The sequence below is a fragment of the Trifolium pratense genome, linkage group LG6, assembly GCF_020283565.1.
Source record: "Trifolium pratense cultivar HEN17-A07 linkage group LG6, ARS_RC_1.1, whole genome shotgun sequence".
Classification (NCBI taxonomy): Eukaryota; Viridiplantae; Streptophyta; class Magnoliopsida; order Fabales; family Fabaceae; genus Trifolium; species Trifolium pratense.
In genome coordinates, this window is record NC_060064.1 from 6,531,101 (window position 1) to 6,603,031 (window position 71,931).

Sequence of the window (71,931 nt, forward strand, 5' to 3'; positions counted from 1 at the left end):
AGTCTTAGCTTAAATGGTTTTTTTTTTATAAGCAAATTTTATTATAAGGGAGTACAAGGGGTACTCAAACCCTTACAACAAATATTAGGTACTTTGAATACAAGACATTGGATCCAAGCACCAACTAGAAAAAGGACAACAAGCATTACGACCAAATCTACTATTAAACCACATCCATGAAAAAAGTTTAATAGAGTCCAATAGCTCTGAAGTGTCTGGAATTTCGCCCTTAAAAATGACCTTGTTACGCAACTTCCATAAACTCCAAGTAGTTGCCAACCATACTGATGACAAATCGTCACACTCTCTATTCCATGCCTATTTTAGCAACATTAGATACATTTTAGTAGGTTTTTAGCAATAAATATAAGAGAAATCTAACCATTTGCTTGATGACTTGATTTGCAAGAAAACAGGAAAAAACTGCAGGAAATAAAGGATTTTCACTACGCTGGGGGCGTAGCCCATCACGCGCCGCGTGATGGAGCTCACAGGGAGCAAGGATTTTCACTCTGATCACGCGCGGCGTGATACTTGACCACGCGCGGCGTGAAGCTTGGTGCAGGAACTGGATTGCTCTCTGACTTGACTACGCGCGGCGTGATACTTGACCACGCGCGGCGTGAAGTCTTGATTGAAGATGAAGATTGCCTCTGACTTGATCACGCGCCGCGTGATTCTGTTACCACGCGCGGCGTAGTTGATGGAATTGCAACCACGCGCGGCGTGATGGATCTGGCGCGCGGCGTGGTTGCCTGCTGTATATATATTTTCTGCATAATTCTGTTTTCGGGTTGAAAAATTCTGCATCTTTTCACTACATTCTGGTCTTGGAACTTGAAGATCGTGATTCACACTCCAGCGGAGAGCTCCAAGCGCATCAGATCATGGATTCACAAGCCGTGGCGATGAAGCAAGGAAGCGTACGAAGAACGATGAGGAGCTAAACTCCCTCGGAGGTAGAATCTAGGTAGTTTAGGATGTAGTTCATCTGAATGTAACCTGCAATTGTGTAAGATCATACTCTCTTTATAGTATTCATTCAATTCAAGTCTGTTTCTAATGCTTTACAATCCTTCATTAGTGTTGTAATGATTTTGAGTTAAGTCACGTGCGAGAGTATTGATTTAATGTCTGAACTGAATTGAATTGAGCGCTCGAGTGTCTCCGGTCGAGAGATTGAGGCATAGAGTGTAGCAAACGATTGACGTGCGTTAATATCATTCGTTGTAGGTAGCTTCCGCCCGAGAGATCGGGGGAGTATCGACAACGAATAGAGTGGATTTTGACAAGAGATTGCGATTCACTATTTTGTCGATCTAGTTGTGAATACTTGAGTAGTTCTTATACATTGTAGGTTGCATGCGGTTAGCTATAGCCTAGATGATTCCGATGATTCTACCTCACCTTTCCATATTATCAAGCACATTTTCTAGCAATTCATTACTCAACATACCCCCAATTCATGTGTATTTTTTGTATAATGTCTATGAACACCGTTCGACTAGTTTGATCACACAATCCCTGTGGATCGATATTTTATTACTACGTGATTTTCGTACACTTGCGAAATTTATCATCAAGTTTTTGGCGCCGTTGCCGGGGATTGTGATTGATTCAATTAGGCGTTAGTGTTCATATTTTCTGTGTTTTTCTTTATTACTTTCTGTTGTGTATTTTTCTCCCGGAGCGTTCTACTTGTGTGTTTCATTGTGCATGCGGAGAACAGGTCCTCAAGAGCTGCAATTTGATCCGGAGATTGAAAAGACAGCTCGCGCAATTCGAAAGGCAACAAGGGAAGCTCAAGCTTTAAGGGGAACAGCTTTGCTAAGGGATACACCGGACTGTCAAGGAAGGACTGCAGCAACAATGGAGGAAGAACAGGTTCCACCGGTTCCTCAACCGCCAAGGCGTACCCTTGGTGATTACGGGAGGAGAGACAATGACGCGTTGGCAAACCAAGGCTTTCAGCCGGCGAATCCTGTCTCATTCGACATCAAGAACACGGTCCTTTCCGCCTTAAAAGAGAATCCGTATTCAGGTTCGGAAGCTCAATGCCCGAATTTACACTTGTCTCATTTCTATGAAGCATGCGACTATACCGATCCACCGGGGGTGAGCGAATCGGACAAAAGGCTGAGGTTATTCAAGCATTCTCTCACCGGCCGTGCTAAAGATTGGTTAGACACGATACCCGCCGGAACAATTGAGACTTGGAGACAGCTGGAGCGGAAGTTCTTAGATCGTTACTTTCCTATTCATAAGTTTCTAGAAAGAAGGGCTGAAATTAGCAACTTCGAACAAGCGGATGGTGAGACGTTGTATGATGCTTGGGAGAGGTTCAAAGTTTGTCTTAAAAGGTGTCCGAATCACGGTTTCGATGGCCACAATCAGATGCAAATGTTTACCCAAGGTTTGAGGGCTCAAACGCGAATGATTCTTGACGCATCAGCCGGTGGTTCGTTGAAGAACCGTGACGAAACTGAAGCAAGAGAATTGGTTGAAAGCATGGCTCAAAACGAGTATAGAGCTACTAATGATAGAGGAGCCAAAAAGAAAGGCGGAGTGTTGGAATTAGATACTCAATCAGCACTATTGGCACAGCAAAAGCTCATGACTAGCCAAATGGAAGCAATGATGAAGCTGCTGTCCAATCCACAAGTTCAATCTTCTCCAATAGGTAAAATTGACAATGTGCGCTGTGATTTTTGTTTGCAGGACCACCCTAATGGCGGATGCTTCCCGGAGGGTTCAGAGGAGGCTCGCTACTTGGCCAATTTTCGGAAGCCGTACAACAATAATAACAACGGTTCCGGGTGGGGGAATGGTATGCAAGGTCAAGGTGCACAGCAACAGCAGCAAAGGCCTCCATCAAGGATGGAAGAGACTCTAAATCAGTTCATGCTCATGACCCAAAGCAACTTTGAAGCAATGAAATCGAGTCAAGCAACCTCTAATAAGAATCATGAAGCTTCTATAAAGAATCTTGAGGTGCAAATGGGTCAGCTGTCAAGACAGTTTTCTATGTTGCAAAACCAAGGAGGTTTCGGTGGAAACACTCATGATAATCCGAAAAATGAAACTTGCAATGGAATCACTTTGAGGAGTAGAGAGATACCGGAAAGGCCAGCTGTGGAGAAGCCCTTGAAAAAGAAGGTCATTGAGGAAGAAGTTGAAAATAAGCAAGAGGTCGTAGTTGAAAAAGAGAGATATGAGGGAGAAGTAGAAAAGGAAAATGTGTCTAAAGAAGTTGAGATTAGTGAGGATGAAATAGAAGAAGTTGAAAAACAGAGGGAGATAAAAGAGAAAGAGAGTAAGAAGGTTGAGAAAGGTAAAGGGATTGATGAATCGCCCTATGCTAGGATGCCTTTTCCTAGGAGAAAGAAAGTGAAGAATCTTGAGCGGGAAAAGGAGTTCAAGAAGTTCATGAAGGTGTTAAACAAGCTTGAGATGGCGATACCTTTAGTTGAGGCTTTGGAGCAAATGCCGAGTTATGCAAAGTTTTTGAAGGAGCTGCTCACAAAGAAAAGAAAACCATTGGATGATGAAATGGTAAGTATGACGGAAGAGTGCAGCGCCCTCATCCAAAGGAAGCTACCGCAGAAAAAGAAAGATCCGGGGAGCTTTACAATTCCTTGTTCCATTGGGGATCTTACTATTGGAAAGGCTTTGTGTGACTTGGGTGCTAGTGTGAATTTGATGCCGTTATCAATGATGAAGAAGATACCGGGAGCTGTAGCGAAGCCGACAAAGATGAGTCTCTCTTTGGCGGATAGATCCATCGTGTATCCGGAAGGTATCTTACATGATGTTCTGGTGCGAGTCGGCGGATTTGTGTTTCCAGCTGATTTTGTTGTCTTAGACATGGAAGAAGATAAGAATTGGGAACCCTTACTGTTAGGAAGACCATTCTTAGCTACCGGACGCGCCCTTATTGATGTGGAGTTGGGAGAACTAATGTTCCGGACTGATGGTGAACAAATCCTCTTTAATGTGTTTGAAGCTATGAAACAACACGACGATGACACTCAATGTTTCAGAATTGAATTGGTTGACGAGGTTATTGAAGATATCTTTAAGGTGCAACACTCTTCCTCTACTCTTGAAAAGGTGTTAGTTAACTCATTGGATAATGTGGAAGACGAATGGGAGCGAGAAATTGAGTTATGTCTTAGCAATTTGAATGCTAATCGGATAGATGAAAGTCCTAAGTTTGAAAACCTCCTTGAAGTGAATGATAAGGATCAAACGGAAGAAGAAAGGAAAGCTCCCGAACTGAAGCAACTCCCTTCACATCTGAAGTATGTGTTCTTAAGTGATGATGCTTCGTTTCCAGCCATCATTAGCAGCAAACTCACTCATTTGGAAGAAGAGAAACTGTTGAGAGTCTTGAAGTCCAACAAAGCCGCAATAGGGTGGACTATCTCTGATCTGAAGGGAATAAGTCCTACTTTTTGCATGCATAAAATCAAGTTGGAAGCTGAGTTTAAACCAGTTGTGCAACCTCAACGAAGACTTAATCCTACCATGAAGGAAGTTGTGAAGAAAGAGGTGCTGAAACTATTGGAGGCCGGCATGATATACCCTATCTCCGATAGTGCTTGGGTATCTCCGGTGCATGTGGTGCCGAAAAAGGGGGGAATGACGGTGGTGAAAAATGATAAGAATGAGTTTATTCCATCTCGGACTGTTACGGGATGGCGTATGTGCATTGACTACCGTCGACTCAACACCGCTACTAGGAAGGATCACTTTCCCTTGCCATTCATGGATCAGATGTTGGAACGGTTAGCGGGGCAAGAGTTCTACTGTTTCCTTGATGGTTACTCAGGTTACAATCAGATCACCGTCGATCCAGAAGATCAAGAGAAAACGGCGTTTACTTGTCCTTTTGGGGTGTTTGCATATCGAAGAATGCCATTTGGATTATGTAATGCCCCAGCGACGTTTCAAAGATGTATGCTTGCCATCTTCGCCGATATGATGGAGGACACCATGGAGGTATTTATGGATGACTTTTCGGTTTTCGGTAAGTCCTTCGATTTTTGCCTTTCTAATTTGAATGATGTGCTGAAAAGATGTATAAGTACCAATTTGGTTTTAAATTGGGAAAAATGTCACTTCATGGTAAGAGAAGGGATTGTTCTTGGTCACAAAATCTCCTCAAGGGGGATTGAAGTAGACCAAGCCAAAATTGAGGTAATCAAAGAGCTCCCTCCACCGTTGAATGTAAAGGGGGTAAGGAGTTTTCTCGGACATGCCGGGTTCTACCGGCGGTTCATTAAGGATTTTTCAAAAATTGCAAAACCCTTATCATCTTTACTAGTCAAGGATACGGTGTTTCTTTTTGATGAGGCTTGTGTGACTGCGTTTAATTGTCTTAAAACTAAGTTGGTGACAGCCCCCGTGATCGTTGCGCCACAATGGGATCTCCCTTTTGAATTGATGTGCGATGCAAGCGATTACGCGGTTGGTGCAGTCCTAGGCCAACACCATAACAAACTTTTCCATGTGATATACTACTCTAGCAAGGTCCTTAATGAGAATCAAATTAACTACACCACAACGGAGAAGGAATTGCTAGCGGTAGTATTCGCTTTGGAAAAGTTTCGTTCCTATTTAATTGGGTCAAAAGTGATTGTTTTTACAGATCATTCAGCTTTGAAGTATTTGTTGACAAAGGGCGATTCCAAGCCGCGGTTATTGCGATGGATGTTGCTTTTACAGGAGTTTGATTTGGAAATCCGAGACAAGAAGGGGGTAGAGAATGTGGTGGCTGACCACCTCTCAAGGCTGAGCAATCCGGATATTACTAATAAGGAAGAAGCTATTAAGTGTGAATTCCCGGATGAAAATTTGCTTGCCGTATCTGAGTTTCCATGGTTCGGTGACATTGCTAACCTCAAAGCTAGTGGATTCATTCCGGAAGAAATGACGGCACAACAAAAGAAGAAGCTCTTCGCGGATTCGCGACATTATTTCTGGGATGATCCATTTTTGTTCAAGATGAGTAATGATGGCATGATTCGTCGATGTGTGGCTGATAGTGAGATCCGAGGTATTATGTGGCATTGTCATAACTCGCCTTGTGGCGGGCATCATAGTGGCCCAAGAACAGCTGCGAAGGTTTTACAATGTGGATTCTTTTGGCCAACGATCTTTCAAGATTGCATGGAGTTTGTAAAGGCTTGTGATGCGTGTCAACGATCGGGGGGTGTGTCTAAAAGAGATGAGATGCCGCAGCATGGCCTAACTGAAGTCGAACCATTTGATGTATGGGGGATCGATTTCATGGGACCATTTCCTTCGTCTCAATCTAATGTGCACATTTTGGTTTGTGTGGATTATGTTACAAAGTGGGTCGAAGCTACAGCCTGCCAAGCCAATGATTCAGCCACTGTGGTGCGGTTTCTTAAAAGGAACATATTTACAAGATTTGGGGTGCCGAGGATCTTAATCAGCGACGGAGGGAAGCACTTCATTAATCAGCATCTGGAAAACTTGTTGAGAAAGTATAACGTTAAGCACAAGGTTGCTACTCCTTATCATCCTCAAACTTCCGGACAGGTTGAAGTGTCTAATCGCCAGTTGAAACAGATTCTTGAGAAGACGGTTTCGTCATCAAGAAAGGATTGGTCACTCAAACTGGACGACGCGTTATGGGCATACCGTACTGCGTTCAAAACCCACCTCGGTTTTTCCCCATATCAGTTGGTTTATGGAAAAGCATGTCATTTACCCGTGGAGCTTGAGCATAAGGCATATTGGGCTGTTAAGCAACTGAACATGGATGCCACACTCGCCGGTAGAGCTCGGTTGTTGAAGCTCAACGAGTTAGAGGAATGGCGTGAAAGGGCATATGAAAATGCAGTGCTGTACAAGGCAAGGACTAAACGCTATCATGATGCGCAATTAGTTCCGAAAAAGTTTCACGAAGGACAGTTGGTGCTTCTGTTTAACTCTCGATTCAAGTTATTCCCCGGAAAACTCAAGTCCAAGTGGTCGGGTCCTTTTGTAGTTAAGGAGGTGTTTCCACATGGGGCCGTGGAAATTTTCAAATCAGGGGAGGAGAATCAGAGTTTTAAGGTGAATGGTCAAAGATTGAAAGTTTATCGTGGTGGAGAGCTCGTTCGGCACAACGTGGCTCTTTTCTTCCAAGACCCTTAGGGGCATGGAACGTCAAGCATCGGGACGTTAAACAAGCGCTGGTTGGGAGGCAACCCAACGGTTTCTGATGATTAGTTGTTTGTTTTGAAGTATGTAGGTAGGTGTGCAGCAGAAGCAAAGACGGAAGCAAAAACAGAGCAGAAACAGAGCATTGGGAAGTGAACTACGCTGGGGGCGTGGTGCAGTCACGCGCGGCGTCGGGTAAATGAAAGGAAGAGGTGTCTCTGGAGTATCGATCACGCGCAGCGTGAAGGCTTCCTACGCGCGGCGTCATGATGGAAGTAGGTAAGTGAGCTCTCTGACTAGTGAGTACGCGCGGCATGGTATCTTTCACGCGCCGCGTAAACAAGGCAGAGAGGAAAATGGGTTGCTTAAAGTGATCACGCGCCGCGTAAGGAGAGCCACGCGCGGCGTGATCAAGTCAACTTGACTGTTTGAATTTGGTCAACATGACCGTTGGATTTTGGGGCCAGAGAGAAATTTTGAAATAGATCACGCGCGGCGTGGAGTAAGTCACGCGCAGCGTGATCAGGTGACTCTGTTCTGATTATTTAAACCCTCAAGTTTTAGCTAAAAGACTCACCATTCATCAAGGTTCAGATTCATCTGCTTGGTTTTAGGCTTCAGATCTATCAAATTCACTTACGTCCTTAAGTGCGATGTGAAGCCTAAAATCAGTGCAAGTGAATCCAGTAACTTTCATTTCATTCACTCAATTTCATGAGGGTTCTTGCAGGTATTAAGGTATACAGTCTGGTGTTTGGTTTTAGGCCTCAGATCCACCCAGCTATCTCTGTATTTTCTGATCTGCTGCTGCTGCTACTACTCTTTTACTCTATCTCTATCTTTACTTTTTGTCTTTTATTTGCTTGGTTTGTAATAATGTTTGATGTTGCTTGGATATTGGCTAGATACTTTTATTTTGTACTCTAAATTTGAATCTTCTTTTGTTTAATTGTGGAATGATTTTTACCTTTAGAGTTTGTTTCAACATTTTGGCATGTTCTTTCTAGTCACTTGAGTATCAATTACTTGATTTTCTCCGTGTGTGATATGTGAAACTTGCAGTGCAATAGCTTGTTGCACTCATGTGATCAAGAGGCAAAGGAAGGGAACGCACACTTTTTGACCGGTTCTTTGGTTCGACCCAACCGAGAGGTATTGAGCCAAACACTTCTCATTCTTTCTATGTGTGATATCCACTCTTGTATTGTCTCTCGATTTTGCTTGTCATCTTTGTATTTGATTGGTACTTTTGTAGCACACACGAGGCATGTTTCTTGGTACCTTTGAGCCTTTCTATCCACCCTTACTTATACTTATCCTTTGCTTAACCAATTTGAGCTGAAAAAGAACATGTGATTTTTGCAAAACCTTAAGAAATTTTTGATGAAAAAAGGAATGACTTTCTTGGAGGTTAGGCACCTAATTAGTGGTTGATGCGCATTGCTCACTACTAAGTTTGGGGTTGCTCTTTGGAATTAGCAACAAATAAAGTTTGGGGTGAGGGTACTAGAGAACTTACAAAAAGTTTTGATTTGAAAAATTGAGAAAATTTCAAAAATTTGCAAAGAAGAGAAAAAGAAAAAAAAAAAGATGAATGAATGTGAAAGGAAAATAGAAAAGAAGTACAAAAGGAAAAAAAAAAAAAAAAAAGAAGTGAGAGCCTTGAATTCAAAGAATTGCAAAACTTTGTTTGTTGATATGAAAAAGTTCTCTAGTCCACTATAGTTCAAAAGGGGGTTTGGTTTATGAAATTTTGTTGACCTTAGGGGGATCTAACTCCAAGTTTTTCTACTACTTATCCAAAATGTCACCATCCACCCTAGCCAAGCCACGTTATAACCCTAAAGACCTCTAATGTGTGTGCACAAAGTGAACCGAATGAATTCTTAGATTACTTGCAAAATTATTGTTGACTTGCATTGATGTGTTGATTTGAGTGTATTACCAAAATTGAAGAGTGCATGTGAGTCGTGTGATGAAATCATAGAGCTTTGGTCGAAAAGTGTGAACTACTTGAAAATGTCTTGCGGGAACGGTTGTGCAATTGAGCAATGTTTGCAGGAGGATCGTTGATCATCAGGTGAGTCTCACGTATGTATGATTCGAGTGATTTTAAGGAAAATGCCAAGGTCTTGACACGGAAGCTTGAGGTAAAAGTTGTTTCCTTGAGGACAAGGAAAGGTTTAAGTTTGGGGTTGTGATGACAAATCGTCACACTCTCTATTCCATGCCTATTTTAGCAACATTAGATACATTTTAGTAGGTTTTTAGCAATAAATATAAGAGAAATCTAACCATTTGCTTGATGACTTGATTTGCAAGAAAACAGGAAAAAACTGCAGGAAATAAAGGATTTTCACTACGCTGGGGGCGTAGCCCATCACGCGCCGCGTGATGGAGCTCACAGGGAGCAAGGATTTTCACTCTGATCACGCGCGGCGTGATACTTGACCACGCGCGGCGTGAAGCTTGGTGCAGGAACTGGATTGCTCTCTGACTTGACTACGCGCGGCGTGATACTTGACCACGCGCGGCGTGAAGTCTTGATTGAAGATGAAGATTGCCTCTGACTTGATCACGCGCCGCGTGATTCTGTTACCACGCGCGGCGTAGTTGATGGAATTGCAACCACGCGCGGCGTGATGGATCTGGCGCGCGGCGTGGTTGCCTGCTGTATATATATTTTCTGCATAATTCTGTTTTCGGGTTGAAAAATTCTGCATCTTTTCACTACATTCTGGTCTTGGAACTTGAAGATCGTGATTCACACTCCAGCGGAGAGCTCCAAGCGCATCAGATCATGGATTCACAAGCCGTGGCGATGAAGCAAGGAAGCGTACGAAGAACGATGAGGAGCTAAACTCCCTCGGAGGTAGAATCTAGGTAGTTTAGGATGTAGTTCATCTGAATGTAACCTGCAATTGTGTAAGATCATACTCTCTTTATAGTATTCATTCAATTCAAGTCTGTTTCTAATGCTTTACAATCCTTCATTAGTGTTGTAATGATTTTGAGTTAAGTCACGTGCGAGAGTATTGATTTAATGTCTGAACTGAATTGAATTGAGCGCTCGAGTGTCTCCGGTCGAGAGATTGAGGCATAGAGTGTAGCAAACGATTGACGTGCGTTAATATCATTCGTTGTAGGTAGCTTCCGCCCGAGAGATCGGGGGAGTATCGACAACGAATAGAGTGGATTTTGACAAGAGATTGCGATTCACTATTTTGTCGATCTAGTTGTGAATACTTGAGTAGTTCTTATACATTGTAGGTTGCATGCGGTTAGCTATAGCCTAGATGATTCCGATGATTCTACCTCACCTTTCCATATTATCAAGCACATTTTCTAGCAATTCATTACTCAACATACCCCCAATTCATGTGTATTTTTTGTATAATGTCTATGAACACCGTTCGACTAGTTTGATCACACAATCCCTGTGGATCGATATTTTATTACTACGTGATTTTCGTACACTTGCGAAATTTATCATCACATACCAAGTGACGAACACGTCCTTTATCTTTCACTTTAAACAACTCGCCAAATAACAAAAAGTGATCAACACCTTCAGCGTCCAACGATGTCACTAATCCTAACCAATTAAATACATTGCGCCACACCACTCTGCTGAAATAGCAGGAAAAAAAGAGATGTGCTTCATCCTCCCTATGTCGGAAACATAACACACATGATAGCTCAAACGGATTAGATAAAACTCCTCTACGATGTAACGCCATTCTTGTAGGCAATCTATTAAGCAAAAGCCTCCAACCAAATACATTGATTTTAGATGGCACATCAGATTTCCAAAGCCTAGAAATCGCAGCAGGTCTTAGCTTAAATGGTAAAAGATGCCAAAATTGTTAGGTCGAATGTTATGAACAAACTCTTATTTTCTCACTTGTGTATGTGAGTTTCCTATTACGTGGGGTCGGATGATATAGAGTAGTAAAAAATTGTGAATATATAATATAACAACCTTTTTTCTATAAGTCCTAGCTTAAATGGTAAAAACTACCGAAATTCTTAGATCAAATGTTATGAACGATGTTCAAACTTCAATTTTCTCACTTGTGTATGTGAGTTTCCGAGAGTTTTGGCATTTCGTCTATGTAAAAAAAAAAACTAAATTTATAATTGTAAAAATATTGTAAGATCTATTTCATTAAGAATCTGTCCGGTCCATAAACGGATTTAGATGATTGTTGTAGAGAAAACAAGCAATTTTATGCTGTTTTAAATCTCAACCGTCTATTCGTAATCGGACATCTCAAATTAAACACACAAAAAAAAACATTAAAAAATTTCATCCGTCAGTTCGTAATCTGATAATTTATATGCATTATTACATCACACAGTAACCTTCACTAAAACGGTACTTAATCTCTCTCTGTAACTCCAAATTTAGTGGGGTTTGATTCTGTGGAAAGCTAACTCGATTACGGTCGTTGCGGTATCTGTTTTGTGATTTATTGATCCAAATTGAGTTCTGTGCGAAGCTTTGAACTTGAGGTTCAGAAGCAGATTTTGTGCAGAATTTTGGTGGGGGGCAAAATCCAACAAATTATAAAATAGGGGGGGTAAAATTCCGCATTTTAAAATAGGAGGGGTAAAATTCCGCATTTTTCAAAACATGAGGGGTAAAACTGCATTTAAGCCATTATTTATTTATGTTTTAATTTTACTTGAGTTTTGTATTTGTGTCCAAATTTAAAAAGTTTGAGGTTGTGCCCATAGAAATGTTCCTCCCTACTCACTAGTTTGATAAACCTCACTCCGAATCAAAATTAAATTATAAAGAGAAATGCTAACATGTTGATTTATGGATACATTTTCTATAATCTTTTAAGGACACATTTTAATATACTATAGATAAAAATTATGTTTATATTTATTTAAAAATAAAAGTTTTTAAGTAATTTTGACATCTATTTTATAGGTTAAATAACTTTTAGTTTCTATAATCGATATTTTCGTTAATTTTATCTTTATTTTTTAAAATTTATAAATTTTATATTTAATTCTTCTCATTTTAAAAATTTCTAAAATTTTGTAAAAAAAACAAAAATTATAATATTCTAAATATACATAAAATTTTGAAACAACATAGACTAAAACTGAATGCATAAAAATCTTGTATGGACATAGACATATCACTTTAATTTATAGGAAATAATAACAAAATTTGATAATTTTATAGAGACTAAAAACATATTCAACTTTTATTTTGTTTAACTATCTCACTTTTAATTATCTTACTTGCTCATCCCATGTTACTTGGGTTTTCTATTTTTCAGTTATTCCTTCAAATTTCAATACCTTTTCTTCTTGCAATTATTATTCGTAAAAAGTCGCTCAGGGTTAGTAGTAGTTTGGAAAAAACATTTGTCCATGGACCAAATAAAAAGAAAAGAAATTTTTCTTATGTGTCTCGTGATGCATCTAATTACAACCACCAATGACAGCCTATAAAGAGAGCAAGGAAAGTTATCAAACCAAATCAAAATTTAAACACAACTCAATGATGTATTACTACTATAATTACATAAATAAACCAGCAAAAACATTTACAATTTATATACTGGTACAATAGAAAAAATAGACATAAATATACCCAAAAAAAAAAGACAGAATATTGCACTATATACGTAGAAGATTGAGGTTCGAACCCCGATTATCCATACATCTTAAGGGAGAAATTTATAGTCACTAGACTACTTGACACAAAAAAATAAATAGATAGATAGACAAAAGTGTCTATCTATGCGTTAATTTTTTATTTTATTTTGGTACAAAAGATGGCCGAAGCCCAAATCTATTGCGCAAGTGCTTGAATTTGAATTCAAAGTTCTTTACACATTTATGCGACTTCGATTCTAATTAAATTATGGAAAGTATATAATTTTTCTTTGATTTGTCGCATGTAATTAGATAAAGGTATACAATATTTATTTTGCCGAGAGATTTTGAGTTGAACACAAATGATTTTCTTTATTTTGTTAGCCGGAACAACTCGTATAGATTTTAGATAAGACAACTTGTTGAAAAATTCATCTTGGACAATCAATATCGAAATTAGATCCTCTCCTTTTTTTCTCTTCTTTTTCCCTCTCATAACTTTCTATATCTCTCTTAATAGAAGGAGAAAATCTATATCCATCGATATCATGTATGCAAAAATTCACCTATTAAGTGAAGGGACATGTTTCTACTTACTGTATTTTTTTTTTATGTAGAAGGCGTAAAAAGCAAGGTATTCAAACACAAAAATTGAACAGAGTATATTGACATGGTATATAAAATACATTCAAAGTGTTACTAATTTTTCCACCAAACAAAAAAGTGTTACTAGCAGTAAAAAAAAAAAGTGTTGTTAATTTGATTCGGTTGGAATAGAAAAAAAACTTAAATAAACATTTAATATTCGTAAATATATTATTATATTTAGATTTTTTTATTTGATTTTTACAGTACTTGGTAGTTGTTGAGGGGGGTAAAATGGAAAGAATGTTTGTTTATTTGTATGTAAAGAATGGTTGTTTGTTTATTTTGTATGTAATCTTGCTAGATATTCATATCCAAAGCATTTATTCTTGACATAACTTGAAGGTATAATTTTGCTTTGGCATATGTCTTCAAACAAGCAATATGACAGAACATATGGCGCAATGATAATTGATTCATTTGAAGAAGAAAAACGAAAAGGAAAAAACATCAATGCAAAGAAAGGTATTTTGGAACGGGCCTAGGCCCATGATAGTCAATTCATTCGGCCTAGAAATGCAAAGACCCAAGAAGTTTTCTCTCCCAACCCCAGCATTTCTTTTCTACCCCCTGAATTTCCGTTTTTGCCCTTAGGGGTACTGCGGTTTATATAAACCGAATTTTTTTGTCATGCTAAAAATTTTCAGTTAATATAAACCGAAATATTGTGTTCCAATTTTTTTTCCAGATTTCCTGCATAAATTCTGCATGAGACCCTCAACTTCCACAATTTATTTGAAATACTAAATGATGTCCGATTTGAGTAAACGACCACTCGTTGGAAAACTTAGGTGTCAATAATACAAATATAATTATTTTTTTAGGGTTCACTATCCAATTGTTAAGTTTGACCAAATAATGGGTACTGGTACAGAAACAAAGCAGAAATTTTTCTCAAACTTGTAGGTGGATTTTCTCATACTATACTTAATGAAATTTAACAATTCCGGTGTCAATTTTGTAGTAAAGTTTATCTTCTTTACACTAGATTAAAAATCATTAGCATACGACGTATATTCGAGAGCTATGCTAAATTTACCACAGGTATCTCTACAACATTTTGCAGAAACTTTTCTCAAACTTGTAGGTAGATTTTCTCATACTATACTTGATGAAATTTAACAATTCCGGTGTCAATATTGTAGTAAATTTTGTCTTCTTTACAGTAGATTAAAAATCATTAGCATACAACTTATATTCAGAGAGATATGCCAAATTTACTACAGGTATCTCTACACCAATTTTCACATAAATCTTTCTTCTTTTCTTAACATTTATGTTATTTCGGTTTATATAAACCGAATTTTTTTTCCATGTTTAAAAATTTCGGTTCGTAGAAACCGAAATAAGTTGGCCAAATTTTTTCAAACCGCAAGGAGCAAAATGGGATTTTTGGGGTATAAAAGAAAGGCGGGGGGTCAGGAGAGAAAACTTCAAGACCCAATTATATGCCCAGCCCAAAGCAAGTGTGAGATGGGTTACGATACAGGATCTCAAAACATTTTTACATTTTTATGTCAAAAAAAAAAACATTTTCACATTTTTTTAGACTCTAGCAAAATATATTTGTAACAATTACCTAGAGATAGAATATGATGTTGTCCCAATGACCTTAGCTCAGTTGGGTAGGGACATCACACTATATGTTCTTTCACTAGAAGACCAAGATATGCAATTCCTATCATACAATATCTTGCTTCATGTCCTCATTCCTAACATAAATGTCAAAATATTTGCAGGTATTCCCACTCCCACCAACTTTAATCTTAATAGTTCTTTGCTTGACGCCGACTATCTATTCTAATTTCTAATAACTCAAGTTCAAAAGTAATCCCATGATTAGAAAAGATAATATCTTAATCATCATATTCACATTATTTTATTTTATTATTGAGAAATCATACTCACATTCTATTATAGTACTTATTTTTAACAAATTCTCTTATTATTATTACAGACATTTATCTTTAATCATATGCTAACCACCATACAAAAGCAACCCTTGAGTTGGTCTTGTACATCAAGAACATTCAAACAAACGCAAAGAAAGGATTTAATCCAAATCTAACCCTTCTTTGACCAGCTGTATGCCCAAATTTAACTCAGCAATTTCTTTCTGGAGTTAGTAGTTACCAATTCAAGCATTGATCAAGCCAAAATATTTCGGGTTACTGTGTTTACGATAGTTTAATTGGCCCATTAGGCCCACATCACTGAATCTTTAGTGTAGGATAATATTCTGGATTTTCTCTCTTCCCTCTCCCCACACCCCCATCACATATTTCTCCCAGACACCCCCACCCGAAACTATTTTATTTTATTTACTTAAGGCCATGAAACTATTTTGTTTGATCATGATTCATAATACAAGCATTAGACCAAAAAATTAAAATACTAAGTATTTGACTCAAATGCTATTTTGTTTGTTTTTACGTTGTTATGCTGCTGTTTTGCTTTCTATTCTTTTTTTTTTTTATGTTTTTTCCTAAGTGTATAACATTTTTTTTTTCTGCGTTCTTATCTAATGAGTTACCGGATAAAAAAAATAGGGGAGAGGTGAAATGAGAGAGAGAAAATTGACACATCAACCAACAATACTATCTTCCCTAGACACCATAAAATTAACCATATTACTAGTTTAGGGAGACATGATATTATTGATATGTATTTGATTTTCCACTCCACATCCTTTATCTATATAAAAATAAGTACAAATCTGTGTGTGAATGCACATAATCTTTGCTAGTTGTCTTTAAAATAGATAGATGATGTGCTTTCTTTTTTTTTTTTTTTTTTGGTCAGGTAGCCTAGTGGCTTGAAATTCCACCTTTAAAGATGGATAAGTGGAGTGTCCAGGGTTCGAACTCTGACTCCTGCATATAAAATGCTGATGTCCCAACCAATTGAGCTAAGCTCATGGGGACAGATGATGTGCTTTCTATTCTAACAAAGAATTATCAACCGCAGTTTACAAGTCAACTACATTTCACCGCAAATTGCCAAATAAAATAGCATGTCTGACAGCAAAATTAGACAATTACAGTATATAATAATATTTTAAAATTTGAGTTCTTAGGTCTTTGATGTAAACTGATATTTTCATACTCGAGATACTACGGTCACTTGTTTCATCCACCACTCCAAACTATAGTAACTAAAACCACTTGCTTTTCAAATTGGTTGGTGAGAAATATACAACAAATTAAAGTGACGGTCACCAATTTAAATTTGGTCCGACTTTTTCACCATAACTCAACCTATATGCCAACTTCATTACATCAATATCATGGCCAAATCTTGATTTAGTAATAGTCAAATGAACTCAATAGGGAAAGCAAGAGGGTCAACATCACATGCACATATGATATGCACCTACCACTACATCCATAGTGGATAATACTAGTATTGGATCATATGGACCCCACGTTCCCACCCCACTACACCCAAATGCATTTTGTCGACACTCCAAAAATCATGATACTTGAGATATTAATCAATTCATAGTGTTCATGTCAACCATGAAAATACGTCACCCCTTCCGTCACACCCTCATTTTTTTTTTTTTATAGAAAATGTTAACATGTTAACTAATATTCTCGGGACATCGGTTAAAGAAACCATTGATTAATTTAAAAAAGACTTATATCATCTCATTTAATTGATCTTAAGTTAAATCATTTATTTTTCATCATCAGAATCTGATCTACTGACCTACTGAACTGTTTAATCTCATTTAAAAATCATTTTTAACATAAAGTAGATTCAGCCCCTTTTTTTTTTGTATAAACATAAGGGACTAAGCCTGAAGAAAAAAAGTGATTACAAGAGAATTAATCTAGGAGTTGTTAAACCCAAACTATCAGCCAAGACTAGCTCCTTAAGATGCTCTAAGCATTCTTCATAAATTTTCATGTTGAAATTTATTGTGCTAAATTGCTAAATTTCATGTGAATGACTTCATAGTTTAGCACAATAAATTGCTAAACTTCATAAGAATGACTTCATAATTTTCATGTTGAAATTTAGCAAAACCACTTAAGATGCTATGATTTTTACATGCACCATCAGTGTTAATTTTGACAAAGTCACTCTTTGGAGGTGCCCACTGCCCACCCTATCCATCACAATCTTCCTATGACATGCAGCTTGTTTATACTCATCAACCAACTTCCATACATGCTGAACTGGCCAAGCTGGACGCAAAAAATCTTCTTCATGCATCTCCATAGTCCTCCATGTCCACGGATGGTAGCAAGCCATAGCCCAAAAGTTGCACCACCTCCTTATTCCTTTTTAGTTTTTAACAATTATTCGAGAACACTAGTTAGCATGATCCATTATTTATTGTGCACTACCTTCTTTGTTCCTCCGTAGTTAGTTAAGGAAACTAAAAATTAAAAAAAATCTTGTAGAACTTGTGTAGTCAATATTTTTAAAATATAAAAAATGCTATTTACAATGCATAACATGTCTTTTTTTGCGTAAACTATCTTCTGCGTATAATTGCAGAGACTAACCTCTCGAGTTTTATGGATTCAAATAGGTGGAAAACTCCTTATAAGAATGAGTTTTAACGTTGTTGCATACCCAATATATGAATCGAACTCATAATATTGGTTAACCTAAAAGAGATACGCATCGTCTTATTGAAGTGCTCTTAAGTCAAAAGATGCCCTTTTTGTTTTCTTAACTACTGCCTCGAACGAGAACGAATCCTCTCTCGTGATTAGTATTGTCCAGTGAGATCTGGACCGTTGAAGTTTTTTATGTTTGCAGGCAGTTGAGCGTTAAAAAAGAAATGAATGGTGCGGATGAACACTGAATTTCCTCCAATGCAATCCTCACGGGAGAGGATCTGTTCCCATCTGGAACACTAGTTAGCATGACACGGTAATTATTGAGCACTACCCGACAACTCAACGGATCTAAAACTTTCGGATCCAAGATTCCTATACGGGCCGGGTGAAGCCCAATTCCCATCTTCCTCTTTTAGATTCCCTTTCTTTTTTTTCCACCTCATTACACAAATCCCAACACCAATAACAACAACACCAAACAAAAGACCAACCACAATTCCAATTATAACCCCAACCTTATTCCTCTTCCGAGCACCTTTCCTCACCTTAAAATAACCCACCTTTGACTCATCCCTTGTTCCCAACATTGTCCCAATTGGATAATCCAAAACATAACAAAACCCGGTTTGATTATTATACAATGCTCCCCAACACCTACAATCTTTCTCACACAAATTTTCACATTCCGTTGAAGATAACGTCGTTACTTCCTCTAATAACTCCTTATGCGGTGGCTCCACTCCGTTTCTTCTCAAAACATAGTAACCATTATCTCCGCCAATCCCATCACCACCGCACAATCCTCCATCTCCACCACCACCACCATCATTATTAAAACAACTACCCGGTTCACCCGACTCACCCGGTTCAAACCGGGTTTTATTATCTAAACAAGAACAACTAGACCCACCAGGAATACATAAACCGTACGAACCACACGGATTAGGAAGCTCACAAGTTTCAGTAATAGCTTGAAAATTAAGCATCCAACTAGACTTTGTTATATCCCAATAATACCCTTTAAGATTTCCATCAGATTCTAACCGAACCAAAAGAAACGACGACGTTTGTTGAAAACTATTAAACTTCTGAACATCAACAGGTTTAGGGCTAGTTTGGTACATTCCAATATAACCCTCTGTGGTAACTCTTGCATAAATGGGTCCTTCACCGTTAACTATTAAAGCTTTAGCTTCTAACGCCGTTCGTTTCCAGTATAACAGAAATAACCGTTTTGATAACGACCTTCCTTTTTCTTGGCCGTTGTTTTCGTATAAACCCATGAAAGTATCACCTAACCTTAAAGAATAAAGACCGTTAGAAGAAACTAACGACATGTTAGAAGTGAAATTTTGATTCTGAACAAGGGTATTTGTGGGAAAATGAAAACTTTCCCAAAGTGGTGCAGCATTTTTGGTTTGAACTTGTAAGTTTGAGTTGTTGAGGAGAATCACACGGTCACCGTCAGTGGCGGTTGACCAGGTGAGGGTTCTTTGTGGATCCCACAAAACAAGGCTGCCGTTGAAGAAGAAGCGGGTGGTGTGTGACCAAGAAAAGGAGTGAGTTGGGTTAGCGATCCAGAATGTTTGGGAGGAAGGTGTGTGAATGATGGCTAGTTGTAGATCGTTTTGGTTTTGGCGGAGGAAGCCAAGAGAGAAGTTACCGGTTGGGTCGGTGAGAATGGGTTGAAAAGATGTTGAAGGTGATGATGATGATGATGATGATGATGAGAGTGGAACTGTGGAGAAGCCTTTGAGAAGCTCTTGTGGGATTGAAGTTGTTAAAGATGATGTTGAGAGGGATAGAATGAGGATGATTGTGAATTGAAGAAGGTGATGAGTTGCAGACATGTTTAGGAAAAGAAAGTGGATGGATGGATGGAGATGGACATTCATATAAGAGAGTGGACTGTGAGATATATATATATATTTATAAGGTCTATTCCTTATATAGCGGTACTGGTATGGTGTTAGATATAAAAATAGGAGAATGTTAACTTGTGCCCTTAAGGCACATGTTAAGGAACCAAAAATAGAAATTATTAAATGTTAGTTTATGCATTTTGACTTTTGAAGCATTAAATTTCTTATATCATTAAATGATGAATTTCTATTTTAGTATATCTTAACATGTGCCCTAAGGGCACATGTTAACAAGACCCATAAAAATATTATGTTTTCTCTCTAGGTCTCTAATGTATCTTTTATACTCCAAATATTTCAATTTTTCCCTTGATAAAAATTTCGGTTCGCAGAAACCAAAGTTTTTTCTAGTTCAAATTCAGTAAAAATTCAGTTAACAGAAACCGAAGTTTTTATTAAAGGACAAAAAAATAAATTTCATAAGAGGAAAACGAACCATGAAGGCATAAAGAAAAAACATCTAAAAATACTATAAAAAGTAAGTAGAATAATAATACAGCACGGATCAATTGATGTTGTGTATTACCATATAGTTGTACTTTTAAATATAAAGTTATGACCACGTTAATTTAAAAATTATACAAAATTTTCACGATGATTATGTTGTTGTTTGAAAGTATAAAAATTTAATTTTATGATTGAAATAATGATTTAATTTTTTTTTTTTTTTATAGACGAAATGGCAAAGTCATTGGAAACTTACACAAATAATAATTTAATTAATTAATACATATTGGACTAAATTAACACATTATAAAAATGTAATAATTTGTATGGAAGTGACGTCAATCATGCCATCTTTTTAGCCATGAAAATTAGAAGTCGTAATTTTTTATTTATAATTGTTTCCATCAAGAATAGTTATATTATTATAACAATAAACAACAATAGTTATACTAATTCTTTTAGGCAGTGATTCATATTCACAATTAATGAAAAATAGTAGAATTGCTATAATGAAAATAGAGGAATTGATATGTTATTGATAATATTTTCTTGTTATTTTGTACAAATGTTACAATGTGTATATATACACATATAGCTCCAACGGTTCTATTTGGAGTATAAGGAAATAATATATTAGCATAATTATGGTTCTAAATGAATCAAGGTTGTACATGATTGGTTTGATTTTATTCCATGAATCAATGCTGTGCATTGATTGAGATTGTCTTCCAACGGTTTAATATTATTCCATGATTTCTTACTATCTTTGATTTGGTCAACTGCTACATCTAAGGCATGACTTGAGGTACTTGTGTTTTGGTTCTTTACACCCCCTTTCAAGCTTGGCAGTGATAGAGAATGAACGCCAAGCTTGCGACAAAAAGAAGAAAAAGAATCCTTAGGCAATGGTTTTGTGAACACATCTGCAATTTGTTGAGCTGTAGGTAGATATCTAAGTCGAAGATCACCAGCAGTAACTTTTTCTCTGATAAAATGATAATCAATGGCAATGTGTTTGGTGCGGGCATGGAAGACCGGATTGTGAGACATGTGAATCGCACTTTGGTTGTCACAAAAAATGAGTGGACGGTGTTCAAGTAGGATGCCGATGTCGTGTAGTAAATATTGAAGCCATGTAAGTTCAGATGCGGTTGTTGCTAAAGCTCTATATTCAGCTTCAGCACTTGAACGAGATACCGTTGGCTGTTTCTTTGAAGCCCATGATATACAATGTGGTCCAAGATAAATGCAAAATCCTGTTGTGCTTCTTCTAGTTGTTGGACAGCCAGCCCAATCTGCATCACAAAAAGCAGTAAGATTAAGAGAACTTTGATTTAAGTAACGAAGACCATGTGTTAATGTTCCTTTTATGTAACGCAAAATGCGTTTGACGGCTCGGAGGTCTTTTTGTGTTGGATTTTGAAAATGTTGGCACACAAGATTGACAGCATGGGTTAAGTCAGGTCGAGTGAAAGTGAGATATTGAAGAGATCCACATAAACGACGATATTCAGTAGCGTCAACTAGCTTGTTATCATCTGGAAGTTGATTTGGTTTTGGAGCAATAGGAGTGTTTATTTTTGAGGCATCAAGCATATGTGCTCTTTTTAGAAGGTCATGTGCATATTTGGTTTGGGAAATGGTGATGCCACCACAAAAATACTTGATTTCAATGCCGAGGAAATAATGAAGTTGCCCTAAATCTTTTAGAGCAAATTTTTCATGAAGTTGTTTGATAAGGTGAGAAATAAAGGAAGGAGTGTTTCCGGTGAGGATTATATCATCTACATAGACAAGTAGAAGAGTGAAATTTGTGTCGCGACGAAGAATAAAAAGGGATGGATCTGCTTTGCTACAAATAAAGCCAAGAGAGAAAAGACAAGTAGACAACTTTTCAAACCAAGCGCGCGGAGCTTGTTTAAGACCATAAAGAGATTTATGAAGTTGACAAACATGATTTTTAAGGTGTGGATGTTCAAAACCTGGTGGTTGTTCCATATAAACACGTTCATTTAGTGTTCCATGTAAGAATGCATTTTTGACGTCTAATTGTTTAAGAGGCCATTTGAAGTGTACAGCTAAAGAAAGAATGACGCGTATGGTGGGGGCTTTAACAACTGGACTAAATGTTTCTCCAAAATCAAGACCATGAATTTGAGTGTAGCCTTTGGCTACTAGGCGAGCTTTGAATCGATCAATACTTCCATCTTCATTAAGTTTGGTTCGAAAAACCCATTTTGATCCTACAACATTTGCATCAAGAGGGCGCGGAACAAGGGTCCAAGTGTTATTAGAGTGGAGAGCATTAATTTCCTCTTTCATAGCTTCTTGCCAATTTGAGTATTTGAGAGCAGTTTTATAGGTTTTAGGTTCTTCAATAGAGACAATAAGGGCATTGTGGGATGGTGGTATATTGGAAATAGTGGGACAATGATAGTCCACTACAAGAAAAAAGGTATTTTGCAGCGACATATGTCGTTGAGAAAAATACAAAGTTGTTGTAAAATGTGTTTTTCCCAGCGAAAATATTGTCGTTGCATGTCGTTGGTATAAGTGCTGTTGCGAAAAGTTTTGTAAGGACAATTAATGTCGCTACCATAACTAGTGTTTTTACAACAACAATGATTGTTGCCTTATATAACATAAATAATGACTATTGTCGCTACGAAAAGGTATTTTTGTCAATAACTAAAGTCGTTACAATAAATTATTTTTTGCCAACGAAATAAATCGTTGTTATATCTTTCATATCTCAACAACAAAAATAGTTGGAATAAATTTCCAACAATAAATGTCATTTAATATAACTGAAATTATATATTTTTGTTAATTATATAAAGTACTAGCATCAATCACATTTCTAATTTAAACCGTCTTAACTATACCAAAAAAAAAAAATTACATTGTAATTTTTTCTAGCAAGAAACATAAACACAAATTAATATAATATTAAAATATAAAATATTGTAAATTATCCTTGTCTACATCAAAAATGAAAAAAATATAAATTATCTTGTTCTAATGAAAAGAAAAACTGAAACTGAATAGCCAAACAAGCCACACGCAGGTAGCGAAACACAAATACCATTGCTGACGGACAAAACCAAAGGCCCCAAAAATTAAAGCCAATGGAACACTAGACAAAATCTAAAAACTGCTAGCAAAACCAAAAAACAAAACGCAGACACGAACAAGAAGCAAACAACACCACTACAAATAAGAATTCCATGTCTTCCTCAAAGAAAGCAAACCATTGTAAGGCTAAGGGAACTGAACAACACAAGGGCCAAAATAGCAACAATCTCAATTCTTCTTTATATATTTGCTTCGAACTTTTCTTTGTGAAGTAGTTGAAACACCATTACTTGAACTGCAATTTCAACACAATCAAAAGTTATTAATTTAATATGTCATTTTCTACTTTTTTTTTTTTTTGCAAAGACAAAAAGGGCTAAAATATTAAAAACAAGAGAATGTCTAGTGAAATGTGATACATTCAGAAGCAATTCCAACTACAATCATTTTAGTACTAAATTTAGCTAAAATTATTCAATCCACCACACTCATTTCATATTAAAACAAGAAAATTTAACGTATATAATATGACAGTTTTAATAACATAAGCAAACATCTCCATTCCAAATAAAATATTAAGGACACAAATGTATGTCAAAAGTTAGGAAATTTTACTTACGGTTTGTCTGTAGTCATGTTATTAGCTATGTGATTAGATTCAGACTCTATATTCAGTGCACCGGAAGATTGTCCATCCTATATAAATATTCCAAATAGCACCCATAACATATTCAATATAATAAACTAATAGAATTCTATAATATGAACTACTAATTTATTATATTTTGTACTAAAAAGGACTATTTTTATACTTACTTGAAAATTCAGCATTTGGCGAAACATATTAGCCATTTTTGCTTCAACTTGTTTCTCCATTTCTTCTCCGATTTGTCTTTGACTCTCTTCAAACTTGGCTGTCATTTCTTCCCTCATTTTTCGTTCTTCTTGGAGTTGAGTCTCTACATCTTTTAGTTTCATTTCCATATCATGCCTCTTTTCACACTCCTTTTTCAATTCTTCATGTAAACCTGTAACAGCTTTTCTCTTTTGTGGTTTAATTCCAGCTCCTAACCCACGACTATAACCCGATCTCTCTCCTACAACTGATTTAAAAGCAATATTTGCAAGCATGTCTTTATCACCGTCAACATGTTCGGCTGTTGCAAGTTCTGAACAAGCTTCTTCAACCTTTGTCTATTAAAAATATTAATTATAATTAGAAATAACAAATTAATCACAATTATATATGTTCTACAAATCACTTAGCACTTAAACATGACATACATGAATTTCCTTAGAAGCATCATCTTTCCATTCTCCATTGCTATTTGTGTGAGTCATTCGCCACAAGTCTTGAAAGTTGGGCTCTTTTTGAGTTTCAGGATCTCTCTATAAACAAATTTACATTATCACCAATTATAATTATCTATTAGTTGGCAATTCGGTGAACAATATACACACACAAAAAAAAGTTCATAACTTTATAGATTACCGCATCATAGCTCACAGCTTGAAATGACTTCCTTCCACATCTATGTTTAATAACTTGTTTTGCTTTATTTACTTTGTTCCTTTCACTGATTGCCTGAAAATAATACATAGAGAAATATAGTAATTGTTTACATTTAAAAGTAAATTGTCTAAATTTATAGTAGATTTAGTACAAACATACCTTATAGTCAGGACTTGAGAAATAATCTACCAAGAACTTCCAATCTTCTTCACTTATATCTTCTGGTTTGTGTTTCAAAGCTATCTCATTTGTGTTATATTGGCTAAAATGTTGATGAAATCTACATCTATGATTACGATAGAGTCTTTTAGCGGTCTCAAGAATAACATCATTATTATGTGTTGTATTATCAATGTCAAAAGTATCCTGCACTCAACAAATTAAAATAACACTATTGTAAGTTCTCCAAAGAAGAAATCAAATAAAATAAAAATGTACAAGATTATAATTTACCAAAACTTTTGAAACTATCTTGTCAAGTTTAGCTTGTGGTATTTTTCCCCACTTTTTGACATTAAAAGGAGCATTCTTTAGGACAACGATTGAGACCTCGGTCACAAAATTTGCAGCTCCTGGTCCAACAGCTACCATTTTATCTGCTGGAATATCAACATGCAATTTTCCAGTAGCACTCTTCTTTTTCCTTTTTGAGACACCTAAGCCAATGGTTCTTCCTCTTCCATTTTTTCTTGTATTTGTACAATCTATTGCATTTTTACCCAAAAGAGAAATTTATGAGAAGTATAATGTGATATTTTAAGATACTAAAATATAAGAACAAATAGTATATGAATAAGAAAAATTAAAGTTAAGCAAATTAAATAAGTAAGTACCTTGTTGACTTATAATAGCATTTGAAGAATTTGGAAGCTGATAATCTGGATCATGATTTGAGGGTGCCATAACTAAATAAAGTAAATGACAAAACATATCAAAAATCTTTTAGAAAAAAGAAACCCATAAAATATATGACTGTGATGCGCAGAGAAAAGAAATAAGAAAAAAATAATAATAATAAACACGCAGAAAAAAAAAGGACACAAGAAAACTGCACAGACATAATGAAATCCAAACTCAACTAGCCAATTCTTACTTAACCCTTTCTTCAACCCTAGATTCGTTACTTAAATACCCAATTCTTCAACCCCTTTTATTGACAATCAAACAAAAAGAAACCCTATATTTTCATAGAGAGAAATCCAGCAGAAAAATTCCTAACAAACCCTATCAAGAAAATATGCATTCAATCAAACATTTTACCAAGATTGATCAAGAGAAAAACGCAGCAAATCAAAGCTTGTACCTGTCGAAGAACAAAATAATTTCTATTTCCACTGATTTAGAAAGAAATTGAAAGGGGTTAATGATCTGATTATGAAAGAAGAGGGCTTTGTTAAGTTTTTGATTTACATAGATACTACTGGAGCTAGGAGTTCCCATTATGAAGATAATGGAACAGTTATTGTAGAGAAACTGCCCACAAAAATATTTCAGCGCTAAGAAATACCGCCAATGTTTTGGTCTAATTTTTCAATGCCGCCTTCTATTTAGTTTTTGGATTTTTATCTATGATTTTTTTTGTGGTGTTACCTAATTTTTTATTTTTTTTTTGTGTTTTGACTTTTAACTATAATGTCGATATTTTTGGGCATATGTTTCAAATTTATTTAATTTATTTCTTTTAGAATGATTTTTTTTTAGAGATAATCTACTACTAATATATTAAAATTAATTTAATGTACTAAAAAAAAGATGATATGCTTCAAAATAGGAATAAAACAACAAAATAGAACAATATATATGCATAAAAATAGCAACAAAAGAGTTGATTATGATCAACTCAACAATCACACTAGCTTGTTCAAAAAAAAAAACTCAACAATCACACTAAAAAAAAAAGATAAATACAATAAAATTTTTTTTTTTTTTAAGAGAAAAGAATTATTATATGCTTAATATATATATATATAAAGAAAGAATATAAGATAAAAAAAAAAAGATGATATGTTTCAAAATAGGAATAAAACAACAAAATAGAACAATATATATGCATAAAAATAGCAACAAAAAAGTTGATTATGATCAACTCAACAATCACACTAAAAAAAGAAGAAGATAAATACAATAAAAAAATTATTATTTTTTTTAAGAGAAAAGAATTATTATATGCTTAAAATATATATATATATATATATATATATATATATATATATATATATATATATATATATATATATATATATATATATATATATATATAGAACAATATATATGCATAAAAATAGCAACAAAAGAGTTGATTATGATCAACTCAACAATCACACTAAAAAAAAAAAAAACAACATAAATACAATAAAAAATTATATTTTTTTTTAAGAGAAAAGAATTATTATATGCTTAAAAATAAGAATAAAATACGTCATAGGTAGGAATATAGAAATGAGAATAAAATAGTCAATTCTATCCCAAAAAAAAAAAGAACAAAATAGTCAATAAAATATGATAGAAAAAATAAGACGAATATATCTAATAAAAGTCAATGACCCGTGCGAATGCACGAGGGTTTAAACAAATTATATATGAATCTATTCTCATATTTGAAGAGAATTTTGTTCTTAGACTCTACTTCCTTTTAAGTGATGAGAAGTTTTAAGAAACTCAAGCCAAACAATAATAGCGGCAACAATGATGGTTGTTACAATAAGTAACTTTTTTCAGCGATGAGATTGTTGAAAAATAATAAAATTATTATAACAACTTAAATTAGTCATTGACATATATATCAAAAAGTTGTATTATTTTTAGCAACAATAGTTATTGTTGGGATAAGTGATTTTTAACAACGATAATGAGATTGTTGAGAAAAAACAACTTATTACAAGGACTTAAATTAATTGTTGCTATATGCACACTTAAAAATTACATTATTTCCAACAACATTAATTGTTATTGGGATAAGTCACTTTTCTCAACAATAATGAAATTGTTGAGAAAAAAAAAAACTTATTACAACAACTTAAATTAGTTGCTGCTATATGCATGTTTTTCTCAACAATTTAATTATCGCTGCAAAAAAGTCGCTGCTAAATATCTTATTTCTAGTAGTGGTCTTTTACTAGGTATGCTGGGGGACGTTTGTCTCGACTAGATCGAGTAGGTAGTGGGATGGGTAGATTGGTAGTTTCAATTTGTTGTGAGATGGGTAAATTGGTAGTTTCAGTTTGTGGTAAGGAATCATTGTCTATATTTTGATTTGATATTGGTGTAAAGGTTGAGGAAGATGATGAGGAAGGGTCTAAAGTCAGTGGAGGTGTGTCTAAAAAGTCTAAGTCAAAGTATTTGGGAGGATCATCCAAACTGTCTTCATGTATAGAGAAATCGTTTACTTTTTCAGAAAACCATTCATCAAACTTTGGAAAAGTAGTGATAGATGAGTCATGAGAGGATGTAGTCGTCGAGTTATTTTGAGGTGAATAAGGAAAATGATTTTCATTGAAAACAACATGTCTTGAAATATATACACGATGAGTGTGTGGATCAAGACATCGATAACCTTTGTGAAGAGGACTATATCCTATAAAAACACAAGGAATAGTTTTTCTAGAAAATTTGTGTAAGGCAGGAGTTTTTAAATAGGGAAAACATTGAGAGCCAAAAGTGCGTATGCCAGAATAATCAGGATTCTTACCGAAAAGTTTAGAGTAAGGAGTTTTCTTACCAGTAGACAAGAGAGGCAACCGATTTATTAGGTAAACTGCAGTTAAGAATGCATCAACCCAAAATTTTAAAGGAACATGAGAATGGAAAATTAAGGTCAGTCCTGTTTCAACAATATGCCGATGTTTGCGCTCAGCAAGACCATTTTGTTCTGGTGTGTAAGGACATGATAATTGTTGAGAAATACCGCAGTGAGCAAGGTGATTGGAGAATTCCTTTGAAGTGAATTCGCCACCACCATCACTTTGAAAAACCTTGATTTTCCTGTCAAAATGATTCTCAACAAGAGCTTGAAATTTAAGAAAGCATGTATAAAAATCAGATTTATTTTTTAAAGGATATAACCATGTGTAGCGTGTAAAATCATCAACGAAAATGACATAATATTGAAATTTTTGTGAGGAAAGCGTAGGCGCTGGCCCCCATAAATCACTATGAATTTTTTCTAGAGGAAAACTTGAAGTTGAATCAGATTTATTAAAAGAAAGTTTGCAACGTTTTCCAAGCTGACAACTACTACATAACACATTTTTTATTAACCAATTTGAAACATTGATAACTTTCTTATTGTCTAGAATCTGCAGGAATTTGACATTAGGATGTCCTAAGCGAGCATGCCAAACTTCAGAAGGTGCTTCTTTGACCGTAGTTAGAGCTTCAATTTTTCCACCTTCAAGTGCATATAAGCTACCTTTTTTATGTCCTTTGGCCAAGATCTGATGTGCTTGATCCTTAATAACAAAACCATTAGTGTTAAATTCAAAAGTGCATGAATTGTCATTGATAAGTTGGCTCACAGACAACAAATTCTTTTTTAGTTTAGGCACTACTAATATATTGTTTAAGTGAAGCTTACCTTGAGTGGTTTTGAGCAATGCTTTACCCGTGTGGGTTATAGGTAAAGCTTGTCCATTCCCAACAAAAACAGTGTCAGTGCCAAAATAAGGTTTTAAACTTAAATTACCTCCTTTATTTGTCATATGAGTTGTTGCTCCAGAATCGGCATAGAAGTTTGGGTCACTTTCTTCATTGATTGTTAAAGCTGCCAAGGCTTCTTGAGTATTTTCAGTTTCAGTGTTATATTCATACCTATAGAAGCAATTTGGGGCAATATGATTTGTTCTTCCACATATTTGACAAGATTCCTTGCTTTGTTGTTTTGGTGATTCTCTCCAATTGTTGTTATTGTTGTTATACCTTGGCATAGATGTGGAGTTTGAAGCTTGGTTATTGTTGTTTCGACGATTTTGCATGGAGGAATACGAGCCACGTCCTCTAAAATTTCCTCTTCCTCCGCGTGTGTTTCTTCCTCGTCCTCGTTGGCCAAAAAAGGCTTGGTTGTGATCAACAAGAGACGTTTCTTCAATGAGATAAACCTGTTCAAAATTTTGCAATGACATAATAAATTGATTAAAGGAAGGATATGGGGGTTTTGATAAAACCGCAATTCGAAACTCTTTGTATTTGTTCCCAAGTCCTTTTGAAATTTGAAAGACTTTGTCAACATCTGAAACTGGTTTTCCAATAGCTGAGAGTTTGTTACATAATTCTTTGAATTTTCTGATGTACTCATCCAATGATAAATTTCCCTTTGATAAGGCATAAAGGCTATTTTTAAGTTGTGCTTCACCATCTTCAGTGTTGGGCAACAGCTGTTCATGTAGTGAACTCCAAATATAGTAAGCTGTATCCCCTCCAAGGATCATGCTAAGAGTTTCTTCTTTCATGTTTCCAAGGAGCCATGAGGTGAGCAATCCATCATTCAATCCCCACTGCACTGCATTTGGATTATTTGTTTTGGTTCCAGATGAATCGGTGATCTCATCATCTGGTTTGGATGTGTTGGTAGTAATATGATGTTCAAGACCCAAGCTTCTAATCAAGGGTAACATCTGAGATTTCCAAAGAAGGAAATTAGAAGTGGATAACTTAAGAGAAACAAGGCTTGAACATTGGTGAAAGGATTGGATTGTGAGTTTTGGTTCTTCAACAGCAGAGGGTGACGTTACTACTGATACCATAATGAAAAATAGTAGAATTGCTATAATGAAAATAGAGGAATTGATATGTTATTGATAATATTTTCTTGTTATTTTGTACAAATGTTACAATGTGTATATATACACATATAGCTCCAACGGTTCTATTTGGAGTATAAGGAAATAATATATTAGCATAATTATGGTTCTAAATGAATCAAGGTTGTACATGATTGGTTTGATTTTATTCCATGAATCAATGCTGTGCATTGATTGAGATTGTCTTCCAACGGTTTAATATTATTCCATGATTTCTTACTATCTTTGATTTGGTCAACTGCTACATCTAAGGCATGACTTGAGGTACTTGTGTTTTGGTTCTTTACAACAATAAACAACTACCGTATAAGTGGTCTTACAGTAACACACTAAAGGGGGAAATTAACTCGGTCTAAGCCAGGCAAGCAATGCAAACCCACACATACACGGACAATGCACAATTCTGTAACGTGCGGTTCTGCGACGTCGTGCGGGGCCGATAGGAGATTGGCTCCGGGTAATAGGGGTAAAATCCGCATGAGTCATGCAAATACATAGCCCCTTCCCCTCTCTTTTAGATGAATGGGGTTAGCTTATGAGTAATGCATGATTTTAAAATAACATGGTATTCATATTTTTATTTGTTTCATCGAATTTTAACTGTAGCATTATATGACTGCATAATAGTAGTGATGAACCAACATGCATGTTGACACTGTTAGGTGAAACTTTACCCAACTTTAATATTAGTACGTTAGTCACTGAGGATTGAGGAATATGTTTCATGGAAAATTGGCGGATTAACATATACTAATCATATTTTACTGATGCTGTTCAACAAAAAAAAAGTATTGATAGTATCTCTTAAAATATATTAGGCTGAATTATGTAATTTGTGCTTGCACCACTACAATTTGATGAACTATGTTTCTTGAATTATGTTTCTTGACGAATTTTATATATTTAAAAATTACTGTATTTATAGTATCTTTATATAATTTGATGAACATGAATTGAAGAGCTAGTGGTAATAGTTTGTTGACTTTTTTTTCTTTTGTTGCAAAAGTTCCAAACCGAAAAGTCTTAAAATTGATTGAACTATTTAATTTCATCAACTTCTTTCTGCTCAACATGTTCCCACCTTTGTCAGTTCTTCTTATCCATTCATGGGACATATGAGATGATATTTCAAAATCGAATGGATCCGGTAACGTTGTCCGATTATTGAACGTATCTGCCAGCCATTCCATTTATAGGCTTATAGCCCCACTTGGGGTATATGCGTTGAAAAGAAGAAAGGTTGACAAATTTAAATCGACATATCAGTACTACCTTTTCACAAGCTTCTACTAGTACTATAGTACTATACTAGTACTTTATGGTAGCCGCAAAAAGAGTTTAGAGAGTGGATTTTGTGTATTTATTAAGTCACCTAACAAAAATGAAGCAGTGTCATGTCTTGGTTATTCAAAGTAGATTTGCTACGTAAATTTGTTGTTAATTAACTCATACGGATAGTTACTAATAATAGTAATTAAGGGTACCTTCACTTCTTCTTGCAATATAGATTTCCTCTAAAGTAAATTGATAGCTCTAGATGAGTCCTATCCTATCATTTGAGCCATTGTCCTTGTCAATCATTCCTCTTATAAGTAATTTTGTTTTTTTAGAGGACGTGATTTGAGAAAGTGAATGAGGAAAGACATAGGAGTCAAAAGTTTGTTGCTTTAAGCATTTTATCGTTAACAAAGTCTTGTAATTGCTTGTGTGGAAAGAAGAAAAATAAAAACTCTAGTAAGTGCATGTTCTAAAAACACCCGTGAGTCCGTGACTATCTGTGTAGGGCTCATTACTTTTCACTTTAGTTTAAGAGTCTGGACATTGCCGGCCACAGTTCTAGATGAGTTTGTATTAAAGAAAAGGATTGCGTTTGATTTCTTCATATACACAATCCTAAAAGATTCATCGTTCATACCAATGGTTAATTTACAAAAATAACGGGGGAGGGGGGAATTTTTTGTTTTTAATTGTTTTAGAGAAGTTGTTACAATAGCACATGAATATTTTTTTTTTTGTTATAATAGCACATGAATTTAAAAAAGATAACAGATAAACTGCCAGTTATGTTATACTAACTGATAAATGTACAACATAAAATATTTAGATTTTTCCTGAAATAATCAGCGATCACTATCAAATATAGGTATTATTATTTCAGAAAATCTAAACATTAAATCTCATAAAACAGATAATAATCAAGTTCTCTGACATCAAATAGTTGATAATTGTCTGCAGAGCATATAAAAAACAAAGACCGGAAGCATCCTAGGCCTAGAATAGCACTGTAACCGATAAAAAACGGGTACATAGATTCTAGGGACGATCCGGTAGAATCAAGTCTCAAGAGTAGGGATTCCAATGATCTAACATAGAATCTAGTACCAAAGAGAAATTATGCAAGCATGATATTGAAAGAGAGAGTTTGAGAGTAGAAGATAATTTGTTGAATCTTGATTGGTTGTCAAAATGAGGCAACATGACTTTACATACAACCCTTAGAGCTAAAATAGTAAAATGACATAAGATGAACTATTATTTAAAATAAACTACTTTTTTTTTTTTTGATAAACTTAAAATAAACTACTTAATTCCTATAACAAGCACATACGGAGCACTTCTCAACCAAATCAACAACCAAAAACTTAAGTCAATAGTTGGCAACAAATGACACAATGCATCATTATTGATTATGCAGTTGACAAATTCAGGAAACCAATAATAGACAGGTAATGAGTATTACTGCACTTTCAACTCCCTCTCAAACAAAATGTGCAGATTTAACAACGGAAAATTAAAAGTCTGGGGATAGGGGAATCAAAATCAGTTATTTTAATGACAACAATAATGTTATCCGCCATTTGGATGACGATGGCCTTGGTGCATAACCCCTGTATTATCCCCATATGCGTTAAAATGTGAAGATCCACTTCATCACCATCATAAAATAAAGTTATCTCAACAATATCAAAGACAAGGTTTAGCTGCAAAAAAACTATCTCACGTTTATATATTTTGAATGCTGCTTAATTTCTCTTTCCTCCCTCTAGTACAATAAAAAGAAACAAAAAGGGCACAAAATTTGTCTGATTGTTTTGGAGAGCAGATAGGGGCAATGATTTTAAATGTGAAAGGGCCATCTAGTTTTAGTGCGCAACGAGAACCTGCGTACCCTTGATGAGCCTCTGACTTTACCTCAGCTCCAATGCTATAGGGGTAACATATTAATCATGTTCCTGCATAAAGAACAGGTACAGTCAATAACTACTAAAAATTTGAACGTTCTCTTTCAAGTAAGACTAATTGAAGCCTCAAAAATCAACTTGAAGACATCCATTCAATTCACTATGAGCCTTACTGTATTGGCCACACCAGATATTGAGTTCTCTGATAAGCATCTAGCATGAATGATGGGGCCCAAATTTCTACTTTCCATCTCACTATCGCTATCTGAATTGTTCAGATAAACAGCCCCCTTGAACATCCACTGGTCGCTTTCCTGACAGTATACATCTTCAAATAGCTCCCCACACAATACACACAAGCACTGGTTTTCATCTGCTACAACCATAGAATCCAATTGACTGCCGTCTCCCATTTTATCATCATATTCATCGGCAGAATCAGTAAATTCAGACCCGGATAGATATTCGGCCTTGCCAGCAATCCAGTCATCTGATTTTGCATACCATCTTCTTGATGATCCAGTCGGACCATTTTGTTCTCTTTCTTTTGTAGCATGCCATTCCAAGTGCCTATCAAACTGTTCTTGCTGTTTAAGCCTAATACCACAATTACTGCAATGATGTGGGAGTTCATCCAATAATTCTGTGATTACATGTGGGTGCATTTCTCGAATTACATCAGGTTTGAAATCAAAGCCAATGAGATTTCTAATTTCTGTGCTAGTTGATTGAGACAAGGCAAGTGAGGCTTTTGCAGCAGCATCTGCCTCATCTCTGGAAGATTTTACCGGGACGGCTGCAGAATCAGGAGCTGAAGCAACTGGCGAAGAGGAACTGGAAGTAATGTTTTCAGTTTGGTCTTTCGATCGCATCACCATCTCACTTGGCAATACAGCTGCTGACTCCGCTCCTGCAGATATCAAACCTTTGGCAACTAAAGAGCTTAAAAGATTTGAAAATGGATTTAAGGTATTCTTATTGGTGGCATTTGAGCTAGGAGCTGATGCGCCACGTTCATTAGAGGAAGCAGAGGATTGATTAGAATCCTTTTGCTTCTTTCCAGCCTTCCCTTGAGGTAGTTTTGGCGAAGCCTGTGGATAATCATTTGGAGAACCTAATGACACGGCTGAAGAACCCGGAGAAACAAATGTGGTAGGGGAAGGACCAACTGACCGAGTAGGCTTAACCCCTGATTGAGATGGACGATTACTTGCATCCAGACTTTTGGTAATTAATTTGTTCGGGATGATTCCACTCTTCACAGATGGAGCTGGAAGATTCTTTGTGGTTGACTTTTCTAAAGTGGCTGTGGGTTTGGCTTTGGCTAAAGAAACTTTAGACTTGAGTGGCTGCTTAGCTTTAAGAGTAACTTCAGCCTGTGAAGGGCCCAGCTGACGTTGCTGAGGTTTTGGCTGATAAGAAGTTGCCGAAGATAATAATAGACCCCGCATGTCCTTTTCTTGGGATTTTCGAAAGTTACCAACCTGAACATTGGGACCAATGGCAGGTGCGGGATCTCTAATATATTGACTTGAAGGAGGGTGATGTGTTGTTACTGGCACTGATAGAGACTGTTGTCGGGAAGGTGACTGTTCAGAAGGGGATTCGGCCCCCTCAGAATCAAATTCCTGCTGTCCCATAATTTTGGCTGTTCCTATTGTATGCAGCATAGAAGACTGATTCTTTATCTTCACAGCCAAAGAATTTGAACTTTTAGGTAAGCCACTCGGAGCAGAAACAGATATTTCTGAGTGACCTGACTTCATATTCAGTTTGGAACTTGGGATCTGCTTCTGCAATTCCCATGATAATGATGGATGACCCCCAGATGATGGTAGTTGTTTCTTAACGGTAGATATTTCTTTATCAACCTTTCTTCCAATTGGGTGTGTGATTTGGAGGTGATCTTCAGTTTCCTGCATGCAGAAAGCAAAATTGGTCAAGAATATCAGATGAAATATATAAATATGTAAATGTTAGTGGTGCAGAATGAAGGGGTGAAATATAAGACCGTCGTATCAATTCACAATGCATTTACCATTTGAGAATTATGCTTTATAATTACAGATTTATTATTAGTGTTAATTGTTAAGTCCTAGGATATCTTATGCCAAGTTGAATTAGGGAATATGTCTTAGTTTTATTAGGTTATTTGGAATTTAAATTAATATTTTTTTAAGTCAACGGAATTAGGCATATTATTATCTTTGCCAATTTCTTTTGTTTCTATAAATAAATTGTTCCTTGGCTCCAGTTTTGTGCTGCTCCAATCTGGTACGTAAGTTTTGTTAGTGCCAATTATACTTTGCCTCCCTATTTTGTTAGGCATTTACTTTCCCATCAAGCATTTTACCATGTTGCACTCTCCTTTGGAACTTACATACAAATGACTTTTCAAGACAAGAAATAGACTCTAAATGATGCTCTAACTGTGGCAAAAACCACAAGCTAGTTTCTTGTGGAGCATCCTCATCAAAATCAGACAACGTGAATTAGTCTTCTTAATTGTTGCCATAAAATTACTTGTAGTCCATGGGCTTCTCAAATTTGCAGAATGTAAATTTCTATCTTGAAGGACAAGGGACGCATTCCAATAAAAACAAGGTAGATCAAACTGGAAAGCACCTCATTTTGTATATTGGGAAACAAACTGAAATTGGACAAACAAATGGGGTAGCAAAGTGCAATTGACCTTTTATCTAGCAAGCTTACCAAATTGTCATCATCGGCCATCCATGGGTCTGAGCTCAAGTTGCTAGAGACATTAGGTACATGATCAGGCACACCAGAGTTCATCTCATCCCACACAAACTCCTCTTCCTCTGAATTTTTCCAGTTCCTTGACATCACACTGTTCCTAATGTTATGTGCATCCAAATTCATAGGTTTCGGTGCTTCGTGATTTGAAAAACCATGTTTGAGGCCAAAACCACTTCTTTGCCCGGATAACGTCTCTGCAACACCGCCAATGAGCCTACTTCCAGTTCTTCCAACACCTGAGCCCAAATTATTTGAAAGACTAGAATTATATTCAGTGTCTCCGTAGGCACCGCCAATGCTCTTTTCAGGAACAGAATCATTAAATGCATCTCTATGAGTACGCTGATTATTCTGCAATATACACCATTATATTAAAATATGAGAATTGACAGATTGAATAATATAAAAAGGAAAAGAAAAATTGCTTCACTAACATGCATGTTAATCCTAGGATCCAGCCATGGTCGTGCAGCACCCAAAGCTCTATCTGGCCTCTCTGGTTCCTCATTTGAGTTTGAAATAACTCCAGTCATATCATTAAATACTCCCTTGGTCTGCATGAGACAAAAAAAGACAAGACAAAATAATTAAGTACCAGAGATGGGGTGTAAAAAAGGCATGTGTTATAAGATATCAAGTGCTATAACTTGACAAATTTTAAAGGCATGCAGGGTATGAAATAGCTGTTGGTTCGTGATAAGTATCGTGAATCAGATGACGTTTTTTGAAATCTAAATATGTAGTTAAAATTATTATGAAGTGTTTAAATTTCAAAATATTACTTATAAATGAAGTTTGTAAAGATTATTAGCACGTGTACCATATGCCGTACCATGAACGAAACCTTAAAACTCACCATATAGCAGGAAAAAAATTAGGACACTTCATGCATTTGGTTTGAAAGTTCAAAAATGCTTAAATAAACAAATTGCTAGGATACTGTATTTTGTTTCATTAAGTAATAATCTATCAAGCTCAAAATTTGATGGCAATGGTTTATTTTTCATTCTTGTTTCATCATTCAAGGAACACGTGACTGTGATTCCGATTCATCAAAAATAAATTCTCTGCACTACTACCTAATATTGACCTATTCCAATCAAATTCAACATTTCTATTATTTAAAGTATTGGTTTATTTGAAATCATTTCACCTACCCTGCTGGACTGCTGAAGACGCTGCCTTTCTAAATATTTGGGATTCACATGAATGCTATGAGCTGGACGTTGAGACTGAGAATCACTTCTAAGGGTGGCAGATGCAGAAGCTGAACCATTGACTGCTGGAGTGAAGCCTAGTTCCTTCTCAATTATCTGAAGGGTCTGAGGAGGAAAGACACCTCTCCAAGTTCCAAAAAGATGCCTCATACTTGAATGGACAGGAGGCTCAACCTGTCTGTATGTATTGCAGTATACCTAAAATGTAAAGGAGTAATTGGCAAGTACCTAGTTAAAAATAGGTGTATAAAATTAGAAAATACTCGCAGTTGCAGGAGAATGCAAATTTAAAAACTCCATTTGTTAACGGTTAGATAATTCATTTTTTATGGCAATGTCAGAGTTATTTCAGTATCATTATACATATAAGTTGTAACCAAATCACATTTATACAGTCTAGTGTAAATTTTCATGATTTCATTTCACAATCTAAATCCTTCATCGTAGATGATAATAAGTATATTACTATATTAAAATAAAGGGACAAAGGCCAATGAAAGGAAAAACTATAGATATCTGACCTCGGGTAGCCTGGCAGCAAAGTATTTTATGTAATCCCGCCCAATATTCTTAACAATACTGTCTAAGAGATAAAGAGATGGCAGCTTTTGGTCACTTGGTACCTGTAAAGTTATTAAAACTGTTCAATTAAACACACCCTTTCTTATGACGAATGCACAAACAAGCAATGGGCTAGAAGTTAGATTGCCCTAACAAATGTAAACGAGGAACTTAAACCAATAATATATTGCAATATTAGAACTTATCATCAAATTTCGCCAAAAGTTGACTTCAAGCCTATTTGAGAAAGGAAACTGACATTTATTTCCCCATGTCAGACACAAAAACACACATGTTTCCAAACATTCTTAACCCCTTGCCCTTTGCATACAAAGTCAACAACAGACCAGGAGAATCACAAAGCACCACATTCCAATGATGATGCTTGCCAGTTGCATATGGACTCTATTAGGCTATGGAGCCAGTTCCCAAAAATGGATAAATGACAAACACCAGCTTTTCTAATTAACATTCACCATTATACCGAAAAACCCTTACACGACGGGTACAAACAACACTAAACCAATTTATCAATAGCACAAGCATATAATCAAAACCATCAAAACCAAAAAAAGATAACATCAAAGTGCACTTTCTCATTCAAATTCCACTTCCAAATCAATTACAATTGAATTGAATCTAATCAGCTATAAATTATAAAACAGAAACCAAAAGAGATACAATACAAACACAACACAAACAATTACTCAGTGTAAATAAACTGAGATTCACCTCTAGAATGTTAGCACAAACAGCTCCAGCAATTGATTTTGCAGCAGAAAGATTCTCTCCAGCAATTATAGTCAAATTGGTAATTATCGGTTTCGAGTTGAAAGTAAGCTCAGCAAGAGCAGCCTTATACTGAGTCACAAGCTCTTGATGCGGCGGTGGTTGTGGGTGATAACCACCGTCACTGCTATCAGAATCTCTATCGTTCATTCGAAACCTACCGGCCGATAACATCGAAGCAACACCAGAACCACCACCTTGTCGTTGAGAAAACGGTCGTGCAGTTGGATTTGAACCTTGTTGAAGCTCATCGATCAATCGAGGCTTCTTAGCACCTGGTTCTCTCGATCTATCCAACGATCTACGCGTGCTCTCCATATCCATCAAATCAAATTCAAACACAACAAATCTAAATCTAAAACCCTAATTCTAACCCTAATCCACTAGATTTACAACAAGAAATATAGCATCGCGCTTGATGATTATTATTATCGCGCGGATTTTATTGTAAATAAAAAAGAATTGGAAAATAACATAGATGAATCAATCAAAATTGTACAATGAGTATTGAGATAAACCCTAATCCCCAATTTCGCATGGATGGGGAAAAAATAAAAGAAAGAGAAGAGAGAGATCGATAGAGTAAATAGAATCAGAGAATTGATGGTTTTTTATACGTTGAGAGCAACGTGATTATTGAATCAGTAATTAGATAAATTGAGCTGGTGTTGAGATTGAGATTAGATTTTACAGTGCTTAGATCGAAAACACAATCATTGTTTCTCAGAGTCAGAGTATATATAGTGGTACGAAAAATTGATGTGTTGCTGTAATAATAAGTGGTGATTGTAAAAAAAAATTAAGTGAAGATCCAACTTTTTTTTTTCTCCAATAGAGATAATTGTGAAGACCAAATTATTATTTTCTTTATACAAATTGTGAAATAACTAAAATACTTAATTTGTTTGTTGGGTTGATCCTTAGACGTTCGGACAAGATCGTCGTTGGAGCTGCAACGCGGGCATACGTGGGATCGGATGATGTAGTTTTAGGGAAAGTTATGGGGTTGAATGATGCTTTAGATCTGGATAGAGAATCTCGGTGAAAAGAATATAATATTTGAATTTGAATAGAGAATCTCGATGAAAAGAATGTAATCTTTGAATTGAACTCTCAGATCCTTGTGAAAAATGTGAAAGAGAAGGATAGATTTGGAAGAGCTGGAGTGACATTGTTAGCCGTTGTGTGAAGTTTCTCGAAGATAACCCTTATGCCGACATTTTATGGGTCAATAGGGAGGGTAATCGGGTTACCCACGAACTGGCCAAATGGGCCGACTCTATCCCTAACTATGTTCCTCTTTGTATTTTGTTCTTAATCATATGGACATCGTGTACTTCGTCTATTTTGTTTTAATACAAGTTATCCTTAAAAAAAAACATAATTTGTCAAAAAAAATAAAATATTTAATTTAAATAATAAATTAGCCTAAGAAGTTGATTATTAAACTCATAATTAATGAATCGGTCTAAGGAGTAAATACTTTTGACACTCGTTCCCTTAAAATGGTGGTGTGCTTTTTATATATATATATATATATATGGGTATGGAGACACAAGGAAGACTTATATGTGGAGAACTTTAGCTTCTTACATTCGATTAAGAGAGTAGATTGTTTTGACAGTGATGTCATCTGGAATTGCTCATTGCTACAGGGAGGTCGAAGAGCATATTAAAAAAAAAAATCAAGATTCCAATATCCACACTTGAATCTTCGAGATGTAATATAGATAAAGGGCGTGACCGCACAAAACTTTCGAAATTAACAAAGTTGATAATTTGGGATGAAGCTCAAATGGCTAACAAGTTTTATTTTGAAATGTTTTGACCAAACACCAAAAGATATAACGACTAGATCAAATGAGTCATCAATATATTTTTGGAGGAAAAGTAATTGATTTTTTTTTTGTGGTAATTTCCGACAAATACTACATGTTCAAAGCGGAATCCATTATGATATCATTCATGCAATAATTAATTCTTCATAACAATGATTCTTAATTGGAAGAATTTTCCAATTGGATATTAAAAGTCGAAGATCAAAAATTCTCATAACCTAATGATTGTTATGTAGATATTGATATCCCCCAAGTGAATTGTTGATCACTAATTTTGATGACCCACTTAAGGTTGAGGTATAGGTTAGAGTGAGACATGTCTTTGGAGGTGGTGAAAGGTTGTATATATAGATAGGTCAATAGATGTAGCATTTGACCGATAGATGTGACATTGGATTTGGGCCAACACAAAAGTCTAGCCCATAACACAATGACACTATTAAAAATTACATAGGTATCAAATCAAATAATGTTAAGTAGATGTTTGCATAGATAGTTTATAAATTTACCTAAAAAGTGGTATTAGGAAGTGATTTGATTGAATACATGTGTAAATTTTTTTACGTAGTTGATGTATACAAATTAAATCATTTAAAAATACATACATAAGATTGATTGTGACAAAGACAAGGCTAACAAAGACCCTCACATGGCACACACAATCACATCACATTGTATATATTCTCTGTGGGTCCCACCACTTCATCTTATAAACACACCACACATGTTCATCTGGAGTGCATACAACACTTCAAGGATTTAGACATAGATGATAACAATACACGATGTAATAGTCAAGGCCCCACCAATTTAGGTGGTCCCGACACTGTCACCTCACGATCTTCTCCACCCCCTTCACTAGTGGAGTTTTTGCCTTCCGTGTGAATTGAACCACGTACACTGAGGTTCAAGTACATGTTCAATCCATTTTCAGCATCAATTGAGCTACGTAGCCTAAATTGATCGGAATGTGTCTGCTCTTCGTCTTTCCTAAATTGATCAGAATCCTCCATCTACTAGGAGATATCATCTTGTAGTATAAACCTTACCTGAAGATATTTGCTCGTAGTACAAATCTCATCGAAAAATATCTTACACCGGTGCGTTTTCTAGTGTAAGCAATTCAGGTGCGAATAACATCTCTAGTGAAAAAAATATTTAGAATATGGGCCAATCTTATTGACCAATCCGAACTGGCCCATCTCAGTCCAGCTGGTCCCCACCACTTACTTCACCATCGACACAATCAAAAGTCAAAAAAGAGTCCCAATTGCTCAACGACAACAAACACCGTCACAGAGTAAATAGATAGTGACAAAAAGAAGAGAAAGAGAGGGAAGAAGTATGAAAATGGCGGAAACTATCCACTATACTGCATTACACAGCTAGCAAGTTTGGCCAAGAAACAACAAGAAGAAAGAAACACCGAACAACACTTCACAATCTACTTCGTATTTCTCTACGAAAAAGTTTTTCGTATTTTTGTTCGTGAAACACAAAACTTCCAAGGTACGTTTCTTCACTTTACTTTGATCCAAATGCAGTTTTATTCAACATTTTTAATCTTCTATAAAATTTGATTTTAGTTCTCAACTTCGATTTGTTCAGAAATAGTAACAAAAATAGTTAGGTTAAAATAATATTTACGATCAAATTTTCATCAAACATAAAAGAACGGTGAAAAGTAAAATTTTGACTAATTAATTGTTTAAACGGAATTGGTAAATTGAGGTGCATAAAATTTAAATTACATGAGTATTTATGCATTCACATTACTCTTCATGAAAGCTAAGAACCTAAATTTTACCATGATACAGGTTTGGTCCGAAAAAACTGCCCGGTCCGGTCTCTTTGCACCATCGGCGGGCTTAAAGTTGGTTAGCAATGACCCTGCTATTATACACATGTTACAGGATGGAAAAAATATGTTGTATCTTCAGGATCCGCCATTCTGTCGCAAGTTGGGAATGCTAGCAAGAAATTCTGGCTGGTCTGCATTTTGTTTTGAATTCAATCCTTGTGTGTTTGCGGCCGTGGAGTCGTTTTTTGGCTTCTCCTTGGTCTTGGCCAATTTGCTAGCTGGGAAATGTAGTCTAGCTTTCAAAGGACGGGGTGCTCGTGTTTGCCTGTCAAATCCTCGCACACAGACAAACCCTGCGAAACATTTTTAGTAATTGTTTAGACAGGTTTGTTGTTATATGTTCACGTTATTTTCTCGTAGATGATTGTGTAGCATTTACACAAGTATGTGGCATTGTCGCACATATTGTGAAATGCCTCTCTACTAAGTTTAAATAAGGATATTCAATCACAGAAGACAATATTACAATCTGGGAACTATATCTTACCTCTCCAGAAGCACTGTTGAATTTCTGGTGTTGTTAAACCTGCGTAACAAAGAGTGCATATTAGAATCAGTTGTTTGAGATTTGCTATAAATGTTTAACTTTTAAATTGTGTTTACCTTTGAATATGGTTGGTATGGAGGTTCCAAAATGCACTGTTCTCCTATTGAGGTTCCATATCCAACTTCTGGGAACACTGATCGGGTTAAGACTTGATTCATGGTCTGCGAAAACCTGCCTCACATGACACTTACTTTTTAAGTTCTTGAATTAGAGACATAAATGAATATATTAAAGGAAATAAATTTGATGATATGATATTTCTCACTACTTTACCTCATTGACTTGAAAATAGGTGCCGTTTAGCGGAAAGCTCCCTCTCATAGCTGTTCGACATGGTATCTATTCATAATTTATTTCAAGTCAGGGTAAGAATCCTTGCATTTATATGGAAATTACTCCCCCACCCAACCCTTTATTTTTCCACTACAATGTATAACAATAACAATTAATAAACATTGCATGGTTAAGCATTCATACCAGGATAGTCCCTCGAACTATTTGTGAATTAGCTTCACGGAAACTGTTGCACGAAAAGCATTCCTCCTCATTACAGAGCTGGCCACGTTCCTGAGCGCTGCATTTTCCTTCCGGTGGTTGAATAGAATTTGCTGTCTCACCTGATGTACACATTAATGTATTCGGCAAATAAATCAGAAAACGCCAGAGAACTAAATTATATTGTAAGACTTCCCAAATTATTACTTCCGTATAATATTGACAATAACTTTACAACCAATCTAATTCATATCTATAAGGGGGCAGTGTAGTCAAGTTATTTCTGGCCCACCTGGAGTCCAGATAGCTAGAAGGTATTTGCCAGGATCATCAGGTTCTCGCTTTTCCCACTGTATTGCATAACAAAATAAGTAAAGTTGGGCATATAGCATAAACACAACTGTAAGTAACAGACCCAGCAATCACTAACCCCTTCCAGAAGACGATGTGTATCTGGGAGTTCATAACTGCAGGAAGATAAACAAATATCAGCATAAATTATCATAGTATTTGACTAATATAATGGATATGATGCCTACAAAAACTTCATGTCAAATACTAAATCATATATGTTGGATGAAATTATTATCTAACTCCTCAGGGTGTAATCTCCATCTTTGTGTAATCTTCATTTTTTAGAATATTTGTCAATTTCTTTGCCCCACATTTCATTAGTTAAACTATTTAATTAACTAGTTGGAGATAAGTTAGTTTTTTACTTACACAGAATGCTCTGTGCGCAACCGGCTGACGTTCTTTAGCTTCGGTGTAGGAATGTAGGCAGCTTCTTGATTTAGAGCAACCAAGGCCTTTGACACTTCACCTTCTTGAAGTTCCATGTTTTCTTGCATATAATTTTGTAAATTCGTAGTGAACTCTTCTATGTCTAGTTTGATGGTTGGAATTTCATCTGAATCCATATAGAAAGCATCCTCTATATCATTTTCAAATACTTCAGAGCATTCTGGTTCTGGAGTTGCTGGCTCTTCAATAATGGGTTGGCAAATATCGATTTCAGAGTTCGTTCCAAGTTGCCTGATCATTACTGTCTGATGATGTTCTTCTGCTTGGTTTGTGTTTTCAGTGATAGAAAAGGGCAATTGATTGATGATTACTGATTGGTTCTGATCAGCTACATTGTTTCCAGTTGTAATATCGATATTCTTCTGCTCCGGTCCTGGGAGAGGCAGGGGCAACTGATTGATGATTACTGATGGGTTCTGATCAGTTGCATTGTTTCCACCTGAGATAACTATATTCTTCTGCTCTGGTCCTGGGAGGGCAAGCCTTGCACTGCATTCAACATTTGTTCATTTGTATATTGATATATGATAACTTGGAATATATGTAAGTTACTGAATTTTCAAAGTTTTAACTGTTAAAACTGTTTACTAAGTTCACAGTTTTAACAAGATAATGCAATTAGAATGTTGTGAAAATAGTCATGTATAAAACATAATAGTAATTTAGTAAGGGACATATGAACTTCATAACTCTAAAGTTCTTTATCCTTCTGACAGAAATATCTACAGTACTTCTAGTGTATGTAAAATCAAGTAGTGGATGGTGTTGTGTCACATATCAAAGGTTATTTTCTCCTCATTATTTATTGTAAACATGATGATGGGTGCAAATAATCTTCTAAGAGAAATACCTTGCAAAAGCACTTGCAAAGTGTCTGCATTCCCCTCTCATTGGACATGCATTACAATTTGGTTTGCTTTTTGTACAGAAGACCTGCATGCATTAGTTTTAGTTTAAACTATGTTTTACTAATATATGGTCAGTTTCTGATGTACGAGAAAATATAGTTTACCTTTCCAAATGTAATCAGCTGGTAATGCAGCTCGTACCTTAAACAAAACATGACAAAAAAAATCAATAGATGTGGAGTTCAATTTTTTATCCAGTATTAGCAGGAAACTTGTATACGCTGCCATGCAGTTGTGTATTGCCGCATAACTAAATTGTTTTTGCCATAATCAAACTCTCTGAACAATGTGGCAATGCATGACTGTATGGTATTGTTTAAAAGTTACGTTTAGGGCATTGGTCAAAACTTAATTCTTAGATAAATTAGCCTTGCTAAACGTACACCGAGAAAGAAAAAAAAACACTTGTATATTTTAACTGTAAACTGAAAATAAATGTTTACAATGTTTTTTGGTCAAGCTTGCACAGTCGGGGCCAGAGATATTTTTGTATGGATTCCAACACTGGGTACCTGTATAGATTGATATTGTTAGCTCTTTTCTAATTGAATAACTGTCTTGTATGATCTATTTATGTAGTACTCACAATTCTAGAAGATGCAACTGTAGTGACTCAGGCAGTGGTTGGAGAGGTACCCATCCCAATCGCACTGCAATACGTCCAACATTTGTGTCCACCTATTGCACATTATTAACTGTTCAAATATATTCTGTATTTATAATTAATAATGTAATTACATACTTCTATTTGCAGCTTACCGGGAAAGCAAGATGGTGCAGTGTTAATAGTCGCACGCACTCCACACTTTTCAATCCCAATCCCCTTATGCTGAGCAAGAATTCTCTGCATATATAAATTGAAGTAACATTATGCATTTTATCATGCTTGGGTGCAGTAGGTCTAACTGCTTGATGATTATGCATCTACTATGCATCTATTTGTGTTTGCAAGAACACAGTATGTTGGTTTCACCAATTATATAATCATGACAAGCTTACAATGTGTGGGAAGTACAATTTGAAAAAAACAGTTCAATTAATCTCTGGACTTACTTTGCTTGGTCAGGTGGAACATCTCTCAGCCACTCGAGATCAATTGCCCCGTGTTTTTCAACAAGTAGATTCAAGAAACTCTGCATAATACATCAGTTGACAATAAGCTGTTTTGAACGGTTTTTTTTTTTTTTTTTTTTTTTTTTGGGGGGGGGGGGGGGGGGGGGGAATCAGCAAAAAACATTTTATGGATATTAGATTCTACCTGAATACGTTCAGCGAGCATGTTGTTCATGCCCCTTTCTTTGATTGCATCGGCAATTTCATTTACGTTTGCACGTCTTACAGCATCCCAGTCCAAAGAGTCCATGGTGCTTTCCGTCTTTTCTCTCTTCCCTGCCTTAGCCTGTGCCTGTATTCTTAAACTATCCCAATTGAAGTTATCCTTTTTCTCTTTCACGCGCTCCTTGCCTTTTGATTTTACAGGGGCAGAATCTAACTTACTGTTTTCATTCGTCATAGCATAATTGTGGTCACCAGAATCTGGTTCCCTTGATTTCTGCATAAGATCTTGACTTTGTCCAGAAATGTGGAAAGCCTTGTGCTGTTTGTGATCACTCTGTTGCTGAAGATGGACTTGGGATAGCATGCTGTGAGACTCTGTTGGAGAACTCGAGCTTATGTTATTCATTGAGGAGCCACTTGATGAGGCTTCAAAATTGACAGGATTATAGCAGTTGAGTTCTAGGACTCCAGAGTTGGGGGTCATTTTCAGACTATAGTCATTGCATTGTGCCACGATTGCTTCTAAGGAGCTTTGAGTAACATTTGATTTTTCCATGTTCTGTTCCAGGTTGTCATGCCTCATAGCTGCAGATTGACCGTATGAATCTCTCAAACTCTCAGTTGGATTGCTTCTCTGACTGTTAACTTCATGTACCTGGGTTGAACTTGCCATTCCTAGAAGCTTACTGAAAGAAGTACTGTTGGAAAAATTGTATTCGGCTGTGCTTAGCTGATCTTCTACTTCTGCATTGCTGTCTGAGAATGATCCTATCTTCTCAGGATTTTGATCAATTGAAAAACCTCCAGACAATTGAGATGTAACAATGGAGCAATGGGATGAAAATAAAGCATTTAACTCTTTCCTAACACCTCCACGACATGAATTTTCATGCCCTTCCCCAGTAGTTGGATTAACAAATTCCATTGTACCATGTTCCCTAATATTGCTTTGAGCTGGTTCTGACAGTTTACAATTTGATTCATCTTTTAAGCTATTTAAGCTGCCAGTAGTTCCACAGGAATCAATGCTGTTGCTGTCAACAGTTTCTCTTTCTTCAGAATGTTCAATGATATCTTTTGTCATAGAACTCAATTCATGAACAGATTGATTCAATATTATGTCTTCCAGCTTTGCATTTTCTTCTGGTTCCACAATCTGCACCTCTGGTGTGTTGACTATCATGCTTGCACTTTCCTCATGGCATGTATCGAAGTTGCTGCTTGACTTCAGTGGAAATCGAGCAGCAAGGGACATGAATGCAGAACTGTCGACAGAAAAGAAAAAAAGTAAGTGGTGAATCATATAATTTAATTGTATGTTTCCCTATAAACTAAATTTGCATAATTTATACCTGGAAAGATGATCTGAGACATTTTGAGTGAGAAAAACTCCAACCACCGAATCCACCACTGATCCTTTCCATCGAGAAAAACGCCTGTCTCCTGTTGAATATGCATTATTTTTTGTTAACCATGTAACCAAATCATGCAGAATGGATATGAACATTTCAGTTAATTTGTTAAGCTAATGTATTCTTAGCTCTAGTTAGGATTTTCTACTGGTATATCTTGGCATCTTTCTTCAATAAATTTATTACTAATAAATATTATTGTCGATTTTATGTAAATTTCTTCAATGCTCTTTATCTCTTGGTTCTCTGAAAGTAGGATTTGTGACTTCCTTTGTCTCGTGTTTTTATTTTCAGGCAGGAAGACAGATAATGTTAAATTTATTGTATTTTCCTACAGGTTAGTGTTCTCATTTCTCCTCCTAGAGCACAGATAGTATGTATAAAAATGTGAGAAAATAAAAGTGTCCAGTGTTGTTATTCTTGAAATTGAAATATATCACTCATACCTTGAACAAGATGCATCCGTGCAATAAATGACTCTGCTCTTCCTCGGAAAACATTTCGTTCATTTTCCCACCATTTGGCCTTGTCTTCATCTGTTCCATCAACCCCATGACTGTTTATATCCAACATCAGAAGTTTCCACACTTTATTAGTTTCCTCATCAAGGTCAACTTTAGGTCGTGGGCGCTGTTTCTTGATGGGATCAAACACACCCTCAAAGGGAATGATGGTGCCATACTTATGAACCTGGCCTTTGTGTTTTTCATTTTGCCGGTTGTAAGGGACAAGTGCATTCTGTTCACACAACACAAGCTCTCTAGCTTCTCTATATATGTTTAGGTGTCTAAATTGCTGTGTTAACGTGTCCACAGTAGGTACACTTTTCCAACTCTCTCCACAAGCAACACCTGCATCAATGTCTTAATTAGGACAAACTGCACGATACTTCTATTTTTGTTTGATTTGTAACAACTATAATATCATTGACCAAAAAAACCAAAGTTTCAGTTGAAATACCTAATGAATTCTGCAAGGGCTGATGTTGCATTTCGTTTATGCGAGAATATGCAGAACTGATTGACGCACTTCTCTTTTTACTCCGTTTCTTTTTTGTGAGTGATGCACGCATCTCCGCAACTAGAGCATCAATGCCTGTTTGTGGTCTTTCTGCATCCTCAAATGTCTGTCTATCAGAGCTGCCTAAGCTTGCAATATTAGTCAGTTTGGCATCACAGTTTCTAATTATGGTCAGTGAAGTGCAATCTTGAATTCTGGTAGTGACTCTGGATCTTTTTTTGGTTGGTCTGCTTTGTCCTGAAAATAAATTGTACTCGAGCGATTGAGATTTGTCATAGGTAGCTGTTTCTGTAGCTAGCATGGTTAGGAGTCTCGCTGTTTCATATTCAGAAGCAGAAGCAGTAGTCCAGCCATTAGAAGTTGATGCATCCGGATGTGATCTAGCATTTTCTTCAGAGCATCTTGCAAGTTGTACATCTTTAATAGCAGCCATGGAAGATGTATTAGATGTATTTGAAAATTTCCCCTTCTCACTTCTCTTTTTCTTCTGAACATTTGGAAATTGGGCCCAATACTTTGACTGGTACGCTTGCATTAAATTATATTGGGCCCCAATCATATTAATGCTGCTGCTGTCTGCTTGTTCTGCGGTACCAGATAGTTTTCTCTTGGAACGAACTTCTTGTGATCCTGTATTGGAAAGTTTTCCGTTACTGCTGGAGGCTTGTGCATCTTCTTGTAAAGCATGTGTTTCCTGGACCTCTATACCAATTTCTCCACCAAAACATGTAGTTGCATTTTCTTCTCTGCATGCAGAATTTTCATCTCTTGGTTGTTCTGGTATGTCAAAGATTAAGGACCTTCTACATGTCTTTTTGGCAGACTCAGACATCAATGGTTCAGTGCATTCCCCTGTCACTTCTGCTGGAGTTGCGTTTGATTCTTTCTTTCTCACATACTTCCTCTTTTGAGTTGAGTTTTCTTTTGATTGATCAGGCTTTGGAGTGGGTGGCTTTGGAGTTTTTTTGGGTTTGCCTTCTTTTATGACCTTTGGGCGATGCTTTCTTCTTTTCGGTTTTGTTTGGGGTATTTCATTAAGATCAATAGCATGGTGTATTTCCTTATTGTGGTTGTTATTCTCCTTGCATGGTGTAGAAACAGCATTCAAGTCTATAACAGGATCATAAAGTTTGTTTTGTGAATTGTTGCACATTGTGGCCGAGGCATTATTCTCGTCTTCCCTTTGATCCATACATATTTGTGTCTCCACAACTTGTTTGTCTTTTGATGTTGTGTTATTTTCTGGAGGCAGAGCAACCTGGGAATTGGTCTTGTCATAATAACCCAAGTACGGTGTACCTGTTGTAGGACATCATATAAATGCCAGAGTTAGAAGTTAGAACCATATGATCTCACATCAATCACATATTGTGAGGAATTGAAAAAATATTTGATATAACAGTGGATATTGTGCCTACAGATCAACATGGTCCCAAAATTTATCAAAGTCTGAAAATCAAAAGTAAAATCATGTAAAAAAAAACTGATTTTGTTGGAAAGCTAGTTCTATGAATGACATGGTTTCTTAGAGAAAATAAAACAGATCATAGGAAAATATAGTACCGTAAGCAGTGTTTTAAAAATCAAGGGTTGAACTGTAAAACGGCACTCTCTATGATTCCATTATTTGAGCGGTTTAAACCACAGTTTTGTCTCGGTTTGAGCAGTTGAACCATTCGGTTTTAAAAATTGTGCATAGTAATTGGTTAATCAACTGTCAAAACTATAATACAGTAAGCAGTGTTTGAAAAATCAAGGGTTGAACCGTAAAACGACACTGTCTACAATTCAATTACTATGTGCAGTGTTTTAAAAACCGAACAAGACGTTGATCTGACAAAATCTCATGGTCATGATTAAATAAAACATATCATAGGAAATTTTAGTACAGTAAACAGTGTTTTTAAAAATGACCGTAAATCCGTACTGTCTATGGTTCGATTATTTGAGCGGTTCAACCGCAGTTTTGTCTCGGTTCGGGAAGTTGAACCATGACCTGGAGATTTTGTCAGTTGAATGTCCGGTTCGGTTTTTAAAACACCGCACATATTAACCGTTTAATCAACTGTCAAAACTTAGAACCTAAAAAACAGGGTACCAAAACCAAAAAAATAATGCACTTACCCTGAGGATCTTGGTAACCGTTATGAATTAAATTGAGGAAGGGTTGTTGCTGATATAAAAATGCATAATTTTGGTTGAACTGTGAGTTCCACACACCAGGAACAAATTGGTTCCCTGGAAATCCATATGATGCATTCGAATACGACGACGATGGCGCCGCCTCTGCCTGAGCCAAAAGTTCAGCAAAACTATTACTTGAACTAGGAACATTATCATCAAAGGATATCTGTACCCTAGTTCTAGCATTGTCACCACCAATGTCTGATGCTACAGCCACAGTTTCTGACAGGTTGTTAACATCTCCACCGCTTAAAGTTTCATTACATGAAAATTCTCCATTGAAATGAGAATTCAGCTGATTTCTCTCTCCAGAATTGCAGATCGGTACTGGTCTTTGAGCAATTGGCTTAAATGGTGTTGTGGGTATCCATTGAACCTTTGAATTAAGCTCTTTTTTCTCTGTTTCACCAAACTCCATTTTTCCCTATAACCAAAAAAAAAAAAAAAAAAAAAAAACTTAATTGAAAATGTTTCACAACAAGAAAATTAAAACACAATAACCGACAAGAACTGTGTAATTGATTAAGGTTCATTTTCAGTGATAAAACAGGACAGAAGAAAATAAAATTGAAGTCTTTTTAATCAATGAAAGAAATTAAAAACATCATTAAATTAAAAAACAGAACCATAGATCCAATTCATGAAACATTGAAAGATGTGGGTTTCTGAATTACCAACCTTAAAGTAACCGGTGAGTGATGATGAAGCTGATGTTAGTGAAGATAAAAATTGAAGAAGAATTTATAATACTATTAAATTATATTAAAATTAAAATTCTGAAACATGTGAGCTAATTTTGCTTGAAACCTCCGCTTTATATGATGAGAGACCAAAAACTGAAAAACTCAGAAATTTATGAAGAATTGTTACAATGAGTCACTACTGTTAAGATCTGATAATCTAGTATCAATATGAGAAAAATTGTGAGAATATATAAGCATAGATCATTTCACCGAATGAGTGAGAAAAAAGGAAAAAGGTAACAACCGGCACAAAATTTTATGTATACGCATCCTGAGCTAATTTAATTAAGTTCTTATCATGATTCTAGTCAAGAAATTAATTTAATATTGATTAATTATGTAATTTACTTTTGTCTCTTTTTGCTTCTTTACATCTAATATAGTGGTTACTATACGGGTGACTGACACCAAAGATAAGAAAAGTTGCGAGGATACGTCGAATTTGTTTTGCATGTGCATATTTATTTTTCTCTTCTTTCATTTCTCACGTGTTATAACAACGTTTCAGTTGAGACGTTGTTGACATTGACAGTTATTATAATATAATATATGTAATTCGTCTTATCACGAATCACGTATATAATAATAATTTATTTTACATATGTATCTAATAATAAATTTATTTTAAGTAAATGTACGAGGTTTTGGTAAAAGTGTCGACAGTGACTCAAACTAATATTGATTATTATAATAAAAGAAAACATTGTTTTTTCTATTGTAACCGTTTTGGTGAAGGTTTTTTAAAATTATAGTATTATTTTTTAAAAAAGGATACTAGTCAATAAATAAAATAACATATAAATATAATTTATTTCCTCCGGTCCTTAATATAATAGACACTTTACTTTTTAGATTCATTGAAAATCTAATGTATTTGGTCAATAATATGGACTAGATACATTAGATTTTCAATGAATCTAAAAAGTAATTTTTTTCTTATATTAAGGACCGAGGGGAGGGTAAAATAAGACATTATTTTTGACAAAAATAACACATTATTTTAAATTATAAGTATTTTAAAAATAACTTATAATATTTAGTTTCTATAAATAAATATAACTTTGATAAAGATATATTGACCATGTAAATAAATATAATTTTGGTAATAATATATATTTTTTGACTAATGATAATGATATATTGACCATGTTGTATTGTTTTATTAGATCATAATATTAAATATTGCATGTCATTTTTTCAATTTTATCATGAATTTAAAGGATATACTATCGTTAATATAATTTTAAATATTGCATGTCATTGTTTTATTATATCATAATATTAAATATTGCATGTCATTTTTTCGCAACTTTGATTTGGGAACCCTAATTTTTGCCCATTTCTTCTTTGCGTTTTTCTTCTCTGCTTTTTTCTTCTTTGCATGATTTCTTTCTTCTATTTGATAATTTTTTTTAAAATCTAATATATTAATTTTTTTTTGTAAGTATATTAAGTTTCTATTTTTCAATTTTTTTTTTAAAATCTGAAATGTTATTTTCTGTTTTTCTATTTTTAAATGAAAATGACATGTTAATTTCACGTTGTCAAAAATCCTAGTGAGCATTTGTCAAATCATCAATTACTTGACATGTGAGCCAAAAATTTACCTCAAAACCTTTTTTAAAGTTTTGGTATTTTGCGAGGACTAAAATCAAACTTTTTATTTTGCAAGGGCTAAAATCAAAACGAGCCGTAATTGTAGGGACCTTTTTCATATTTAAGTCTAACTTTTAAAATGATGTAATCTTTCCTTCGCAAAAAAAAAGGTAGCAATCTTGTTTCACTATCTCGTGTAATTCTTTTTTTTACACAAGGGTATTTGTATAATTTAGTCACTATAATTCATATAAGTTAGCAAAATAGAAAACATTAATCACACAAGCGGATTAAGCGTTACAGTTTTTAGTTTGAATTTAGCTAATTGTTTTAGCATATGTTTTACTAAAATAGTTTTTGAACGCATTGATCTTTATTTTTGTAATTAGTTTTTTGTACGCATTTTTACTTAATAGTTTTTAACATTTGATTCAACGTCTCTATGTGACTTTTTTTCTACGGCATCTCTATATAACTTAATTTGTTTTTTTTTTATAAGCTTGACTTAATTTTTTTCCATAAGTAAATTATTCATAAAAAATTTAGAATAATCTTCAACATACATAATAGAAAATATGGATCACACAGACAGAGATAGAAATGTGAGTCTCAAACCGTATTTCTTGTTTTGTCGTAGTATGAAGAAACGTGGAAAATGTAGTTTTATTTTTCTTTCTGACCACGTCACAACCCTTCTTTTTATTTATTATTTCTTTGTTGTTGTGCGATGAAACGGTGAAGATCAGCTTTGTTCTGCTTTATGACAGTATGTCATCCTTCTTTTTAGGCGTTTCTTTATTAAGTAGAGGCAAAGAATCCCGGAATGGCAATTTTGTTTTGCTTTCTGACCACGTCACTCTTCTTTCAACGCGTTTCTTTTTTTGACGTGTGATGATCAGTGTATTTTGCAATATCAAAAATAAGTATTTAGAGGATCATATCTACATGGACTCGGTGCGACATTGAAACCGTTCAACAATTAATATTGTTTCAAGTATAAAGAAATGATGTGTTTGTTAACATCCAAACTCATAACATAGATAAATTCAAGAAGAAATAAAGAGACAAGCTATTGTGATTAGATATCGTTAACTACTCTTTTAATGCAACCTCTTAAGCAATTATATATTTTTCAAATTTCAATTTTTCTTTCACCTATTGTTCACATATGTTTCCGTGTCCGGAGCACGATGAGAGTTTCGTTTATACCTGTTAACCCACGATGTCTCGAACGATTAATCAGTATAACGACATTACGACCCAATAGTATTGTGACTATGAAATTAACACTATGTCAAACTATTAAGTTCCATAGATGAATTTATTCCATGTCCCTTAGATAAAAAGGCTATGTCTAGCTCTTTCTAAATCAAAAGACCAATTTCAAAGTTTAACGTCAGAAAAGCATTAAACATAGAAATAAATTATCAACATAATGAAATAAATGTTATATATAACCAGCCGAATTTAGAGATTACAATAGAATCATAACTAACTAAACTTAATCCCAATAATAGAGATAATTAGTTATACATAATAACCTTACAATACATCACTAGAAGATATGGAAAGATGATATTGATGATTCCTCTGCTCCTCTTGATCACTCTCTATCTTCCTCTTGTTTCTCCTCTGGTTCTTTGAGGTTTTGGTGTGTAAGAATGAATATGGATACCCTGGTTCTGTTCTGATTGTGTTTAAATTATTTTCGGGAAAGTTAATTCAGCTAAGCAAATTTTCTTCGGCCAGAAGTATCTGCCAGTTGTACAAACAACCCTTCAGATTTTTGCAAATTTTTCTGAGCGAAATTAGGCTCGCTGAGTGAATTCTTCAGTGAACAAATTCCTTGTTTTCTGACTTTGTTAACTCTGACCTCGCTTTCTTACTTAGCAGACCTACTCGAACTCAGAATCTTTACTCTTTTCAGTTCTTTCACCATTAGGCTCACAAAACCTTCAAAAAATGAAGCAAAAAAATCTCGATTAAAGTATCTAAATTAACAATATTACTAATAAAACTTAATATTTACAAAAAGTTAGGTTTTTATTTAAATTTACTTGTCTACTAAGTTAATAAGTGCTTCAAAATATGTAACAAAAATCATTGTTTTTAGCACTCATCATATATAGAAATGAGGAAGCACATCTTTCTTTGATGTGTTTATGTCTTTGTAGTTGTGCAAACAAAAGTCGATTGCCCCACAAACCAACACAAAAAACTTATGTTATTATAACACAACTTTTTTCACACAAAAGCCACACTTTGGAGTTGATTATGTACTTCACTTATGCGGAGGAACTTTAGGACACCCTTGGGGAAATGCACATGGTGCCGTAGTGAATCGAATCGCTCTGGAAGCATATATACTTTATACAGTATGAATATACAATATTTTACTTTGCCACCACGACGTCACGCCACCACCATACACACTTAGATGTTTGATCTGGCTTGCAGATACTACTGGAAATTTGGGGTTTTCGGACGAAAAAGAAGAAGATGAGAGAGAAGGTTTGGGGTTAAAAATCAATTTTGTCCTTGAACTATAATGGAAATTACGAAAATGCCACTTGTGTAATATTTGTGTAAAAAAAAGTGTCATAAAATCATTTCTCATATTTTAAGTGTATTTTATTTTGTCCTCACTCACATACTTTACGGGAACTTCCTAAAAGGTCATTCATCCAAAAAGTGTTGCAAATCAAGCAGTGGCGGAGCCAGGATTATATTAGAGCCTGGACACAATTTTAACCGCAATATTTTTTTGGCTAGCATGAGTCAAATAAGAAAAAACCAGCAAAACATAATCAAATAAGAGAGATGAAATATTTTTTTAAAAAAATGGCTAAATATATTGAATTGAAGAATGAACCAGCACAAGAAATGCTAGTCCATCACAGAGTACAAAGGATTACAACAAAAAGGAAATGATAACTATACAAAAGGCTCAAGACAAGCACACACTTAAGCTCACTCCTATTTTCTATACAAATAAAAGAAACCCCACTGCCACTCCAATAAGCAAACCAGCATAACAGGGAAACAAGACATATACAACAGCAAAAAATAGAAAAGGAGAGCACTTGATAAAATTCATAAAGAGAGATGAAATATAACATACCATTAGTTACTAACATAAAATTAGGAGGCAAATGTCCTTTCCGAGATCTTTTTGCGGTGAAGGAATGAATGAAACAGAGAGAAGGAGAAACGCATACTCAAACGCAAACTCGTTACTTCTTTTTCTCTTGTTTCTTTTATTAATTTTTTTTAAAAAAATATATATATTTGGGGTGGGGCAGCCCGGGCACGTGACAGGGCATGCCGGGTGGCATCTCCGCCACTGAAGTCAAGTACGCTGAAATGTGAAGTTCTGATGACGTTCACTACCAAAAAGAAAATTCATCTTGTTAATATAGATTCATCTTGTTAATATAGGTTGTAGAAATAAATTCTTTTAAGTTTTCCTTCGATCATATATCTCGATATCACTTTCAATCCAGTGTGAATTCGATTTATTCATGTGTTCATTTTTACCTAGAAGCTACCAAGAGCCGCTAATTGTTCATGCTTGTGCATGAGAGTTCATTCTTGGAAATATATACATTGTTTTTCATCTTGTGTTGGCTTTAAGTGTGTTTAAGGAATAAGTTATGGGCTTATATTCGAAGATTTTGTGGATAATATACTAAACTTTGACGAAGGTTATCTTTGAATAGAATGTGGAACTTATGATAGATATACTTACCACTTTCAAAAATAAAATCATTCCTAACTTAGAGAGAGCAATTCTCAATTAAGGATTTCATGGTTTTATTATTGAGGTATAAATTGAAAAACTTTTGTGTTGGTTTTACAGTTTGGCAAAATTACACTACATGTCCTTTATCTTATTTTTTTGTAACAGTTTGATCCTTTATTTTTTTTTGTAACAATTTGGTTCTTTATCTTTTTTTTTGTAACACTTTGGTCCTTATCTTATTTATTTATAAAAAATAAAGGACCAAAGTGTTGCAAATAAAAAAAGATAAAGGATCAAACTGTTAAAAAAAAAGGGACTAAAGCGTTACAAATAAAAGAAAAATAAAGGACTAAAGTGTTACAAATAAAAGATAAAGGACCAAAATGTTACAAAAAAAAAATAAAGGACCGAAGTGTTACAAAAAAATAAGATAAATGACATATAGTGTAATTTTTCCTTACACTTTTACTAAAAGAAAAAGTAAGACATTGATTCAAGTGATTAATGAGTTTCTTTAAGGACTAATCTTTTAGGAGAATCCGAGTTCAATTACTGGTGAGAATAATTTTTAGCTAAATTTTATTTATTTTATAGCCGAACTCTAAATTATCAGACATAGAACCAAAAGATTAATAAAAAAGTTTTCACTATCAATATAAAATATATTTCAACACACACATAAAAATGAGAAAAAATAAAAGTTAAATAAAGTAGTCACGTCAATTATTATTAGTTTTTTTTTTTTTTTTGTTAATGGTTTTTTTTATCTTTTAATTTTTTGAAATCATGTATTCGTATCTAAAAAAATTGTGGTTGTGGCCTATATAAATATTTGCCCAAAAGTAACTCGATTATTTATTTTACGGAATTCTTAGTTTTTTTTATACAGTTTTACAGTTTTTGTTTCTATTTTTGTGAAATAGTTTATTGAAACCAGAAGAATAGTTTAATAAAACTATTACAGAACAAAAACTGTTTCTTTTTTTTTTTTTGATAAAAAGAACAAAAACTGTTTCTATTACATGAAATAGTTTAATAAAATATCAGGTTTCAAACAAAAAAAAGTAATTAAAAAATAATCTACCCAGTTCGAAGCAGAATTTTTAGGCTAATCAAAGGAAATCCAAATACTACTATAACCGTTTATCTGTAGACTGTATACTCCTAGTCCTACTTGTGAACAGGAGGGGACCACTCACTCGGTGGAGATTAGAGCCAAACAGTTTTTAACAATGACACCTGACAATGTCTATAGTATATTGCAATAATACTATAACTAGACGCGCGTTAAAAATTCAAAGGATTAAATGCAGTTTTACGCCTTCTATTTTGAAAAATGCGGATTTTACCTCATCTATTTTATTATTTGTTGGATTTTGTCCCCCCACCAAAATTTTGCACAAAATCTGCTTTTGAGCCTCAAGTTCAAAGCTTCGCACAAAACTCAATTTGGATCAATAATTCACCAAACTGGTACCGAAACGACCACAATAGAGTTAGTTTTCCACAGAATCAAACTCCACTAAATTTGGAGTTACAGAGAGAGATTAATTACCGTTTTAGTGAAAGTCTGTTCAAATTAATTATCGTATGAAACTACTACTGATATTTTCGCCATGCCTCTCACCCTGTAGCTCATTTATTTAATACTATTTATATGTATGGAAAGCTAACGAAATTACCCTTGTTGGCATTTCAATTTCGTCGAATTTGGAGTTACGATGCGTTCGGTAGACGATGTTGAATTTGAAGATCACAAGTAGATTTCTGCAGAATTAGTAATTGGACAGATAACTCGATTACGGTCGTTTCGGTATCAGTTTTGTGAATTGTTGATCCAAATTGAGTTATGTGCGAAGCTTTGAACTTGAGGCTCAGAAGCAGATTTTGTGCAGAATTTTGGTGGGGGGCAAAATCCAACAAATTATAAAATAGGGGGTAAAATTCCGCATTTTAAAATAGGGGGTAAAATTCCGCATTTTTCAAAACATGGGGGTAAAACTGCATTTAAGCCAAATTCAAAAGTAAAAGTTCTTTTTGTTAAAAAAAGAAAAAATAAAAGTTTTTTTTTCTTGTATAAGAAATAGTTTACTTTTTATATAAGTATGTTGAAAAATTGATGTGTCTAGTTTATGATATGATTTAGATATATTAATTTTTCAATATATCTTAAAAATCAATTTTTACTTATACTTCCTCCGTTTCTTATTATAAGAAGTTTACTTTTTGAATTTATAGAATGTTTGATATATTTGATCTAGATACATCTAACATTCTATGAAGCTTAAAAGTAAATTTTATTTTATAAAAAAGACTAGACAGAATATTAAAGACCGAATTTAAAAAAAAATTTAAAAATTGAATGCAGATATTTTAAGATAGATTTTCTATATTGAGTTTCTAAACATGTAAAGACACATGTTAACTTTTTCGTATATTTAAATAGTTTGAATTTATTTATATCTATGAAAAAAACGAAAAGTGTTCCTCCTGTTATAGTTGATGATGCAGAGCATAAACGGTGTCTGTAGCATGCCTTTAATTGATAAGGGCAGGGCAAGGACAATAAAACATTGCCACAGAGCGCATCAATGATGCAGATATCAATGTATTTAACCTTTCACCGATCAGTAAACAAAGTCTAAAGTTACATTTACGGTCATGGAATATTATTTCTTAAATCTCATGCTAATATTAGAGGCGAAACTTTCTATTTTATACCAAAATTTAGCAGTGAAACTTGACACACAATAAGGGTAGAATTAAGTATATATATATATATATATATATATATATATATATATATATATATATATATATATATATATATATATAGGGGTTTTCTAACTTAGACCCTAGTTAGGTCTAAGTTAGCAAGGTGCACCTTTTCAATTGGACCAAAATACCCATTCTTTTAATTTTTGAAAGAATAGAGCAACAGGGGCATTTCTGTAATTTTACATAAAAAAAAAAATACTGACACGCGCCCCCACCTTCTTAAAAATTAATAGACGTGGATCCAGTGTCGCGCGCGTACGGAAGGACCATGGTTACAGACCGTTGATTTCCATCACACAGCCAAGATGTGATCTCATTAAGGCTGTCTGATTGATCAGACAGCCCAGATCATCCTACCATCTTGTCTGCGCCACACTAGATTATAAGCTGGAGAGAGAAAATTTTACTTTTGAAAAAGGCAGCCACGTGTCAGCATATGAATGGGTCTGCGTGATTTTTTCCATTTTATGCTTTAAACTCGATTATTTCGTCGTAAATTAATTTTTTATTTTTTAATTTTTATACCAAAATTCATAATTTTTTTTTCTCTACAAATAGAGACTTGGTTTGTTTGATTTGGACACCGAAAAAAAAAACGCAATTTTTCACTACTTTAAACTCGATTATTTCGTCGTAAATTAATTTTTTTTTTTTATTTTTTATACCAAAATTCATATTTTTTTTTTTCCTACAAATAGAGATTTGGTTCGTTCGATTTGGACACCGAAAAAAAAACGCAATTTTTCACTACCTTAAATGAGATAAAACGATAATTAAAAACTAATGTTTGCTTCTGAAACCATTTATCTGGTACAATGGTTTCAGAGAGTTGTAATCTGAAACCATTTTGCTGGTAGAATGGTTTCAGTAAGTTGATTATTAGTTATTTGCTTCTGAAACCATTTAGCTTGTAGAATGGTTGCACATAGTTGTATTCTGAAACCATTTTACTGGTAGAATGGTTTCAGTGAGTAATTTATTAATTGTGTTTGCTTCTGAAACCATTTATCTGGTACAATGGTTTCAGAGAGTTGTAATCTGAAACCATTTTGCTGGTAGAATGGTTTCAGTAAGTTGATTATTAGTTATTTGCTTCTGAAACCATTTAGCTTGTAGAATGGTTGCACATAGTTGTATTCTGAAACCATTTTACTGGTAGAATGGTTTCAGTGAGTAATTTATTAATTGTGTTTGCTTCTGAAACCATTTATCTGGTACAATGGTTTCAGAGAGTTGTAATCTGAAACCATTTTGCTGGTAGAATGGTTTCAGTAAGTAGATTATTAGTTATTTGCTTCTCAAACCATTTACCTTGTAGAATGGTTGCACATAGTTGTATTCTGAAACCATTTTACTGGTAGAATGGTTTCAGTGAGTAATTTATTAATTGTGTTTGCTTCTGAAACCATTTATCTGGTAGAATGGTTTCAGAGAGTTGTAAACTGAAACCATTTTGCTGGTAAAATGGTTTCAGTAAGTTGATTATTAGTTATTTGATGAGATTAAGGTAGTGAAAAATTGAGTTTTTTTTTCTGTGTCCAAATCAAACGAACCAAGTCTCTATTTGTAGAGAAAAAAAAATTATGAATTTTGGTATAAAAAATAAAAAATAAAAAATTAATTTACGACGAAATAATCGAGTTTAAAGTAGTGAAAAATTGCGTTTTTTTTTCGGTGTCCAAATCAAACAAACCAAGTCTCTATTTGTAGAGAAAAAAAAATTATGAATTTTGGTATAAAAATTAAAAAATAAAAAATTAATTTACGATGAAATAATCGAGTTTAAAGTATAAAATGAAAAAAAATTAACGCAGCCAATTAAAATGTGACACGTGGCCTGCCTTTTAAAAAGGCTTTCTCTCTCCGCGTGTTCCTCTCCACCACGCGCGCCTGTCGGCGCGTGTGCTGCACGCGCGCGTTTTTTATCAAATGTGAAGCTGCCACGTGTCTGGGGGGGGAAAAAGAAGTGGGGGGCCCGTGTAAAATTGCAGAAAATTACAGAAATGCCCCTGTTGCTCTATTCTTCCAAAAAATTAAAAAATGGGTATTTTTGTCCAACTCAAAAGGTGCACCTTGCTAATTTAGACCCAACTGGGTCTAAATTAGCAGCCCCCATATATATATATATATATATTGTGCTACAAATGGAGTAACTACTAGTTTTGACAAAAATACAATTAATTACTACTTACTAGTAGTAAGAATTATTTTCAACGGATAGTACCTAATTTTTAAACATTGGTATCTATTAGATTTTTATTGGAGAAAAATAAAATTGATTATCTAATTATCACTTTCACTAGGGATAAACCCGTGCGTTGCACGGGTTTGATTAAAATATAAAATTAAAATATTTTTATAAATAAAAAATAATAATTGCGATAACTATAATCACATATAGTTAAATAATAGATATTATTTTAAAATATGATCGATTATATTTAATATTAGTATATGAGTAAAAAAAAAGTTGTTTAGAAATATTAGATTTTTTATTAATTTATATCGTAGTTTGTTTACATTTTAATGTAATAGATCTCTTATAATATTTCATAAGTTTGAAAGGATGTATCATTTTTTATTTTATTAGTGTAATAATATAAGATTTTAGTTTTCTTTATATGAGTTGCAATTTTATAGTCAAATGTCACTTTGTTTTTTATTTTTGATGTATCCCTTATTTTATTATTTTCAATAAGAGTTGGAGGCATACCTAATTATACTTGTAGACAATATTGCTCATGAGAAATGTTAAAAAAAAGTTTTGATTATAGAATATGATTCATATATGGTGGCTTTGACTATTTATTCCACGTGTTCTCATTTTTTGAAAATTATGTATCAAATAGCATATTTTGCTTACTACGTTCTATGCAATTTAAGGTTCCAAATAGCTTATCTACTTACTCATCTCTCGTTTTCTTGGAGTTTATTCTCACTTATTCACTTGGTGAAATTTTATTCCAACTTTATTAGTCCCAATTTTTTAGTCTATTGTTTGGTTCACTTTTTTTTTTGCTTGGTCCTTTTGTTTTTGGTTTGTTTTTCTTTTTCTTGGTGAGGTTTGTGTCTCTTCAAAATTATTGTTAGTTTTTGTCCCTCTTATTTAATATTTTCTTGAACATTTATTTTCTTATTATATTATATAAACTTGAATATTTATTGTTGTCAATATATAAGTTTGGACGAAGATTTTATATATTTGAATTTTGGTTAAGGTAAAGAAAGTCTTATAGATGAATTTAATATTTAACATGTGTCATCTTCTTATTTGCTTAAAAAAATGTCATCTTATTCTTATAAATATTCCACTATTTTATTTTCAGCCGTAACGTAAACATTCTTTTAGAATATGTACTTAATTTATCCAAAAAGTTATATTATTATGTAAATTAAATTAATAATTTTTGAATTGTTGGTGAATTTTAGTTGTGTGTAAATATGTTTAAATATATGTGTGATTATATTTTCTAAATATATGTAAATATATTTTAACATCTACGGTTTTAATAATTTCTAAAATTTATTTTGACAAATGAGCATCAACAATTTTTATTTAATAATTTTTGTCTTTTTTTAATTTAATTTAGAAAGTTTTTAGTACAATTCTAAGTGGGAGGAAAAAGTATTTAGCACAATTTCTAAACTAACATGTTTTTAGCACAATTCTTTTCATCGATTCATTTTATGGTTGTAAGAATAAGATGGCATGCGTAGATTAAAATAGGACCGTCCATTAAAATTCATATATACTCATATTGAACCATCCAGATTTAGGCAAGTGTTATACGATAAATGCATGAAGATTATATATTTGGACAACCTCTAAGTCAATTTGAATCAATATAACTTCTTGCATGTATTACAATTATAAAAACCGCAAGACTTGAGTGTCAACTACAAAAAAAAAAAATTATTTTAATTTCTACTTTGTTTTTGTTTCTATATTTCTCTTGATCGAGATCAAGTAGATCACATACACATTGTAGACAATATAGTATTTAAAAATGAGACACATATTTATATTTCTAAATTATTTGGATTGTCCTCTTTTAATTGAATTCCTCCAACATCAATATACCCTCGATCTATATAAATTTTAAGGCACTTCAAAATCAATAAATAGAAGTCTCTTTTATCCTCTTCAACTTATTCACATAAAAATAATTAATTATATATCCATTAATCAACAATTTTTTATACAAATCTTTTACCTTATATAAAATAATAAATGAAAAAGAAAATAAGAAACAAATAAGCTAAAACATTAGATTAATAAAATAATAAATGAAAAAGAAAAGTTGTCTAATTACAAACTTAAAATAGAAGATAAACATCCATTAGAGTTAAATACACATCCTTACATGAGGTGTCATTTCATAGGCTTTATAAGGAGCAAAGATGCAACGTAAGCAAAAATATAAGTATGTTTTATCCTGTTCTCCTCCTTCACATGAAAAAATAGTCATATTCATATTAATCGATTCAACTCAAAGTTTAATTAATCATCGAACAAAACACTGGTTGATATTTAAAAAAATATCCAACCTAAAAAAGAAATAAAAAAATGATTAGAGATGTTCTAAACTCAGAGTAATAGAAAAATTTCAATTTACAAACATATTAATAGGCAACTATCACATATATGTATATCAATTTATTAATCAATCACATGTAGAAATACCTGATATTCTAAGAGGTTAGACACCATCACATACCAAGGATAAAAACCAATATACTTATGATGTAACTATATATATGCACACAATAGCTTTTAAATCAATTCAAGACACTATAATGTGTAACTTTAAGATATGGAAGGTGAAGATGCATAACTTTTTCTCATGGAGATGTTAGACAAAGAAACCATAGAGTTTTTGCCATGAGATAGATAAATTAAAATTTTGTTAAAACATAGAAGGTAGACTTCCTGGTATGGTGGTGGTGATAATTAGTTTTTGGGTTAACTTTATATAGAGCTTGTGTTTGATAATTAGCTAAATTTACATATTCAATATTAGTATCTCCAAGAATTCTTTGTTTTCAATTGCATTAATAGGAAATTGTAACATACAATATATATTTTAATAAGATATTGCAATGCAATTAAAACAATAACATGATGCATCATTCCAACTTTCATTACTTGCAATTCATTTTTGTCTCAATTCAACAACAATAAATTGTGTTAGTTTTTTTTTAATATATTATTATTGTTTATTATTTATTATTAGAGTAACTCTATTATATGAAATATGAAAAGGTTTTAATAAAGATTGTAGACTTTTCTTATAGAGTGTCACATCATCACAATAACTTATATGTCTAAGTAGAGTTATAAAATTAGAAGTATGATTAGGGTTGGGAATAGGCCAGGCGGCCTACAGGGGCCTTCGGCCTGGCCTATATAAGCCTGGCCTGGCCTGGCCTGGTTATTAAAAATGCCAGGCTTAGGCTTTGAAAACGGCCTGTTTACATAAATAGGCCAGGCTTAGGCTTCTAAAAACGCCTACGAAGCCTGATAGGCCGGCCTGTTTATAATAATTATTATTTATATAATATTATTATTTATATCTTATAAAAAAATATTATTTATATAAATATTATTAGCTTTTAATTATTGCGACTTTTCGTAATCGTATTTGTTATTTGATTAGTTTTTAATTATTGTGTTAATTATATTATTAGCTTTTTCTTAATGTTGTAGAAATTATAAAAATTTAAATGTGAACTTTTTAAGGCTTGTTTAGCCTATTTAAAAAAACTATATAGAGAAGTTTTAATGTAACACAGGCTACAAGGCCAGGCCAGGCTTTTAAAAGGCTCAGGCCAGGCCAAAAAAAATATCATTTGATAGGCCACATGCCAGGCTTAGGCCTGAAAAAAAATCGTAGGCCAGGCTGAGGCCTGTCAAGGCCTGGCCTGGCCTGGCCTGTTCCCAACCCTAAGTATGATCCCTTTTAATTCATTAGGCTAAGTAGAAGTATGATCCCTTTGGTTTCAAGCAATCCCTTCTAAACAATATAAGTAATGAAGAATGATCCCTTTTTAATTCATTTAGTATTGAAAGAATATATTTCAAGCAAGAGAGACACACATTTTTTTTATTATTAAATTAAGTTCTTTAAGGGATTGATCAAAGAGGTTTGGAATATCAAAGTGAGTCACTTGCTTGAAATATAATGATTCCTTTTTTTATTAGTATTGAAAGAATTCCAATAGTCATGAATAATTTGTGGTTATATAAATCTTATATATTAGTTGGTCCATTTTAATTTAATAATTTTTCATTTTAGTTAGTTGGTCCCTTGTAAGAAGTTATATAGTGATAATTAAAATAAAAATGATTTAATTAAAGATAATTAAAATTAAAATGATTTAATTAAAGGAGATGATGAAAAGGTTATATAGTGATAATTTGATATATTGATAATTAAAATAAAAATGATTTAATTAAAGATAATTAAAATTAAAATGATTTAATTAAAGGAGATGATGAAAAGGTTATATAGTGATAATTTGATATATTGATAATTAAAATTAAAATGATTTAATTAAAGATAATTAAAATTAAAATGATTTAATTAAAGGAAATGATGAAAATGTTTTTTAATAGAGATTGTAAACTTTTCTTATAGAGTGCCACATCATCAAAATACTTGATTGTGAGCAATTCAACATTCCTTTTACTTGTAAAAGATAATAAGCATATTTTCGATCTCTTTATCAAAATATATTTTTGTGGGTCTCCTTTATAAATGATGTAAAATTACTTTCAATTATTAGTGTGATCATTTAATTTTTTTTTAAGAGATGCTGAATTAATTTTTCTTTGAATATTTATCAAGTATTCTTATTAAAAATATTAAAAATAAGTAACTTGTACATATAAGACTCCGTTAAATATCTAAAAATGAATAACTCCGTTGCAATGTTGTAAGTTACAACGTTGTAACAATACTTGCATGGATTCACCATACATAAAAAAGTGAGACAATTTTTTCACCATACATAAAATTTTAAGCCCAAAAACTCTTGCTTGAATTATTTGACCATTAGATCAACTCTAAATTGTATTGGCTAATCCGAGTGCCTGAGGACAGAGCTATGTGTTAAGATGGGGTAGCCAATGCTACCCCATTAGTTTTTACTTTTTATATAATTGAACGATTTAGTATATTTTGTGATTAGCTACTTTAATTATTACAAATGTGTTTATTTGTTAATAATTAGTAGAAATATTAAATGTTAATTAAAAAACATTCATTTGTTTGATAGATGTATTTTATCTTATTTTAATAATGTTGGACTTAAACAACTTCAAAGAAATGTTTATTAATAATAAAATTTATCAAGACAATCAAAATATATTTAGATTTGGCCCCTCATAATAAAAATAGCGAGCTTTGTCGTTGCCTGCAAGAAAGGCAGACATGCAGTCCCTTAACATTGGAAAAAAAAAAAAAAAACTCTTCTTAGTTAATGAGGATCTCAACTCTTAGTTAATGTAAGATCGAAGTTGATGATTTGAGCAAAAAAAAAAAAAAGATCGAAGTTGATGATTCATTGAACTCTCTCCTTGTTCACTGACAAATTGGCTCAAAATAATAAAATATTTGAATTTGTTCACCGAGAAATTGGCTCATTTTTATCTGCACCATATATATTCATAGAAAAGGCGAGCTAGAAAGTGGTAATAAGGTCCTCGTGAGTTTAACTCAGTTGATAAAAATATTACATTATATGTATATATAGAAGTCGAGGTTCGAATTATGGGCATGTCACTTATTCACTTTAAAAGTTAATTATAATAAGAAAATGAGGATTTTCTTGTGACAATCTTTTTTAGTAATTAAGTGTCCACAAGTTAATGTTCATGTCCACAAAATTGTTTGTGCACAAAAATAGGAAATGGGAAAACTCTAAATCATGATTGTTTGTTATACAAGTATGATTAATTGAGTTCATTTTTTGCATACTCTTCTAAATCATGATTTTGCTGAACATTTTGAGGAAAACTTGATAAGGTGGTCAGATTTTATATGACCCCAATATACGATTCGAAAAATTAGTATGAGGTGGAGGCAAATTTGCATTAGAAATGACTTCAAAAACTATACATGTTTTCAATCTTCATAAAGTTGATGACATACGTTACTTCTTTCGATTTTTTACTAGTTTTTACCTCAAAATTTATACATCATCTCCAACACAGTAATCATAAAAGTAACTCTTATTATAAATAAAAAAAAGTAACCCAATTTTTTTGACAAAATAAAATACTTAACTCAATTAATTATTCCCATAAATTTAACTACAATAATTCACCACTTTAATAATTACATCAACCACGTGCCTCGCCTTGTGTAAATGACTTTTTTTTTTTTTTAATACAAAAGGCACAATAAACAGAAAAATAACAAGTGACAAATATTAATCCTTATGAATTCATTCCTCAAGAGTCAAGACATTTACTTCCAAGAGATCTGAGAGTCGAGAAGATCTATCATTCTAATGATAAAGAAATTCAATAAAATAGAATTAAATCTAGCTATAAAATCTGTGCATCGGTTATTTTCTTACAATATATGAACTAATCCAATATTCTTAAGTTTCAAAAAATCTTGCATACCCAAAATCTCATTAGACTAACCGGTTGAACTGGTCAAAATAAGTTAAAAAATACAACCAATAAATTATAAATGTACAGTATTTTAATACTTAAATTAAGTGAATGAAATATAAAATTGAGATGATTGTTTTTCATCCTTTAAATTGATCGGACTTTGTCCCCGTAAGCTTAACTCAGTTGGTAGGGACATCGCACTATATGTGCAAGTATCCTGGTTCAAATAGCAACCATAAAAAAAAAACCTAATATAAAAAAAAAAATCGTCCAACTGAGCCCATGACCCAAAATATCCACCCCCATTCGAATTTCCATGAAATAAATACTCAGCGCTATTCATTTTCACTCATTCATTCAGTTATTCTAGAAACGTCTTTTGCACTCTCTCTCTGATCAAAGCTTTCGTTCTCTCTGCAGTCATGGAGTTTTGGGGTAACACCGTCTCTTCCTCATTTCTCACTAGCCTTGTTCTATCTTTCACATTTTTGTTATTTTACTTCTTGATTTTTATCTTCGAAGCATTTTCGAAGCATTTCTTCAATTTCTATGAAATTCGTTGTAATCGCGCTTCTACGATGCATATTAAACTATCAATTTCTTCGTGTATAATTTTTTAGTTTAATTTTTGTATTTTATTGTGTGATTAATGATTAATGCCGTTAGGTTTTGCAAAGATTTGGTTCCTGGATAAAATTTTAGCGGAAATGTAATCATAGTTTATTTTGTTATTAGTTTTTTGATGAAATAGTTTATATAATAGTTACCTATTACTAAACCCTAATAATTATCATCATCATCATCATCAAAATCAGTTATGTAATGTTTTACCGGAAAAATACTTTTGCCTTTTTCATCCTTGTAGATGTTGTGATAGCGCTATCATTCACCGGTCATTTGTCAAGTTATGAAGTTTCTATAATACTTCATCACCTAATTTAATTTTTAAGTATGTTCTAGTGTTAATCTGTTTGAATATGTCTTGTCGATATTTGAAATGGTCTTGATGTTTTTGTTGGAAAAAATATATGGTATAGTATTTTATTGGAATAGTTAATGTTGAAGTGAATCGCTCTGAAAAAGTAGGTGTTATTAGAAACCGCGAAACTTCAAAATAGTCCGCGAAACTGACAATCAAAATATTCCACAACTGAAAACCGTTGATCATATTAGTTATTCTTAGTTAATCAATTTAGTTCCATAAATCGTCTCGAAGGGACTAGATTGGAGTTTTATTAGTTCCAGGGATTATTTTGTCTTGTGCCTATAAAAGGCCACTAGTTGAGTCATGAAATAAGCTTGCAAAGGCACTTTACTTTGTTCATCTACGTACACTTTACTTTGTAATGTTAATTTGTTTTATACCAAATGTGGAGTCAGCGAACGAGTAATGACACAAATCAGAATGCTAATTCTGTTATGGAACTCGAGTTAGAAGTAACCCATGGGTCTGACAATCAGTTAGATCACTTACTCAATATCATTTGCAATTCTGTTTTTCAATTAATCAATTTACAAAAAAGGAAATTCCGTTGATTTCTCTCTGTTTTCTATGCACTTCACTTTCGGTCTTCTTCAACCGCTTTAGTTTCTATTACACTGGACCCCTCATAAAAGAAGTTTTATTTTATATCACCTGATAGTTATTTTGCTAAATAATAATGTGGTTTTCAAGACAAGTCTTGTGAAGTATCAAATTTTTACAGTTGCAAAAGTAATATTGTATTTCCTTGTTTGGGTTATTTCATCTTGTTGCAAAAGTAACATTGGATGTCTATTCACAATCCTTTTAGGTACTGAGGTTAAAAGCGGAGAATCACTCAAGGTTGAGCCAGAAGATGACAAGATTATCCACCTTTCAGCGGTATAGGCTTATATTATGATGAATAAACTCCTAACCATCTATTTATTTGGAATCAATATGTTTTTGTATAAATGGTCTCAAATCTTTATATGACAGGCATGTCTGGGGGAGGTCAGCAAGGATAAAGGGGGTGAACCAGTATCCCTATATGTGAAGATTGATAACCAGAAGCTCCAACTTGGAACACTTTCTTCAGAAAAAATTCCTCAGATATCTTTTGATTTGGTATTTGAGAAGGAATTTGAGCTATCACATAACTGGAAATATGGGAGCATCTTCTTTACTGGATTTAAAATGGAATCTCTGCTGGTTTCATATCCTTTTAGTACTATTTTATTTTGTCGTGAGATATAATTTTCTCTTTACTGGTAGTAATGCATTCTAATATCCTCTAACATTCTTGCACATCCTTAACTTCATTTTTTTATCTTTACTGATGATGATGAAAATTCTGATGGTGAGACACTCTTCTTAATTTTCTTTTATTATTATTATTATTATTATTATTATTATTATTATTATTATTATTATTATTACTATTACTATTATTATTATTATTTGCTCCTCAACTTATTCTATTGTCTTTCTTTTAGATAGTATTGAGGAAGATAATCCAGTTAATGCTGCTAATGGTAAAGTTATTTCATTATCCATTTATCATTTTTATTGTCGAAAGAAAAAAACTCGTGTCATATTATTCCAAACATTTATGTAGGGAAACCTGAGGTTGAGGTTAAGAATGGTGCCAAACCTGGTGTAAATGAAGCTCAGCAAAATAAGACATCAGATCCAAAAAAGAAACAGAAGGATATTGAAAATGATGTTAGTGCTGACGATGAAGAAGATTCATCTGAAACTGACTCTGATGAGGATTCTAGTGAAGATGAGGTATCCATATAATCTAGAAAGTCGATTTCAATATATAATGGATAGCAGTTTGTCTAAAATCTTATTACC

At 34.0% G+C, this 71,931-nt stretch overlaps 5 protein-coding genes across 8 annotated transcripts in view; 1 reads left to right on the forward strand and 4 right to left on the reverse strand.

Annotated features, from left to right (window-relative positions):
• Positions 1 to 17,860: 17,860 nt before the first annotated feature.
• On the reverse strand, positions 17,861 to 20,088 carry LOC123890423 (PAN domain-containing protein At5g03700). Its single transcript, XM_045940034.1, has one exon. The coding sequence runs from the start codon at positions 19,910 to 19,912 to the stop codon at positions 18,335 to 18,337; it is 1,578 nt and encodes a 525-aa protein (XP_045795990.1). The 5' UTR covers positions 19,913 to 20,088; the 3' UTR covers positions 17,861 to 18,334.
• Positions 20,089 to 23,317: 3,229 nt separating this feature from the next.
• On the reverse strand, positions 23,318 to 26,479 carry LOC123890424. 2 transcript variants are annotated; one of them, XM_045940037.1, is made up of 9 exons: positions 26,278 to 26,479; positions 25,808 to 25,879; positions 25,428 to 25,678; positions 25,134 to 25,340; positions 24,954 to 25,046; positions 24,746 to 24,850; positions 24,278 to 24,655; positions 24,081 to 24,157; positions 23,318 to 23,756 (listed from the first exon to the last, which is right to left on the reverse strand). In XM_045940037.1, exons 2-9 carry the CDS (start codon positions 25,875 to 25,877, stop codon positions 23,690 to 23,692), a joined length of 1,248 nt encoding a protein of 415 aa, XP_045795993.1. In that variant the 5' UTR covers positions 25,878 to 25,879; positions 26,278 to 26,479; the 3' UTR covers positions 23,318 to 23,689. The 2 variants fall into 2 exon arrangements, with proteins under 2 accessions (XP_045795993.1, XP_045795992.1); XM_045940036.1 differs by lacking the exon at positions 26,278 to 26,479 and having other exon boundaries at positions 25,808 to 25,944.
• A 7,194-nt stretch (positions 26,480 to 33,673) lies between these two features.
• On the reverse strand, positions 33,674 to 40,130 carry LOC123890425 (polyadenylation and cleavage factor homolog 4). Of its 3 annotated transcripts, none has more exons than XM_045940039.1 (7): positions 39,222 to 40,130; positions 38,450 to 38,551; positions 37,869 to 38,126; positions 37,146 to 37,265; positions 36,664 to 37,062; positions 34,125 to 35,867; positions 33,674 to 34,002 (listed from the first exon to the last, which is right to left on the reverse strand). In XM_045940039.1, exons 1-7 carry the CDS (start codon positions 39,600 to 39,602, stop codon positions 33,991 to 33,993), a joined length of 3,015 nt encoding a protein of 1,004 aa, XP_045795995.1. In that variant the 5' UTR covers positions 39,603 to 40,130; the 3' UTR covers positions 33,674 to 33,990. The 3 variants fall into 3 exon arrangements, with proteins under 3 accessions (XP_045795995.1, XP_045795996.1, XP_045795994.1); XM_045940040.1 differs by having other exon boundaries at positions 37,869 to 38,156; positions 39,222 to 39,241; XM_045940038.1 differs by having other exon boundaries at positions 33,916 to 35,867; positions 39,222 to 40,036.
• A 2,664-nt stretch (positions 40,131 to 42,794) lies between these two features.
• Positions 42,795 to 52,756, reverse strand: LOC123890426 (protein ROS1A). The gene is made up of 20 exons (XM_045940041.1): positions 52,304 to 52,756; positions 51,566 to 52,049; positions 49,382 to 50,740; positions 48,868 to 49,272; positions 48,362 to 48,452; positions 46,990 to 48,274; positions 46,785 to 46,864; positions 46,491 to 46,575; positions 46,318 to 46,409; positions 46,175 to 46,243; positions 45,836 to 45,872; positions 45,674 to 45,756; positions 44,743 to 45,312; positions 44,450 to 44,486; positions 44,312 to 44,369; positions 44,002 to 44,141; positions 43,798 to 43,863; positions 43,581 to 43,695; positions 43,465 to 43,503; positions 42,795 to 43,270 (listed from the first exon to the last, which is right to left on the reverse strand). The coding sequence occupies exons 2-20, from the start codon at positions 52,041 to 52,043 to the stop codon at positions 43,053 to 43,055; spliced, it is 5,307 nt and encodes a 1,768-aa protein (XP_045795997.1). The 5' UTR covers positions 52,044 to 52,049; positions 52,304 to 52,756; the 3' UTR covers positions 42,795 to 43,052.
• Positions 52,757 to 69,388: 16,632 nt separating this feature from the next.
• Positions 69,389 to 71,931, forward strand: part of LOC123890427 (histone deacetylase HDT1) — a 4,722-nt gene continuing 2,179 nt past the window's right edge. The window contains exons 1-6 of the mRNA XM_045940042.1: positions 69,389 to 69,545; positions 70,904 to 70,974; positions 71,071 to 71,288; positions 71,409 to 71,431; positions 71,568 to 71,606; positions 71,690 to 71,862. Coding sequence (XP_045795998.1) covers positions 69,533 to 69,545; positions 70,904 to 70,974; positions 71,071 to 71,288; positions 71,409 to 71,431; positions 71,568 to 71,606; positions 71,690 to 71,862 — 537 coding nt within the window. The 5' untranslated portion in view covers positions 69,389 to 69,532. The remainder of the gene's footprint in view (positions 69,546 to 70,903; positions 70,975 to 71,070; positions 71,289 to 71,408; positions 71,432 to 71,567; positions 71,607 to 71,689; positions 71,863 to 71,931) is intronic.

Excerpts from the sequence above, each read along its gene's own strand:
- LOC123890423 (XM_045940034.1), bottom strand. The coding sequence starts at position 19,912 with ATGAATGTCCATCTCCATCCATCCATCCACTTTCTTTTCCTAAACATG.
- LOC123890424 (XM_045940036.1), bottom strand. The coding sequence starts at position 25,904 with ATGTTTTGTCATTTACTTTATTTAGTTATGGCACCCTCAAATCATGAT. Across the intron at positions 25,679-25,807 it reads TGCTATTATAAGTCAACAAG|ATTGTACAAATACAAGAAAA; the intron begins GTACTTACTTAT and ends AAAATGCAATAG. Across the intron at positions 25,341-25,427 it reads AGATAGTTTCAAAAGTTTTG|GATACTTTTGACATTGATAA; the intron begins GTAAATTATAAT and ends TGTTGAGTGCAG.
- LOC123890425 (XM_045940038.1), bottom strand. The coding sequence starts at position 39,602 with ATGGATATGGAGAGCACGCGTAGATCGTTGGATAGATCGAGAGAACCA. Across the intron at positions 38,127-38,449 it reads TTGCTGCCAGGCTACCCGAG|GTATACTGCAATACATACAG; the intron begins GTCAGATATCTA and ends TTTACATTTTAG. Across the intron at positions 37,063-37,145 it reads ATCCTAGGATTAACATGCAT|AATAATCAGCGTACTCATAG; the intron begins GTTAGTGAAGCA and ends TGTATATTGCAG.
- LOC123890426 (XM_045940041.1), bottom strand. The coding sequence starts at position 52,043 with ATGGAGTTTGGTGAAACAGAGAAAAAAGAGCTTAATTCAAAGGTTCAA. Across the intron at positions 48,453-48,867 it reads ACGGATGCATCTTGTTCAAG|GAGACAGGCGTTTTTCTCGA; the intron begins GTATGAGTGATA and ends CATATTCAACAG. Across the intron at positions 43,864-44,001 it reads TAGTTCGAGGGACTATCCTG|ATACCATGTCGAACAGCTAT; the intron begins GTATGAATGCTT and ends AATTATGAATAG.